This window comes from Capricornis sumatraensis, chromosome 12, assembly GCF_032405125.1.
Source record: "Capricornis sumatraensis isolate serow.1 chromosome 12, serow.2, whole genome shotgun sequence".
Lineage (NCBI taxonomy): Eukaryota > Metazoa > Chordata > Mammalia > Artiodactyla > Bovidae > Capricornis > Capricornis sumatraensis.
In genome coordinates this window covers 58712060-58784148 of record NC_091080.1, presented here as the reverse complement: position 1 = coordinate 58784148, position 72089 = coordinate 58712060, and positions in this window count along the sequence as shown.

The window sequence follows — 72089 nt, the reverse complement described above, 5'->3', positions numbered from 1 at the left end:
CAGATGAGGAAAGTGTGGTTTTCTGAAGTTAAGCAAATTGCTTAAAGTTACATAAAAAGAAATTAAAGAAACTTGGATTCCAGCCCAGGTTTGTTGAAAGAGTCTACACCAACCTCTATTTTAAGCAAGGGAACCAGCAGGGGGTCTTTAATCAAGAAAGTGACCTCATCAAAAAGAAAAAAAAAAAGTGTTTTGGAAGGAAAGTATGTGATAGAATATAAAATGTTGATTTGGAGGAGGAGATGGCTAGGGATTAGGAGATTAGGTAGAGGTTATAGCAGCTTTGCAGGGAAGAGATGAGGAAGGCTTCAGTGAGCAAGCTCCTGTGCAGATGGAGAGACAAGAAACACTTCTTAGAGAGACTCCAAAAAATTGGATGTGAATATGCTTCAGAATGAAGTTTCTGAACACAGATATCTTAAAATGTATGTGAGGGAGAATAGTAAACTACTTTATTTTAAAATGTTACATTAACTGGGAAGGGCAAACTCAAACTGATGCCATTGTGTCATCTAAACCTGTCTATCCAAAATATGGTCCACAAGCCACTGTGTCATTTTCACCTAGAAGTTTGTTGGAAATGCCAAATTTCATGCCTGAGCATTTTAACAAGATATCCATGTAAAAAAAAGCACTAATCTACAAGATCTAAAATTGAAGGTAATAGAGGAGGTAGGTGTCAGAGAAGAGAGGAAATTTTCTTTAAAAATAGGCTCTAAAGCTTGAAATCTATAATCTTTCAAATGCATTCTGCTTAGCAATGATCTTATTTCCTATTACTTTTATTATGCTAAGTTTGTAGAAGCAGCAGCCACAGGTGCTGACATAACCAAGTGTAGAAAGCAGATGCTCCTTCAATTCAGTATTTTATAAAGACTGCCAAATCCAAGCTGTAACCAAATGATTAGGTGGCATTTGATCTGCTCATTTGGAATGTCAGCAAGGATAATGCTTACATAAGCGCTATGCTGTCTTATATTGTCCTTCAGTGAGGTACCTCCCGGGAAAACAGAAACCCAAATGCAAGTCTATTTCATCATCATGACTGACTGAAAGGGGGACAAAACAGAAAGATCTTAAAATATTTTCTGAACTTTCAATCCATTCATTCAATCAATACATGTGTATATTAATGTGTGTGTGTGTGTGTGTGTGTGTGATGTTGAGAAAGTCTTAAACCTTGTCCTGAATTTACGTTTCTGTCCAGTTGTTATAGATCCAAAGTCTCTAGATTGTACGCAATTAATTAGAACCAGAACCAAGATAGATAGGTTCAGTAGAGCCCGGAAGGGGAAAGAAATGAAAGAAAGGTACACGAGCTAAAATTCTTCACCCAGTTCTTCACCCTGGAATCTCTTCTAAACCAGTGGCCCAGTGATTTGTATCAGCTTTCTCCCATTCCATCTACCCAGATGACCATTGGTACCTTTTGTAAAGAACATTGGGACCATATATTTTCCTTGTCTTATAATTTAATCCTTTAAATATGTTGGGCAAATTTAAATATTTCATCTTGGCTCAGTAAGAAAAGTTTGTATACATTTTTAACATTGGCAAGAGGCCACTGTGATGTTTCCTCCTAGGTCCATGCATTCATATCCCTGTAATGGCAATATCCAGGAGAGCATAGGAGTTTCACTGCTGTCTTCATCATCATGTTGTTTGTTATCAAGCTTTTTGGAGAACTTGCTATGATCAGGCAATTGTCTAGGCTCTGGGGCACAGAGGTGAGCAAAACCACTGCTCACACAGACCTGACATCCAGATGAGTAAAACTGATGTTGAACAAATGGAAAATAAACCATAAAATAATGTGTCTACAAGTGATAAGTGATCATGAAAAAGCATAAATGTGGTGCTATGAGAAAGAGCAATAGGGATGCTGTTTTAGACAGGGTGTTAAGTCAGATTTCTCCGAGGAGTAGATATTTAAGCTGAGGCCTGAATAAAATAAAGAGGTTAGACTTCTCAGGAGAGGCATTCCAGGCAAAAGAAGCTGCAAAGTTCTTTGGGCAGAAGTGCATTAGGCCTGTTTGGGAAATTCCTAGGTCAACATCCTGGAGCAAAGGGCTCTGGAAGAGGAGAGGAAATGATCAACCAGGTGCCATCATGTAGGTCCTTGACAAACCCTGAAGGTCATAATAGTTAAAACAAAAACAAAGAAACCTTTCATACACTACATATACTACACTGACAAAACTTACCTACATTACTCAAGCTAATCCTCACAGTAATCCTATATATGGGCATCTCATTATCCTTCGAGAAAAATGACACCTAGATTAATGAACGTGACCAAGGTCAGACAGCTGGAATTTGAACTCAGGTTTGTCTGAGACCAGAGGCCATGATACTTTCCACAATGCAGTTATGCCAGCTGGATCTCTGGAATCACAATTTATATACAATTAATTACTAGAAATTCTGTGATATTTAAGTGAAACAGACATGACTGTGGTTCCTTCTACATTTAACAACAGGGTAGAACTATATTCTCTAGTCTTTACCACAATTAAATTTTATTTTTGGTCACATTTTCATGCACTCAACACAGTAGGATTCCCACTGAATGAGCAAAGTCCACAATGATTTGGTACAAGCATTTACTTAAATTATTAGATAATCAAATCTTTATAATATCTAGTTAACCTCTCATGCAAATCAGCAGACAATAAGCCCTCATACACAGCTGTGAAGACAATCTTATTTCAGAAATTTGATACTGGGTACTGAATTTAAGCAATGGATTTTCAAAATATTTGATAGTTCCTACTTCCTAATTTACACCATCAGTTAATTTGTGCACCTGTTTTTCTAAATTTAATCTCACGATAGGTTTTCAAACGGAGAAGGCAATGGCACCCCACTCCAGTACTCTTGCCTGGAAAATCCCATGGACGGAGGAGCCTGGTAGTCCATGAGGTCACTAAGAGTCAGACACGACTGAGTGACTTCACTTTCACTTTTCACTTTCATGCATTGGAGAAGGAAATGGCAACCCACTCCAGTGTCCTTGTCTGGAGAATCCCAGGGACGGGGGACCCTGGTGGGCTGCTGTCTATGGGGTCGCACAGAGTTGGGCACAACTGAAGCGACTTAGCAGCAGCAGCAGCAGGTTTTCAAAGCTATTTGCAGGGGTTTCCTCAGAAAAGCCCTAGAATCTGAGTGACCTGGACACACATTTTAATGACACAAAAACCTACCTGATTTTAAAAAATAAAATCTACTTTAACACAAAAATAAACCAGGTAGGTTTCCCTTCCTCCAGTACATTCTCTCCTACAAACTGCTAAGTTTTAGAGCTAGTTGGAGCTTCCCTTGTGGCTCAGATGATGAAGAATCTGCCTGCAATGCAGGAGACCTGGGTTTGATCCTTAGGTTGGGAAGATCCCCTGGAGAAAGGAATGGCTACCTATTCCAGTATTCTTGCCTGAGAATTCTATGAACAGAGGAGCCTGGCGGGCTACAGTTTATGGGCTGCAAAGACTAAGACATGACTGAGAAACTATCACTTCTTTTTAGGAAGCTCTGTTCCATGGGGCAATAAGTTTTTGTAAGACAAATGGAAAAATTTGTTTTCCATTAGGTCAATGCCAATAATATTAAGCTTAGCAAGACCTTTCTATGAATACTTCAATGAAAGCTCTGTTCACGTAGTTGTTTTTCCTTTTAAGCAAAAGGTAGACTTTTCTTATCTTGCTGTTATACTGCAAATGGACATGACATCAGAGGCCATGTAAATCAGGTATAAATTATAACAGATTTTTATTTATTTTCAGGACGATAGTGTTAAAATACTCTATAGTCTCCAACAATTTGTTGAAGCACAGAAGCTGAAAAAATTCTGGGCTTGTAAAGAAACTGCAGTGTCTAAAACTCTCCAGGAGCACTCAGAATGACAGGGCTCTTAACCAATAAAATGTGAGATACAAGGAACACATTGCCACAACTCAGCAAATAATACGGAGCAGGTATAAGTATGACATCACTGCAAAACCCTCTCATTGGCGGTTCCTCTGTGTGCTGGTTACGGTTCTATTTGTGGAAGCAGCAGCCTTATTCAAATTAACCTTTTCACGCAGAGGGGAGGAGGGAGGTGGTGAGTAATATGCTGCAGTCTTTTCCCTGAAGGTGATGTGCTCTCAAATTCACTCTACATTGCCTGTGAGCAGGCAAAATAAAAATAAATTCAGCTGTGGCAGTGTTTCACAGGAATAATAGCTGCTGGAATTAGATCAGGTCAGTGCAAAGGAATGGAATAGAAGCTGTTGTCGAGTTCAAACAAATTTCTGAATTTTCCCTTCATTTTTATTCCTCTCCCTCCCCCTTATTTCTTCTCCGTTTCTCCTCCTGGACTCAACTGCTGCATGGACTAAACTTGGTATCCCTCCAATCAGCCATTTGGGGGAGGGATTTCTTTGAATACTAATACCTCCAGCCGGTGCTGTCTAGCCAACAGGTCAGGTTAATGAATGGTTCTGTGCCATGGTAGAAATACTCTGGAGTATGAAGCTGATGAGATAATTTAATCACATTTACTGTAGTCTGTGAAGAACTGTCATTTTCCATCCTGTTACTGTTATATAACATAGGGCCTCCAGCTACATCCATGATACACAGGAGGATCCATGCTGTTTTTAACCCTTAGTTCTTTGCTTTAACTTGGGAAGCTCTGATGTAGGGGGCAGTCCCTATGCCTGGTCCCCATCTAGACCAGCTTGTAGTGGTCTACACAGCTCTGCTCGAATAAAATGCTTTGGATCTTTGGCTTTATTTCCTTTACATCCTTCAACTTCTCTCTTGTCATTTGTGAAGACCACCTACAACACAAACCATGTAAAATTTTGAATTCTGCTTTAGAGTAAATTGGCTTTGGCAATTATTTTTTCTGAATTTTATATTTTCTTTCCTTCTGTTGTCACCTCTTCCTTCCTACCTCAAAATGCGTCTACCTGTCAAAGATAAATTTTAAAACTGCAAGTGAGAAAGGTCTTCAGAATGTTGACAAACTATAATATGGGCCACAATCTGGAGTGTCTTAGTCTATTGGGGCTCCTAAGGCTTCCCAGGTGGTGCTAGTCATAGTGGTAAAGAACTTGCCTGCCAGTGCAGGAGACGTAAGAGACGCGGGTTCAATCCCTGGGTTCAGACGATCCCCTGGAGTAGGAAATGGCAACCCACTCCAATATTCCTGCCTGGAGAATCCCATGGACAGAGGAGCCTGGCAGGCTATATAGTCCATAGGATCACAAAGAATTGGACATGACTGAAACGACTTAACACACAAACAAATTGCCTCTGACTGAGTGGCTTATAAACAGCAGAAACGTATTTCTCACAGTTTTGGAGGCTGGAAGCCTGAAATCAGGGTGAGGTGAGGGACCTCTCCAGGTACAGATTTCTCCTTGTCTCCTTCGGTCCTCACATGGCGGAAGGGGAAAGGGACCTCTGTGGGTTTCTTTTATAAGAGCACTAATCCCATTCAGGGCCCCACCCTCATGACTTAAACCCCCTCAATGGTCACCTGAGAATACCATCATCTCTGGGGGGTAGAATTTTAACATATGAATTTGGGGGTGGGGGAGACACAAATGTTCAGACTAAACCTTAGGCCAAAATTTCAGGTCAGAAACAAGTTGCTACATAAAAAGAGCTGGATCTTTTTACTTCAAACATGCTCCATGTCCTTAAAGAGGTGTTGACTCTGAGATCCTAGTGAAAGTGTGAAAGTGTTAGTCACTTCCAGTTACTGTCGATCCCATGGACTATAGCCCACCAGGCTCCTCTGTCCATGGAATTCTCCAGGCAAGAATACTAGAGTGGGTTGCCATGCCCTTAATATCAATAATCTTGTCATCAAACATTAATGACAATGCCACCAACATGACCCTATATGTTACCAAGCCATTTAGACTCTGCATTTGTGTTGCCTCTGTAACTTACAATGCCTTTAAATTATCTGGGTCTTGTAGCTGTTACTGGGTTCTGAATAAACCTCTACAGAAAATAGTAGCTTGTCTGTGGACGGCTAGAGCACTACAATTTTATCACCGCGGAATAAATAATGCAAGAGAAGTTGAACCAGAGCAACGCTGAGAAGCTGGTTGGCCGGTGGGGAGCAAGTGTGCACTGGGGATGGGCGGAATGGGGACAGGAAGGATGGGGAGTAGACTGTCGAACTCACTGCCACCCTCCTGAACTGGCCCTGCCCAATCCCCGACAGCTTTTTCCAGGGACCACCGAAAATTGTGGGGTATTTCACTAGGAGTTGCTGAGACCCCAAGAACCAGGTGTCTGGAGCAGTTTTCTGCACAGCTGTGTCTGTCTGTCGCTGAAATCCAGCAGTCTTGTGAGCCCAGCTTTCCCTTTTTTGACTTTTTACACCTTTCCCTGCCTAATCCCAGCCCTTCCTTTGAAAGGAGACTGTTCCGAGGCCAACCTTGGCAAGCCACTCGGGGAGAGAAGAGCTCAGGGGTCACCGGCTTGACCTGGCGCACCACGCGTCCTTCGCTCATACTGCTTGAATGCGGCATTGTTCCCATGCTGAATGAAGTTTTAGAAAATGACTTTCAGATGTTACATTCCCATTCTGGGGCTGTTTTACCCCCTTGCTGTTTAAAATCTAATAAAACCCATTATCTTTGTTTGGCTCTGGACAAAAATGAAAAGACTCAGAAAACTGCATCCTGGATGAGATACACTGATATCTGCTGGCAATGCTTCCACCTAAGACCACTTCCAAATACCTGGACATTTGTCCTTCCATTGGACTTCCCTTTTGGATTTGTCTATTTGCTTCTTTTTTGTAACTGTCAAATCCGCGGGGTTATTTTAGGCAGCGCCCGCAAATGACTGTGACCCTCTTTATCTGAACTCTGATCAGAAAGCTGCCTAGTTCTCCTCAGCTTTTTTTTCCTGCCCGCCCCCACCCGCCCCCCTCACAACCTTCAAACCAGAAAAGTAGCTGCTGAAAGCAGAACAGTTGCCATGGCAACCTCTTGGCAGCTTCCTCAGTGAGTAACAGTGTTGATTTCCCGAGGAGGCCTGGTGGGAGGGGGTGGAGCTCTGAGGAGGGAAAGGAAGGTTACTGTGCACTTAGTTAATATGCAAAACCACTTACGCAGTGCTGGATGCGCTGTGAATAAGCGCAAACAAAGCCACGCTTGATCAGCTAACACCGACTTTGCACACTAGTTGATCTGTCCAAGGAGGCAGATGTTGGCTCTGCAAGAAATTTTGCAATTGGACAGTAAAGGACACCAGAGGTAGTCCGACAAGAGGTTAAACACTATTTTTGTAATGGCTGGTGAATCCAGAAGAAAGGAACAGACCTAAGGTGTAATTGCCTGGCTCCTCTTTGCTTTGTTCAGAGAAAAACACAGCAATCTAAATCCACAGGCATGGTGTTTTCTCAGAAAATCTAACATACTGAAGTTCAAGTTTGCATCAATTAAACTCTATGTAAGATAAACCAATATGTTCAGATATAAGCAAGTATAGCATAATTGGGTTTGTGCTGGAACAAAACATACGGCTCAAGTAGCATCTTTCACCTCGGAGTTTTCAGACAAAGAAGCAACCGTATAGTAACTTGGGGCTGGAAGTGGGGGCGGATACTGTCTGCTCCTCTCTCTGCTCCTTCTCTGTCTCTTCACTTTGATGAATCCCTGCTTTTTCCTGGGGGCCGGACAGGTTGAACACCAAGCCCCCGAGAAAGTACTGGGAAGACTCCAGGGCAGTACAGTCCTGGCAAAGGTCACCTGCAGGAGAAATGAGCAGACTGGCTGTGAGCTGAGGAGGCTGCCTGCCAGCCCCTTACCTCTCGGCCTGCAGCTTTGCATGTTAAAGAAGAGGTAGGCGGATGGAGCCTGCAGCAGCGAGCTGAGGTCTGCCCAGCAGGTGTCACTAGGGATTTAAAGCTTACCAGACCTTTGGGACAAGGCCTAGGAAAGAGCCTAATCATGATTAATGAAGCTTACTTTAAAATATTTTTGAGAGGTTAGATGGGAAGTAATTTCAAGGTGTTCTCCTTCCAAGGGGCGTTAAAACAATAGCTGCAACTTGGTTTAAATGATTCCTGGACAATGGTCTCCAAGGCTCTGTCTCCATTTCTGAGCCCCCATTCCAAAAACTGCCATGGCCTTGAATGCACTGAATCCAACGCAGTGGGCAAATTACACATACAAAGCCAAAGCAAGTGCAGAAAATGATGACTATGGTAGAGTGTCCCATTTACAGTTAGCTTCCAGGTCCTAACACCACAGATGTTGATTTTGTGAGTCATCTCAGGGCTAAGATCAGAGTTCACTGTAAAAATGCAAATGCCCCCAGGAGTCACTGTGAATGTGAGGTCAGCTTGTATTTTATCAAGGTGAATATTTATTAACAAAGTCATATGAAGACTATCTCTACTTTTAAAAAACTGCATATAAGATGTCATCTCCTGAATACTGTTTTTTTACTGTTTCCCTTTTTGTCTGTCTGCCTGGAAGCTCAGTGTTACATTTTATCATGAATTTCAGTAGCTTCCCAGACTTTGAGTTTCTTGCATAATTTTTCCTCCATTCATTTCACATTCACTAATGGCTTCCTACTTTGTTTTAATCAGTTTATAGCTTTAATGTATTTGTACTTTTCAACTGTGCCTATCCCCTCACATCCATTTTGGCATGATATACCCATTTAGAAGGGAGAGAAGGAGGAGGAAAGAGGGTAGAGAAGAGAGAGGAAAAGGAAGAAATAACTCTGTTGTTAACACTCAACATCTTATGATAATCTTATTAATTGCATTTATCTTGTTACCCTTTGCAAGGTCGAGAGGGGAGCTAGAGTAGTCATCTTGGGGGAACTCAGCTTTAATGTGCACAAGAGACCTCCTTGTGCCTGAGAAAACAACTTACACACTCTGGGCATCTGAATTGGGAGCAGAGGTGTGAACGGAGAAAAGAAGTACAGCTCTTTCTGAGGTTGGCTAAGAATTATTGGAGAGTGTTTATCATTCTTTTAAATTACTTTACAAAACATCATTCTGTGCAGTTTTTTAAAGAAGCTCATCAAATTTTATTAAACATTTGAATACAGATTTAATGTATCTGATTCTCTCAAACACTTCAAATTCTCAACATCAGATCTGCATTAGTCAGTGTTCATTGGAGGAAACAGAAACACTCTAGGTGTTTTAAAATTCTCCAGGCAAGAATACTGGAATGGGTTGCCATTTCCTTCTCCAGAGGATCTTCCCGACCCAAGAATCGAACCTGCATCTCCTGCATTGGCAGGGGGATTCTTTACCACTGAGCCAAATGGTAAGTCCATACAGGAGATTAGATACTGACAAAATTGTTGGAAGAAATGGAGGCGTGGGCTCAAGGTGCACCTGTAGGTATAACTCATGTGTAATTTTACTTGCAAACCAAAGGAAATTTCTGCCAAATAGACATAATTCCTCCCATCTCACAGATGAGAGAAACTGAGGTTCAGGGGATGTTGTCCTTTGCTCACATTTCTGCTACTGATGCTAACTCCAGCCTGGAGAGAATGAAAGAAAGCCACAGGACGCACAGGGACGTCATGGAGAAAAATGCTTTGTGTTGTCTTCTTCCTCCTGGGGATGCCCCATCACACAATACCACCAAGGAAACTCTCCCACAGATAAAAATGCCAGTTTGCAATGCTGCCATTGTGGCGGAATTTCATTAGCATCTTAGTCGGTCATTGTATTTATTTCTGTTTCATGAGGGAAGGAATAAATGACTTCAGCAGTATTGATGTCTACAGGCCCATTTTCTAACCACAACTCTAACCATTCTCTAATTGCTTAACTGAAGTTTTAATGAGAGCTATTGTTATTATACATTATTAATAAAGGACCACCATTGCTATTAATATCACTTAGGGAAGATTCTATAAAGAGCTTTGAGACTGCAGATGCAATTAACAAGAGGCCAAATTCTCCATGGTGTGAAAAATATCAGATAGGGTTGGTGACACATTTGATCTTATAAAAGTGTTAAGGGGGTCATAAGTGGATTTCACATGCCCGTAAGAAAACCATGAACTACACGAAGATTGATGTATGTGATAACTTCTCCTCCATAGAGGAGAAAGTTGATGAGGTGAAAGGGATTTTCATAAACCTCTGATCTCATGACCATGACAATGGAATGAATAAATATAGTACATCATATTTCAGGGAGTTTGTGCTTACCTGAAAGGTCAAACTCATGATTGGTAAAAACAAATATTTACACTTTAAAATAGGGATGTTGGATAGCTCTATGACATAGTCTGAATAAACTGTGAAGGCCATCATTCTCATAGGCTTCATAGTATATCCAAGAGCTGAGGACTCTGGTATGGGGCAAAGACCCCTTACCCATGTCTTCCTTTCAATCATATTTCCTCTGAAAGTCCTCCGCAGACCCCCAAAGCTGCCATTGCTTACCAGGCTCAGAGATGTAAGATCACTCTGTCTCTCTGTTGGGAAGGGCTGAGTTAGAAGCAACTTGAGCACAGAAGGAACAGAGCCTTGGCCTCTGAGTCTCCTATCCCAGAAATGGAAAAGGAAGACTGGGCTGTGGTCTCATCATCGTCAAGGTAAGCATGGAGTTCTGCATGCTAACAGCGATCACCTTAGCAGAGTAGGCCAGTTGACTCATCATCCAGGGAGCCCTGTGTTTCACTAAAAGCATGTGTTCTCTGAGTTGCTGTCATTGTTCAGTCAGGTCCAACTCTTTGTGACTCGATGATCAGCTGGGTGACCTGAGAGCAAAAAGGGTGAGTCCATTCACAGCTAGATCATAGGCAGACCTGGACGTTTTAAGGGCTCTGAGAAGCTAACGAGACTTTCAGGCATGTTCAAAGATTATATTTTTTGCCAAAAACCTGAGTCTTACTGAAATAGTAAGAATCATTTTATTGTTAACTAGGAATGCATAGTCTTTAGCACATTTAATTATAGATTTTCAAATTCTATAATCTCACATTGATCAGGTGAATATCATTATCCCCATTTTAACAGATATGGCAAGAGAGGCACAAGGTTTAAGAGTGGAGAAAGTCATAGAGTAAAAAAATGAAAGAATTTAAAATAAAATCCAAATTCCCCTGACTTCTAGCCTAATGCCTGGCCTACTTATTAACATATGCTCTCTTATTAATTAATGAAAACTCAGAACACCTGTGAAGGAGTGTCTACATGGAAATGTGTGAATCTTGAGTTTATGCCTTGTCTGGAAGAATTGATTTTTCTGATTTATTCTTGCAAGGCTCTTGGGTTATTCCATTGGACTTATTTGCATTTTTATTTGTTTTGTTCTTTTTCAAATTATGGCTCAGCAGGTAATAGCTACGAAGCCTTCACAAAAGCTTTGGATTATGCCAATAATATCTTCTTAGTGGTTTTATTAATCAAGAGAAAACATCTTGTTAATGTTAGAATACCCATGAAGTAACCATTGGAAGGGCTTCCCAGGTGGCTCAGTTGTAAAGAATCCACCTGCCAACACAGGAGACACAGGAGCTGTGGGTTCCATCCCCAGGTTCAGAAGATCCCCTGGAGGAGGAAATGGCAACCCACCCCAATGTTCTTGCCTGGAGAATTCCATAACAGTGGAGACTGGCAGGCTACACACAGTACATGGGGTCTCAAAGAGCTGGACATGACTGAGTGACTAAACAAAAACAATAACTGAAACAATATTATCTTGAGTTTTTGGAAGATACTTTCTAGCTGGTTTATTTGATTTACACAGGTAGAATTTTTCTGGAATCTCCAGTAGGTTCACTTCAGTTCAGTTCAGTCGCTCAGTCATGTCCAGCTCTTTGAAACCCCATGGACTGCTGCAGGCCAGGCCTCCTTGTGCATCACCAACTCCCAGAGTCTACTCAAACTCATGTTCATTGAGTCGTTGATGCCATCCAACCATCTCGTCTTCTGTCATCCCCTTCTCCTTCCGTCTTCAATCAGGTTGGGGACGAATGTGCATATTATTATTTTTTAAGGTTAAAGTTTTTTTTTAATTTTAAGTCTTCTTTTGGCTACTTTTAAACTAATATTCTTGCTAAACCATTGTAATATGTCATCAACAATCAATACACTTTTGTTTTGCTGTAATAAGCTGTACGAACATATTGAAAGTCAAAATATGAGCGTAAAGATAATAGAAAAATACCATATGAGTCATATAGTCAAAACATACCCAAGAGAGAAACTATGACCCAGAGAAATTAAGCACCTCACCCGTGGTCACACAGCACTCAGGAACAGAGCTCAAACCGTCATGAAGGTCCTCACCCTCTGGACTCATCCTGTGTCATTACCCTTCCTAGTCATTTTTGGTTTTTTAGTTCATTTTTGTTCTTTGGTTCACCTTTTCTCTTCCCCCATGAAGTTATTACTCTCATATTTTCTTTTGCACACACACTGTTGTGCAGTCACTCAGATTTTGCACCACATGGCCTCTCAGCAGAGGCACCTCCTTCTCACTGAGGTGCAAAATCTTCACATCATCACCCTGTAGCCCTGGGGATACTCAGACCATCAGCATTCTTGGTGCCTGAAGGATGACTCCACAGGAAACAATGACAATAATGTGTACTGTTCACACAGAGGGAATACAGAGTTCTGATTGCCCAGATTCATAAGCCACCCAGGTGGCCCTAGTGGTAGAGAATTCCCCTGCCAATGCAGGAGACCTAAGAGACTCGGGTTTTATCCCTGGGTTGGGAAGATTCCCTGCAGAAGGAAATGGCAAGCCATTCCAGTATTTTTGTCTGGAGACTCCTATGGACAGAGGAGCCTGGTGGGCTACAGCCCAGGGGATCCCAAAGAATCGGACACGACTGAAGCAATTTAGCATATAAACCACACATGCGGTCAACAAAAGCACTGAGTTTCAAAGTCTTGCCACCAAGGCAGCATCTTAATCACATACTACCTGCTTAAGTGTGCCGAATCTTAAGGCTGACTTTTTTACTAAGCTGTGAGCTCTGAGCTGAATATTAAACTAGGATTTGGAAAGGAGAGTGTGCTCCTTCACAGAAAAGCATTTCGATTTTAACGTTTAATTATGAAGCTGCCCCACAGAGAAGCTTTGAGCTTGTTGCTATTAGAAACTGAGTCATACTTGCCAGGGCTGCGGTCGGATTGCAGGTCCCTCCCCCACCTTCCGCCAGCGGTCTCCAATAATTACGGCCCTTCCTAAGGTTGATTGGGCTGAACTTTGAGATGATCCCAGGTGCTCAGTGGCTGCACTGTGCTTCTCACGGAACATGGAAATGACACTGTGATGGAAGAAGAAAGCCCTTGCTGACAAGAATTTCCAAAGCTTTCAGTTGCGGAAGCTAGCAGTGTTTAGCAGAAACAATTTTACATCTTCCTGAAGAAAATATCAACAAAGTTTTCATTTATTTCAGACTTTAGTGAGAGATATTGAATTATTGTACAGGAAAAAAATATTTTCCATACCTACCAAGAAGATTGCAACAATCTTCCAAAATGGAGAATGTCTTGTAACCAAGCACATACATCAGAAAGTGATTTATGTGAGCCATTGAGTTTGTACATATTTTTATACTATTCATTTTTATAGCCTTATTCTCTTACCTTGACAGAAGAAAATTCTCTACTGCTTCTAAACTTAGATTCTAGCTTATTTTGTAGGTGCATTTATAGTTTTTAAATAGTTAACAGCAGTTTATTGTATTTTTCAACAAAATATATAACCTAGGACTTATTTTATTCAGTTATCTAGCGCAAGGACTGATTTTTGATGAATAACTGCATTCATATACAATTTTTAAATGCCTTTCATCCCTTCTTGTCATGCCAAAATACTTTCGCATTCCACATTGCTTCATTCTAATTGTCTTAAGGTTCTAAGGGAAAAAGGGACTAGAATAACGTTTTCACCTTTTCCTCTGATGACAGTCATTGCGAAACCACTCCAGCGTCTCAGTGTGGAGAGCAAAGACCGTCTCCATCAAGTGCTATTTCTACCTGAACAACTCATGTACTGTCGTGAGAAATTGTGTGTTGGTTTCTCCCGATGCGACTTGGTTTAAAAATAATAATAATAAAGAAGAAAGTTGTAAACATCATCCTTTAAAAGGAAAAGGTTAAAAGAAAGGAAAAAAATTGGCAGAAAAATAAAATATAGTAAAGTATGGACAGATAAGAACGTGAGAGGTAGAAGTCTAGGAGAAATATAATGACCAATTAGTAATAGATTGCAGATAGATTTTACTCACGGCTAATTAGTCAGGGAGAAAATACCACACAGATGAAAAGCAGTGAGTATCTTCAGAGAAAGTGTGTCCTTGAATTTATTTTCTTCCTTTCTATGGGGCAGTCTCTTATTAGAAAGTGAGTGTGATTTCTATATCCTGCTAGACATTTTTTCAAAAGTAAGTTAGGGAAAAGAGTAGATAGAAGTGTTCACAAAACAGCATTTCCTGTGATTCTCTGTTATATCAGACTGTTAGGTCTGATCCCACCCACTAGGGCACTGTCTACCATCAATGTGGAGAAACCGAAGGAATGTGGCCAGAGATGGGTTTTGACCTAAGATCCATTTTCTCACCATGTCTCCTTCATTAGTCTCTCCCACCACACTCGCAACCATGCAGTCTTCACTACTACGGGATACAGTCTCTACAGCTTGTAAACTTACAGTGTGCATTTTTGTCTTATTAGAGAGTAGAAACAGGCTTAACTTGACTTTGTTCCTTAGAATGCTAGCAAAGGTGAGGTTAGGGAAGTGGGCTTGCACGATTACCTGATTACCCTCTGTTGGTGGTGGTGGTGGTGGTGTTCAATCACCCAGTGAGTTACGACTGGGCAACTTGAACGACAACAACAGAGAGTAATCAGGTAATCGTGCAAGCCCACTTCCCTAACCTCACCTTAGTTAGCATTCTAAAGAACAAAGTCAAGTTAAGCTGTTTCCGATTGTTTCAGTGACTTTAAAATTGAGGGGAATGAGGAGGAAGCAATTCATCAGACTCTCCACCCGTGAAGAACATTAGATTATACCAGGTTGCAGTCATGGTTCTGGAAACTTGGGCTACTTTCTTAACTGCCCTGAGTACCTGTTTCCTCATCTAGAAAGGAAACATAAGAATGACTTGCAGCTCTGTGAGGACTGATATTTGTTTTTATGACCCAGGGTAGGAATTTAATAAATGATTTCCCTGGTGGTTCAGTGGTAAAGAATCCACCTGCCAATGCAGGAGATGCAAGTTTGATCCCTGGGTAGGAAAGATCCCCTGGATAAAGAAATAGCAACCCAGTCCAATAATATTCCCTGGGAAATCCCATGGACAGAGCAGACTGTCAGACATGACTTAGCAACTAAAAAACAACAACACAACAACTACTAATCTGCTCACCACCAGCAGGATGAATTTCGCAAAGATTTGCATGCCTATTTTCAACCCTAGGCGTATCCTGCAGTGGATGGTGGCAAGAAACATGACTTCTTAGACCCATTACTTGTTCCGTGGTCCGCACTGATGGCATTCTGTGTTTAAGTGTTCTGTGATTAAGATAACTTCCTTGTACACATCATTCCTGTCAGAGACTTTCATTTGTTTCCATATATTTGCCCAAGCCTTAGATTCTCTTTACCCATGAGAATTAGTTCAAGCTTCTTAATGTGGAATTTAAGGGTCCTTAAAATCCCAGCCCAAACAAGCTTAACAACACTTGACAATGCCCATTATGTACTCTGCACTCTTTCTCTATTGAGCCCACTATGAAACAGCCCCGTGATGTATTTCCCTGTGCGATGTGTTTTTGTTCCAGCTAAACTCTCAAACAGTAATGTCACCCACCCTTTTGTTCACTGGTTACGGACCTGATGTTCCCCACTGTGTGCTTGTTCAGGCATTTTGATTCTATTCCTCAAAGGGCGTTATGACTAAAGAAAATGTCAATAGAATTTCTAATTATTTCAAACTATTGTGAGGGATACTGAATTACTGCGCAGAAAAAAGACATTTCTCTTATCCACCAAAAGTGATGCCGCAGTCTACTAATGTGAAGAGCTTGCTTCAGGATGTTAGTTAACATTCCTTCCATCCTAGAGTCCTAGCCAAGAACCTAAGTGCAATGCATTCCCTTTAGATAAAGCTATCTAGTAGCAGCTAAATTAAAGAGTACAGTCCATCCATCCTAACTCACTGCAGTCCTGTCCAACTCTCTGGCACCCCATGAACTTCATGCAGCATGCCAGGCCCTTCTGTCCATGGGACTCTCCAGGCTAGAATTCTGGAGGGGTTTGCCATTTCCTTCTCCAGGGAATCTTCCCAACCCAGAGATCAAAGCCACGTCTCTTACATCTCCTGCACTGGCAGGTGGGTTTTAAAGCACAGTAGGCTTCCTATCTCAGGACTTCCTATCTCCTATTATGTTTTAATAACCCGACATGGTAATGGAAGAAACTCTCCCCCAGGGGATTTTAAGGACATATATGCCCAAGAGGCAAAGAGTTAAGTCCAGGAGTTGTTTAGGCAGAGAACCCTGACCCATTAATACCTGGGAAGTGGTACAAACGATATGAGCTACCTTCAGTTTCACCAGTATTGATACCACCATAACTCCTTGGGTAGTAGTGAGAAAAGATGCTCTGCCCCTTTCTGCAGAAAGCAGCTAAAGTCATTTCCCTACTTTGGAAGTAAAATGATCCATAGAATAAGCATTCCTACCTAACCATTATTATAATACAGAGATGTAACTGGATATTAAAATGGAATTCTCTATTTCTATTTTGGCTGAAGCATGAGTATAACAGATGTTACAATTCAAAGTGAGATTTGAAAATCTAAAATCACTAGATTAATTTTGTAGCACCTGAGATAGCAGCATGCCTTTTAAAAGTTAGGAAGAGTTGAGAAAAGTGAGGAGAATTTTTGGAGAGGAAAGGTGTGGTACTTACCCTCTGCTTCAAGTTAGAGTTTTAAATGGACAACTGGAAGGATTCAATATATGTTCTTATCTAGTTGGGAGATACAAAGGACTGATGCCTGATCTTGCTTGGAAATCTAAAGCATAACAGGTGGGCTGACAGGTTCCTCTGTGGAAGGGTGAAATAGTTGTTACTGAACTAAGATCAGAATTTATTGCAGCAGGGTATCAGAGATGAGAGGGAGCAGGAGGCAATGAGAGCATGCAAGTTTCCATTGGACCAGAGGCAGTCAGATAGGTAAAAGAGCAATCATCTGGAATCTTGGCCTAGAAAGCCACCCAAGGTTGGAACAGACTCACCAGAGAAACTGGTTGTATCACCAGAGTCCTCGGGCTAAGGGGGCAGGAAATAGGCAGCCCAAAGGAAAATAGAAATCCTCAGCTACCGGTGGAGGTAAGGGAAAGGATGCTGGGAGAGTAAGGAAGCTGGAGGAGGGAGAGGGTCCAAAGAACCCATGAGTTAGGGTTAGGGTTAGGGCTAACTGTAGGGGAAAGCACCAGCATTTAGTATCCACCAAGACCAGAGCACAGCACTACACAACCCTTGAAAGTAACGTAATAGACACTAAGGATTATCTTGCCCCAACCTCTCTCTTCTACCTTTCTCCCCCACCAACTCTGATTCTGAAGGGAGAAAAAGAAAATCCTATTATTAATAATAGGAGGAGGCAGAGAAGTTGATGTACAGGCAGGAAGGGAGAAGCCATCTGTTCTCTCTCCTTCGGTTTCAGATGGTCAGAGATGCCTCAACTTGACCACAAGGCTGAGGTTGTGTGTGACATTCTGTAAGACATGTCATTCTAATTACCAAATTGAGAAGGGGTTTTGTGCCCTAAGAGGGGACTTTAGAAGTCCTAGCTCCTGCCTGATTTTGATCCAGGAGACAGGGAGGGAAACCCTACAAAGCTCATTTTAAGGGGCTTCAGGAAAGCAAGCACAGTGGTTCCATGATTCCATCCCCCCGAGCCATGTTTGTTTTAATATATTATTTTCACATGCCTCTCTGCCCACTTTGGCATCTCTGATGGCAGCTACTCTGTCTTGTACTTGTCATTTTTGTACTCTGAGTATCTAGTCTAGTAACTGGCACCGTTACATAGCACGGAGCATTTGCAGAGTCATACAAGGGGAGAGGTAAAGAGAATTATTGGGTTGCTCAAAAAGCATGTTTGGGTTTTTCATAACATCTAACAAAATAACCCAAATGAAACTTTTGGCCAACTCAGTGCATGGGTGTGAATGAGAGAGGAACCACATTCCTAGTTGGATAGCTAGAGAAGACTTCATGGACATGGTCATCTATGACATGTAAGATTAATATTCCACCAGGTATTCATTCAGAATGACAGAAATTCAAGAAAAAAAATGGAGCAGCAGGAGAAAAAGTATAGAGGTGAAGAGATGCAGCTAGCCTCTAGAAATTAAAGTGGCCCTGTTATAGATGGCTATGTGAAGGTATGCATAATCACTTTCTAGTAAATGAGAACAGAAAGCAAGAGGAGAACCACAATGAGATTGGAGAGGCTGAGGCCATCAGGCTGCTGGCAGATCCCCAAATAGAATCAGGTGAAGCTTATTCTAGGAGAGTAGACTGGGAAACTCATCAGAGGTCCATCAAGGGCAATGCTATGTCCATCATTCAGAAGATGCTGCCAAATGAAGGGTCAAGTTCAATGAGGGGGGCAGTGTCAACCTAAAATTTGTTAAGCAGATTCATTTTCCAGACGTAAAGGGACTTGGCTTCTCCAGTCATCAGCTTTACAAACAAAGGAGGATTAGCTGAATCCAACTGCAGGTAAAACCATAAGAACAAAAGATTCAGCACAAGTATAGGGAAGATCTTCATGACCCAGATAACCACAGTGGTGTGATCACTCACCTAGAGCCAGACATCCTGGAATGCAAAGTCAAGTGGGCCTTAGGAAGCATCACTACGAACAAAGCTAGTGGAGGTGATGGAATTCCAGTTGAGCTATTTCAAATCCTGAAAGATGATGCTGTGAAAGTGCTGCACTCAATATGCCAGCAAATCTGGAAATCTCAGCAGTGGCAATAGGACTGGAAAAGGTCAGTTTTCATTCCAATCCCAAAGAAAGGCAATGCCAAACAATGTTCAAACTACCACACGATTGCACTCATCTCACACTCTAGCAAAGTAATGCTCAAAATTCTCCAAGCCAGGCTTCAACAATACATGAACCGTGAACTTCCAGATGTTCAAGCTGGTTTTAGAAAAGGCAGAGGAACCAGAAATCAAATTGCCAACATCCACTGGATCATCAAAAGAGCAAGAGAGTTCCAAGAAAAGGTCTATTTCTGCTTTATTGACTATGCCAAAGCCTTTGTCTGTGTGATCACAACAAACTCTGGAAAATTCTTCAAGAGTTGGGAATACCAGACCACCTGACCTGCCTCTTGAGAAATCTGTATGCAGGTCAGTAAGCAACAGTTAGAACTGGACATGGAACAACAGACTGGTTCCAAATAGGAAAAGGAGTACGTCAAGGCTGTATATTGTCACCCTGTTGATTTAACTTATATGCAGAGTACATCATGAGAAATGCTGGGCTGGAGGAAGCACAAGCCAGAATCAAGATTGCTGGGAGAAATATCAATAACCTCAGATGTGCAGATGACACCACCCTTATAGCAGAGAGTGAAGAAGAACTAAAGTGAAAGAGGAGAGTGAGAAAGTTGGTTTAATGCTCAACATTCAGAAAATGAAGATCGTGGCATCCAGTCCCATCACTTCATGGCAGATAGATGGGAAACAGTGGAAATGGTGACAGACTTTCTTTTGGGGGGGATCCAAAATCATGGCAGATGGTGATTGCAGCCATGAAGTTAAAAGATGCGTACTCCTTGGAAGAAAAGCTTTGACCAACCCAGACAGAATATTAAAAATCAGAGACATAGTTTTGCCAACAAAGGTCCATCTAATCAAAGCTATGGTTTTACCAGAGTCATGTATACATGTGAGAGTTGGACTATAAAGAAAGCTGAGCACCAAAGAATTGATGCTTTTGAACTGTGGTGTTGGAGAAGATTCTTGAGAGTCCCTTGGACTGAAAGAAGATCCAACCAGTCCATCCTAAAGGAGATCAGTCCTGGGTGTTCATTGGAAGGACTGATGTTGAGGCTGAAACTCCAATACTTGGCTACCTGATGCGAAAAGCTGACTCATAGGAAAAAACCCTGATGCTGGGAAAGATTGAAGGTGGGAGGAGAAGGCAAAGACAGAGGATGAGATGGTTGGATAGCATCACTGATTCAGTGGAAATGAGTTTGAGTAAACTCCAGGAACTGGTGATGGACAAGGAGGCCTGGAGTGCTGCAGTCCATGGGGTTGTAAAGAGTCAGACATGACTGAGCGACTGAACTGAACTAATAGGGAAGAAGCCAATGGTAAGAGATGAAATGAAAAGATGGGTTTGGCTGTGTCAAACTAGCTGGTTTAAATAAGATTGCTGTTTATCTCTTCTGTATATAGTTTTGTTATTACCCCCGAATTCCCTACCTCTGTTATAAACTTTTTTGTTTCTATTCATTCAGATGACTCATGTCTTACTGATACCGATAGTGCTTCAGATAAATCTAGAAGGGCAAGGCCATTTTTCACAGCGGTGAAATATTTTGAGGTGGAAGTTATTTCAATGAAATGACATGATAAAGGTCATTGGAATGCCTTTTTTAGAAGCTATCTCTGTCACAGAAGATAATTTCTCAAGATATTATTTATTAACATTTTAGAATGATTTAAAGAGAGCAAGTTTATATAAGACTGAGAAAATGGGGAAAAAATATAAAGTGTGAAGGCTTTGAGGTACCAAAAGGCCTTAGATACTAGGAAAAAGCATCATCTGCTTTTTGTCTTAAATCTTCCCTGGGAAGAGGAAACATAGACTGCAAAGCAAGGAGGAAAATATAAATACTAGAAAAGTCAAGAAATAAAAATGTACTGAGTGACTATTTTGTGATTTCTTCTACATGACTTAGCTTGTTTAATCTCCATAAAAGCCCTCTAAGGGGTGATTATTATCATCACACCATTGAGGAAACCAAGACTCAAACAAGTTACATAAATTTTAAGGCAATATAAATGGCAGAACCGAGATTCAAATCAAGAACCACTAAAAATCAAGACCTTGCTTTTTCTGAAATACCAAAATGTCTTACAGTACAAAGTGTAAGCAGCAAAGAAATTAGAACACTGGTCCTCCACACAATGATTAATTAGGGAAAAAATATTTTTTATAATACTGAAGTCAAGTTAAGACAATTATCAAGGTATCTTAAGACTAAAATCAACTTAGGAGAACTATGTAAGAATTAGATGTGGCAAATGGAAAGTTTTACTAGAGGACTTTAATGGGGCTTAAATTACTGAAAGACAGTATTGTACTGATTTAAATTCTTGCTCAAAATAATCTGGGTGTGTAATTCAAATATCCAAAGTCAATGGAATTTTTTAACTTGATCATAACCTTAAAGTTAATATAGAGAAAAAATACCTGAAAGGAAGCAAGAACAATTTGAGAAAAGATTAATAAACAGGACATTTGAGCAAAGAATGGAATCTGCCCAAGATTTCAAATCTATTTTAAGGTGCAAAATTACAGCAGTATTACATTCATGCAAGAAAAAGCCAAGAGACTAAAGCAAACAAAATGGAAGTTCCAAGTATATATTAACTCTAAGTATACATAAGAATTTAATAATTTATACAAGTTACATAAAGAAAAAAAAAACCCACAAGCTTCTATCTCTAGAGAAAAGTTATTCGGTAAATAGTCTGAAGTCAACTGATTAAGCTATAGTATAATAAAGAATAATTCCATTAAAATGAAAGGTAAGTCACATGACTTCTGTGCTTAAAGTCCCCTAATTGTTTTCCATGGCTTCCAGAGTAAAAAATTCAGTGACCTTAACAGCCCAATGCCACATGGCCCGTAATTTCTCCCTGACTGTTTTGTTATTTTTCTCCTCCTTTATTCATTCTGCCTCAACCATACTGTTTTTATTTTGCTGCTCCTCCAACACAGAAAGTTTCCAGTTACAAGGTTTTTGCATTTGTGGTTCCCTTTGCCTGGAATGCTTCTCCCCAAGATATGCATATGGCTTCTTCTTCATCTGCTTCAGTGTGTTCGTGCTTACTCAGTTGTGTCTGACCCTTTGTGACCCCATGGACTGTAGCCCACCAGGCTCCTTTGTCCATGGAATTTGTTAAGCAGGAATACTGGAATGGGTTGCCATTTCCTACTCCAGGGGATCTTCCAGACCCGAGGATCAAACCCAAGTCTCTTGCATCTCCTGCACTGGCAGGCTGCACACTTGACCACTGCGCCACCTGGAAGGAAGCTCTTTCATCTGCTTTAGATCTTTGCTCAAATGTCACCTTCTCTATGATCTCTTCCCTATTTCTCTGAAATTAGACAAATTCTAAGAAAGAAAATATATATGAATATTTACATAATCTGAAGGTGTTACTAGGCCCCTTATCAATTCACAAATTACTGATAATTTTACTATATAATAAATAAATTTTACTATATAAAAATTTTAAACTTCTGCCTGTTCCAAATATGACAAAATAAAATAGCAAGCAACAAGTTGAAGAAATATACTGGTAAGATGTGCCAAGTAAAGGTTAATTTCTTTCCCCTGAAAAAAAACCATCACATGCAAGAGAAATACCAACCAAAAACGGTCAAAGGAATGAAAAAGAAAATTGCTACACACACGTGGTAATAAATTATCAGCATACATAAAAACTATTCCTTATCATTGATGAGAAAGTAAGTGAAAATTAAAATAAAGCAACACCAAAATATCAAAGATGAAAGAAGGGTAATTGGCAAGGATAAGATAACACTTTTGCTTCTATGCAGCCAATAGATGTATAAATAAATAGTCTCTCTCAAGAGCAACTTGGCAATATGTATTTGAAAAAATAGTTTAAATGTGCTTACCTTTCTTTAATTTTTTTTTAATTGAAGGATAATTGCTTTACAGAATTTTGGGTTTTTTTTCTGTCAAAGCTTAACATGAATCAGCCATACATATATCCCCTCCTTTTTGAACTTCCTCCCATCTCCTTCCCCATCCCCCCCTTCTAGGTTGATACAGAGGATTGATACTCAAACCCTGTTTGAGATTCCTGAGCCAACAGCAAATTCCTGTCGGTTATCTATTTTACATATGGTAATATAAGTTTTCATGTTACTCTTTCCATACATCTCACCCCTGACCCAGGACTTTCACTTGTGGAAACTGGTCATACGGAAATGATTAGGGACAGGTGGAAAGATTTAACTACAAAGATGAAATAAAACAGTAATGGTACAACCTTAGAAGGAGTGAGGTAAGTAAGAGGAGACAATGTAGTTTTGTTGTTGTTGATGACGACCTAGAAAGGGGATCTCTAAGATAATTATATGTAAATAAGCTTCAGGTCTTCTTTTTTTTTTTATCTTTAAGGACCATCTGGAAGTGACAGCTGTATTTTATCTTAAAGCTAGAAGAGGAAGTAGTGGGCTTAAGCTTCCACACAGGGATTTAGGTTAAATATAAGAAAGTATTTCCTTACCAGATGATCTGTAAACATTGATCCTGGGTAAAGTAGGATGTATAATCACATTCCCTGGAGGACTTTATACCACAGAAGAGATTTTTGTCAAATTAAGATGATTTTGGTGCACACCTACAAGAAGCAGGTTTGATGTTTAAATTCACATTCAGTCTACTTTTAATTATGCTTCAATGTTTGATCAGTCTATTGTTCATTGTGTAGTATGGGTGCCTGTTATAGTGACTGTCACCTCATCTCATTAAAATAATACTTAAAATTACTCTTTATTATCCAAATAGGTTTCTCCGTAAGAATTAAGGTGGGGCCCTCTGGCTTCAAACCACCAGCTGCCATGCATTACATAATCTCAGTAATATCTGAAATCCTTTCGGTGATCTTGGCTTTTCTCAGAAAACTGTAAGTCTGAAATCAATTTATCAACCGTCTGAAAGGCCAAAGATATTCCAAGTCCAGTTTTCAGTTATAGTGGGAGTAAGTTTTCTGGTTCACATAACATTTAAATCTATTATTAGTGTTCTTATGGTGTTTTTACTGAGTGCTCATCACTAAGATGATAACAAATATTAAACACAATTCTATTAAAATATAACATATTAAAAAGCAGAAACATTACTTTGCCAGCAAAGGTCTGTATAGTCAAAGCTATGGATTTTCCAGTAGTCATGTATGGATGTGACAGTTGGACCATAAGGAAGGCTGAGCGCCAAAGAATTGATGCTTTTGAATGGTGGTGTTGGAGAAGACTCTTGAGAGTCCCTTGGACTACAATTCTAATGGAATTCTAAAGGAATAGCACCAGTCAATTCTAAAGGAAATCAATCCTGTCATTAGAAGGACTGATGCTGAAGATGAAACTCCAATACTTTGGACACCTGATGAGAAGAGCTGACTCACTGAAAAAGACCCTGATACTGGGAAAGACTGAAGGCAGGAGGAGAAGGGGGCAGCAGAGGATGAGATGATTAAATGGCATCACGAACTTGATGGACATGAGTTTGAGCAAGCTCCAGGAGATGGTGAAGGACAGGGAAGCCTGGCGTGCTTCAGTTCATGGGGTCGCAGAGTCGGACATGCCTGAGTGAACAACAATTGGGAGGATCTGATATAAAGTGAAAATTTCACAAATATGAGAAAAAGATTTGTACATACTCAACAGAAAAGCTGCATATCAAAACTGTTACAGAAGTAGATTGACATTCAGTTCAGTTCAGTTCAGTTGCTCAGTCATGTCCGACTCTTTGCGACCCCATGAATCGCGGATTAACATTAAATCAAATCAAATCATGTTTTAAGCAGTACAGATACATTCACCGAGGGGGAAAAATAAGCCTAAAAGAAGAAAGGAATATAAATTGCTTATATGGAAAATAGAGGGGATATCACTGTATTATTTATAACTTAAAGAGTCACGTGTTCATATTTAATAAACTCCAAATAATCTCATTTTTCAAACAAACAAATCCTGACATCATTTCACCAGTTGCATCATAACCATGTGCAATAAAATCAGGAATTCTGTAATGACCACCTAGTGATTATTTCTATTTTTAGATTTTTCTAGGCAGGAAAGAAAAAACTAAAATGAGCTCTATTGGAAATTATACTAGTAGAACACATCTCTTCCAAAAGGAAAAAGAATACTGAATTTGAGGCTTCCCAAGCTCATTTAACCCACATTGCTTCATTTATTTTAAAGCAATATATCTTCCTTCCCTACATCCTAACCTTTACAGCGAGGAGTGACTACCCACTCCAGTATTCTTGCCTGTAGAATTCCATGGACAGAGGAGTCTGGTGGGCTGCAGTCCATGGGATTGCAAAGGGTCTGACATGATTGAGCAACTAACACTTCACACACTATCCTTTTTAAAACTCACTTTTACCTTTACTCCTTGGTCACACCTGGTTTATCTTGCCCAGAAATCCAGGTACCTGACATATCAAATTTTTTCTGTCAACAAATCAGACCCCTCTCTTGCCTTCAGAAAAATTTTGCTCCTCAGATTGCTTGAATTCAACCTGACAAGATTCCTGAATCATTCACTCCCTTCTGGATACACACCTTCATTCTCAGTATTTATTACTGAATTTTTCAAAATATCCTTTATTCCACTTCCCAACTGGATAAAAAATTCGCTGATATTTCTTCCAACTCTCTACTTCCAACATTCTCTAAATGCTCTGCCTATGTTCCTTCCTGCTGCTGCTAAGTCGCTTCAGTCGTGTCTGACTCTGTGCTACCCCACAGATGGCAGCCCAAGAGGCTCCCCCATCCCTGGGATTCTCCAAGCAAGAACACTGGAGTGGGTTGCCATTTCCTTCTCCAATGCATGAAAGTGAAAAGTGAAAGTGAAGTTGCTCAGTTGTATCCAACTCTTAGCGACCCCATAGACTGCAGCCTATCAGGCTCCTCCACCCATGAGATTTTCCAGGCAAGAGTACTGGAGTGGGTTGCCATTGCCTTCTCCATGTTCCTTCCTAGGTCACTGTTAACCCCTGAACCTGATCTTCCTTTCCAGAGCTTCATACCTAAACTTCTGCAATCTTACCTTCAGGCCATCCTGTGAAGAGAGATTTCCTTCTCAAATACTTTAATATGACAATTACCTTACTTACAACTTATAATACTTCAGTTTGAACAGAATAGCACTGCAAGTTCTCAATCCATACAATTATTTTTAAGATTTCCTACAGTGCCCTCCCAATTTGCTCTTCAGTGTCAATTCATAAGAGTGACTAATGATTGGTTCCATCAAAGGAATATAGAGGAAGTCTTAATATTATCCAACATGAAGATTAGCCATTAAACAAATTCTGAATTGAGTATCCATCTATTAATCAGCTGTTAAATTGGTGGGCATATAAAATAAATCCCAGGTTAGATAGGAATTTATTAGATGCAAATAATTATCAACAGCCCACAGAAGGTAAAGAAAAGAATACTTCAATTTTCTTTATGACCCTGATTTTTATTTGTGATGACAATATAGGCAGCAGAAAAATAAACTACAATCCTAGACTCCCTTTCAGCTAGGCTTGTCAAGGGACACAGTTCTGGCCAATAAGATGTAAATGGAACTCATCAGAGGGCATTCCAGAAAAGCTTTTTTAAAGGAGATGCCTACAATGGCATGAGTTCTTTGCCCCTTGCCTTTTACCATTCTTCCTGTCCAAAAGGCTGGTTGCCATGCCCATGGGGGCAAGAGTTACCTTATAATAATGAGAAAAAGAGCATATATTCTGGGGGAAAGTTAGGAGACTAGATCTTTGAATGGCATTGTATATACCGTGCTTAGTCTGCCTACTACAAGACTTCTTTCACATAAGAGAAAAATTAACCTTTCTGTTTTAGGCCACTGTCTTTTAGTTTCCTATAGCCAACAATCTAACACATCCTTAACTGATATAGTTGGTAAAAAGTTTGATATAAAATTTTAAACTAACAAAGAGAGATGTTTCATGAAACAATGTTCATCATTGAGAAACTGACTCTTCCTTGGGGCAAAAATTAAATAATTATTATAAATGTGTTGCAGGAAGGGGGACCCCTTCCAGGGCCCGAAACTGGGCTCTTGTCTAACACTTGGAAATGAATTGTCCGAGGAGACACATGTGCTGACAAAGCAAGAGATTTTATTGGAAAAGAGCACCCAGGCGGAGAGCAATAGGGTAAAGGAACTCAGGAGAACTGCTCTGCCACGTGGCTCACAGTCTCAGGTTTTATGGTGATGGGATTAGTTTCCGGGGTGTCTTTGGCCATTTATTCTAATTCAGATTCTTTCCTGGTGGTGTACACATCGCTCACCCAAGATGGATGCTAGCGAGAGGGATTCTGGGAAGTGGATGGACACGTGATGTTTCCTTTTGACCTTTCCCGAACTCTTCTGGTTGGTGGTGGCTTATTAGTTCCATATTCCTTACCAGGATCTCCTGTCATGAAATAACTCATGCAAATGGTTACTCAAGGGCCTGACCAGGGTGGGTGGTTTCAGTCAGTGTGCTTCCCCTAACAAATGCAGTTCATTATTTTTTCTTAAGAGGTGTTTCTGCTTCACAAGTATCTATTTTCTGTGATGTGAAAATACAAAATATGCCTACTATTTTTAGCTTTTTTACTGTCTATTGTTTATAAGTTTGCTCAAAGAAAAGAAAATGGACTGCTTAGAGTCTTCAGATCAATGTCTAAAGCATACCTCAGTTCCTATCAAAGCTTTAGTAGTTTTCCTCTATTACTACTTCAACCTTTCAAGGTTCCTGATTGCAAACAATGGAAATGTGTTCTAACTTATGTAAGAAAAAAAGGAATTTATTGGAATTATAGCATGCGTGCAATAGTGTGATTTATATGAAATACATATTTAGTCATCAGATGACCAAAATATAGTATCTATATATATTTGGTCTTCATTCAAGGTTCCTGGCTCACAGCTCCCAAAACCTTTGGAATTTCCAAAGTGATGAGAGTCATAAAGATGTCTTATGTAATGCTAATGAGGTGATTTTTGGACCACACTTAAGGATGGGTGCTGTTTGCCATGACAATTAAAGGATTCAAAATCTCATCCCCACCCCCCAGCCTCTGGAGAATGAGTCAATCCCTAATGTCAGAGGATTCAGACACTCATGCCTGTATAATGTGTGTGTGTTCGTGGTAGTTGCTCAGCTGTGTCCTACTCTTTATGACCCGGTGGACTGTAGCCCACCAGGTTCCTTTGTCCATGGAGTTCTCCAGGAGAGAATACTGGAGTGGGTCATTCCCTTCTCCAGGCGATCTTTCCAACCCAGGGACTGAAATTCAGATCTCCTGCATTGCAGGCAGATTCTTTACCGTGTAAGTCACCAGGGAAGCCCCACCTATGTAATGAAAATTCCATAAAAAGCAAAAAGGACTAGGGTTGGGGGTTGGAGAGAGTGGTACACCCAGAGATTATGGAAGTTCCCAGCCCTTTCCTCATAACTTGCCCTGTGCTTCTTGTTCACTTCACTCATCCTAAGTTAAATCCTTTCAGAATAAACCAGTAAGACAGTTTAAGTCTCTGAGTTCTCTGACAGGCCACTCTAGCCAATGAATCTTACTAACCCAAAGAGAAAGTTGAGGGAACTTCTGATTAATAGCCAGTTGGTTACAAGCACAGGTGACAACTGGACTTGCAACTGGCATGTGAAGTGGGGGGAGGGATGGGCACGGAGAGCATGGAGGACGGATGCCTTCATCTATACTATGTGATGCCATCTCAGGGTCGCTTGATAGAATCAGAATCAAGCTGAGTTCTAGATACTCCGCTGTCATCTAAGAATTGTTTGTTTTCAGTTTGGGGAAGCCCTCTCCTAACATGCCCTGGAAACTGGTCTCAGAACCACCCCAAAGAGGGCAGCTCACAGAATTGACAAGAAAGCTGAATGCAATGCAATTCTGATCTTGAGAACCTGGACTGAGGCCAAATTTCATGTTTAAGAGCATAGTCCTCTACAAGAATCCCCTCTCTTCACAAGCTCCAAGGTTCTCAGGCCTCCTTCTCCCCAACTAGCTACAAATTCAGAGGTTTCTCCTATTCTCTCGGGTTAGATAATTCACTGGAATAATGAACAGAACTCTAAGTGTTATGCGTGCATGCTTGATAAAGTCATTTCTGGTGTGTCTGACTCTTTGCACCCCCATAGACTATTGCCTGCCAGGCTCTGTCCATGGGATTCTCCAGGCAAGAATACTGAAGTGGGTAGCCATGCCCTCCTCCAGGGGATCTTCCCAACCCAGGAATCAAATCTGTGCCTCCGGCAGCTCCTGCATTACAGGTGGATTCTTTACCACTGAGCCACTGAGGAAGCCCCAGTAAAGTGTCATATTACTTACAAGTACAATTTTATTTTAATTTAAATATAAATCAAGACCAACCGAATGCACAGATGTTTAATATATGGGATCTGGGAAGATCCAAAATACAAAGCTTTCATGTCCTCAGGATATTTCACACTCCTAGCACATAGCTATATGGTTACCAACCAGGGAAGTTTACTAGAATTTGGGTGTCCAGGGTTTTTATTGAGGCTTCCTTCCATCAATGTGATTAGTTGAATCATTGCTCATGTGATTGAACTAAATCTCCAGCTCCCCAGCCTCTGTGAAGATCGGGTGGATACTACATAGCTCAAAGCACTAAACCTCTAATCTCATGGTTGGTCTTTGTGGTCTGAGAGCTGAGAGCAGGGCTGGAGATCTTTGTATAGTCATTTCTAGAAGTGAAAAAAAAAAAATAAAGGCAAGTTCGATCTTATATAGTAGGACCATCCAAGACCCAGGGCTCTTAGGAATAAAGGTTTGAAGTATCCTAGGGCCTTCAGAGGTTTCCCCTATTCCCTCAGGTTAGATAATTCACTGGAATAATGAACAGAACTCAGGAAAGTGTTATGCATGCATGCATGTGTTATGCATGCATGCATAGGTCATGCATGATAAGTGGTCTATCTCATTAGCGAAACTATTCAAGAGCCTGCCATCACTTTCCTTGTTAGTATAAACTACTAGGTGTGATCTGAAAGACCAACCATAAATAACAAAGACACTCCATCACTCAGGAAGTCCAAAGATTTAAAAGTTCCCTCCTCGTAGCTAGGACAAAGCCCAGGCAAATTCTGTGTTATATGACATTGAAGAAAATCAGGAAATTTTCTTAAGTAAATCAGCAGGAAGCAGGATCACAGTCAAGACCTATCCACAGGAATGATTGACTTAGAGCACAACTGCCAACTCCACAGACTTGCCTGGAATTCACCAACATTGCCACAAACAGTGTCATCCACACGAGACCCCACAGCACCAATGACATTCTCAAAATGAATGGATATTGCAGCTCCTTTGCATCCCTTCTAGTTTCAAAGCTCCTCAACATGAGTCTTTCACTATCCAAGTTTAGGTTGTGTGCACACACTCTAGCTTGCAGAGAAAATGAATTATCCCGTGTGAGCTTCTAATGTGGAATTAGATAAACCTTATTTTGAATCTTCAAATAATGGAGAATTTCCCCAGCTGAGGAGCTTGGGACCTTGGGCAGCAAAAATATGAAAGTTACCCCTATATTCCACCTTTTCCACTACTTAGCATCCATATACATCCTTCTTCTCCCCAAAATCTACTTCTGTAAAATACTATCTCTTGTATAATTGAAACACATGCTTCAACTCTTACAACATGAAGAACATTCAAAGTCCTATTATATACAAATCCAAATACATGTCTCAGATCTTTGGATAGATCTTCTCTAGTTTTGCCTCCATCCCACAGAAATATCCCATATAAATATTGTTCAGCTTCTGGATTAGATATGCCCTATATATAATAGTGAGCACAAATGAGCAGGAAATGAGATACATTAATTATATACATATGTAATACACATATAATGTATATAAAATATATAGTCATATATATATATACATATATATATGGAGCAAGAGAACAAGTGAGATCATATACAGGGGATTACAGTCCCTGTTTATTCAAAATCATGAACACAAATAGATGACATGTTCTCTTTGCCATCAGCCAGTGCAAAAGCTGGTTGAGTAACTTTGCCCCAGAATACTTCAAACCTTTATTCCTAAGAGCCCTGGGTCTTGGATGATCCTACTATATAAGATTGAACTTGCCTTTATTTTTTTTCACTTCTAGAAATGACTATAACAAAGATCTCCAGCCCTGCTCTCAGCTTGGCTGGCTCTGTCCACATTGTTTTCTGCCTCCACTGTGAAGTGATAACCCCATTTTTCCTTTGGTGTCAGGATTAATCACCCAGACAGCCCCATAATCCCTCTTTTCCATACATTCAACTCACAGTGAAGACCAGTGATAGTCTCCAGTTCCGACTCAAAGGAACCCTTATTATGATGCCTTGTAGGTACACTCATCCCTTGTTTACCAAATCCTTGAAGCCAGAAGCCTTGGAAGCTAGCACAGTTTTCTGGAGTACACTATGAGGTGTAATCTTAAATAACACCAAACACCATCCACTCTTACCCAGACTCATCTATTCCATTTATGAGTTAAAAGGGTCCCAACAGTTCTTTTCAGGTCCCCAAGGTTCTCCTGAAAAGGCACTCCAGTCTCACACACAAGATCACTCACCTGAGACTCAAAGGGAGTCTTCCATAGGCCATGCAACCATTCTACAAGTAAGCTGCTTTCAGATGACAGCTATACAATAAAACCAATAATCCCATGAGCAGCAGCACACTGCCTGATTTTATTCACTGAAAACCAATTGTGTGGCCAGAGAAATGTTGAACATAATCTCCTGATGAAATAAAAAGATTATATGTTAAGTCCATAATCAATGTTGCTTTCGGGAGTATAACAGGCAGGAAAAGCAAATCCATATACTGAATGTTTGTTGGAAATTGTCCAAAGTAGCAACCTGCCAGGACTTTCACCCAGGTCCTCTGCCTTTTGTTCAGGATGAACAAATTCTACTGGAAAATTGAGCCCTCAGCAATGATGACATAAAACAAGCATTACATAGAGGAGTCCCAATTTGGGGCACATTCATTTCTGTAAATGCCATACTAAATTACCACAAACTTGGTGGTTCATCTCTCATGGTTCAGAGGCCAGAAGTTAGAAAGCAGGGTGTCAGTTGGTCCTATTCCTTCCTTCACCTCTTGTAACTTCAGGTGTCCCCTGATTTATGACTACATAACCCCCATCTCTGCCTCTATATTTGCCTGGCCTTCTCTGGGTCTGTGTGTTCTCTCCTCTCCTTCATAAGGACACTTGTCATTGGATTTAGGATCCACTCAGATAATTCAGTGGAGAAGGCAATGGCACCCCACTGCAGTACTCTTGCCTGGAAAATCCCATGGACAGAGGAGCCTGGAAGGCTGCAGTCCAAGGGGTTGCTGAGGGCCGGACACGACTGAGCGACTTCACTTTCACTTTTCATTTTCATGCATTGGAGAAGGCAATGGCAACCCACTCCAGTGTTCTTGCCTGGAGAATCCCAGGGACGGCAGAGCCTGGTGGGCTGCTGTCTATGGGGTCGCACAGAGTCGGACACAACTGAAGTGACTTAGCAGCAGCAGATAATTCAGGGTGATCTCATCTCAAGATCCTTAACTTAATAATGTCTGCAAAGACCCTTTCTCAAAACAATCACATTCACAGGTTCTGGGGTTAGGACAAGGATATATTTGAGGAGGACAACATTGAACCCACTGTAATAAATTCCACCACTATCACCATTGCTACATCACTCAAGAGACCACTAAGTCAGCACTAGTCAGAAGGAGAGGAGCTGACTGACATTTAGAGAGTAGACCATCTTATCTATTCTGACCTTTTAGAGACTCTTGATAACCATTTAAATGGCATGCTAATATTTTCCCACCTGGAGCCATCCCAAAAAGCTTATCTACATACCTCTACCAAAACAGTCTTATTACTCTCAAACTCCTAACTGCCTGCTCACACTACTAATGACTATTAGTTTGTGTTATTACTTAACTCAATCCATGACTATTTCTAGGCAAGTTAGAGGATGTCATGTCTGACTCTTTGCAACCCCACAGATTGCAGCATGCCAGGCTTCCCTGTCTTTCACTATCTCCTGGAGTTTGCTCAAACTCATATCCATTGAGTTGGTAATGCCATCCAACCTTCTCATCCTCTGTCGCCCCCTTCTCCCTCTACTCTCAATCTTTTGCAGCATCGGTGTCCTCTCCAGTGAGTCAGCTTTTTGCATCAGGTGACCAAAGTATTGGTGCTTCAGCATCAGTCCTTCCAATGAATATTCAGGGTTGATTTCTTTTATGATTGACTGGTTAGATTTCCTTGCTGTCCAAGGGATTCTCAAGAGTCTTCCTCAGCACCACAGTTCAAAAGCATTTATCCATCCTCTTTAGAAAAACAACTGTAATAAATGACTCAGTATGGTAGAATTAGATCCACCTAATATTGGTTCCAGAACACCAGGAAGAAATGTGTATATAACTTCTCAAGCTACTAATTAGTCATGGGAATACCTCCATGAGATCATTCCCATGGTATGTATAGAGAGAAGCAGTTGAACAGGAAGATATCTATGGGGAGGAGAAACACCCTCCTCGCACAATTTAGCTTATCCCTTCAACATTGGTGTGAGTCCATTCCTTATATAGATGTGAGCCTGAATGTATATTCCACTTGATGGACTACTGCTGGATATGTCTCACTTCATGATTTGGTGGATAAGCTAATGACCAGTTCATAATGGGAAGCTCAGTTCACAGAATTGGGCTTTGTGGTTCTACTGAGGTCCAGCAGCAATTCAAGAGGTATTTCTCAAAATAGGAACAGTTACTTGCTGAAGAGGCCATAGCTTATATTTCAAAAACAATATTATGAGTCTTACCCCTGAGTTGACTACTGGGGCTCCATAAAGCACCCCAATCTGCTACAGACAGCTCAGGCTTCATGGATCTGCTAGATCCCATGGGCTGCCTGATAGAGCTGGTTGCACTTCAGCCTGGAATGATTGCCAGGGGCAGGACTGATCTGAGTAAGGAAAAAACATCTGGAACAGCAGCTACAGTTGGAAGCTTCCCCTGATTCAGTTTATGATAATCCCCTCTCATTCTCCAAGACCCACCTGTCTTCCCCATCAGCCTAATTGGAGAGTTAAATGGGGCTGTGATAAAAATGACCACTATGTTTCTAGTCATGTTTCTATGTCATGGATGGTAGCACTGCTGCTAAGTCGCTTCAGTCGTGTCCGACTCTGTGCGACCCCATAGACAGCAGCCCACCAGGCTCTGCCGTCCCTGGGATTCTCCAGGCAAGAACACTGGAGTGGGTTGCCATTGCCTTCTCCAATGCATGAAAGTGAAAAGTGAAAGTGAAGTCTCTCAGTCGTGTCCAACTCTTAGCGCCCCCATAGACTGCAGCCTACCAGGCTCCTCCATCCATGGGATTTTCCAAGCAAGAGTACTGGAATGGGTTGCCATTGCCTTCTACTAGATCTCAAAGCCCTTTAAATACCTCTCATAGAAGCCTTTAAGACTTTATGAAACGTCAAACAACAATTAATATAGGGTAACATTTTCTGTCTGAGAGAGTATCAGAGCATTTCAATCTTTAAAACCACAGCTGATAATTTTCTTAGACCTCTGGTAATCAATAAAAATTCTTTTAAATATCTTTAATAGATAACATTTGGCATTTGATTCAGTAAAAATTAAACTTCTCTTGAATTTTGAAAAACATCATGTTTTTCTGTTTATAATGACATCACTACTAATAACACATACATTTACATAAAATTGACAAATCACTGTAAATAAAGCTAATTTTAAGCTACAAATGTTCACACTTTTTAGGATGTTTCTTTTACTTTAGCATGACTTTCAAGCACCCTGGTTTAATTTCAGAGAATCTAAAGTTATGGCTTGTGAGGTACTTAATGATGACTGGTTTGATGCAAGCAACTCCTCCCTGGCTGTGGTTTCCTCTCCCCGTTATCACAGAGAGATAGGACTTGCCACTTTTCTGCTTAAATTCTTCAGTTTTCTGCTGTAAAACTGTCATCAAATGTTCTATAGCCTCATCCACATGCAGCCCATGGAGGTCTAGAACATTCTGTGGCAGTAGGAAGGCATTGACCTTCTCAAATATCTCCACAGCAGCAAGGTGATTAGCTTCTTTCATCTTCTGCTCATGGAGACTACCCTGCTGGGCATAAAATGTGGCAACATTTTTCTTCCCTATCTGATAAGCTTCTTTTGCCTTGCTGTAGCATTCCATCCTCTTCTGCTGGTGCAGGAGAGCCTCTGCCCTGTAGTCAACATACTCTAGGTACTGAAAGTCCTGGAAAGATGGTTCACTTGGTATATCTTCAGTCTCTTTCAATGTCTTTGCCTTTTACTCCTTAGACTTCTGTGCAGTATGAGAAGTGATAGTCTCATTTTGGTGAACAAATTCTTGTGCTACCACTGTTTTCATAGGGTCTCCTTCAAGAACACAATTTAGAAATTGCACTGTGTGTTCTAATGAATAGTTGTGGTCCTTGAAAATGTCCACCAGGAAATTTTGGTTAATGGCTGGAAATGTCTTAAAGAGTTGCTTCTCCTTTACCTTAGTGCCACAATCTTTCTCAAACATAAGCATCTCCCTTTTCACCTATTAGGTGGTAGCACTAATCTCTGAGTTTCCACAGGGATGTGTTTTTTACTCTTGATTTACTCTTTTAGTGAGGAAGGTGAGATCTAGGACTTCCATCATCGCTGGTCCTTCCTCTCATAATAGCCCATTTTGCATCAGGATGCCAATGTCAATATCAGGCCATTGCCTGGTATTTTTCCCCAGCATACACTCAGGAAATGGAGGGAAAATAAAAGGATGTGTCTTCAGGACCCACTGTGTGGTGTACTTGGCTCAAGACTCTCTTCATCACCTGACCACCAAAAGCTTCCACTCTGGTCATTGAACCACAGTGCCAATTTTCCTTGCCAGGAATGTGCTATTTTGGATCCATTATCCAAAAAGAGGGTGAAAGGTCTACTTATATTCCTTTCCTCAGAGTGTACTTACACCATAAAATGACCACAGGTCTAGAAATAGAGATAATGACTGTCTCCCTTTTGGTGAGCTCTACGAAGAGACATGGTGTTTTTAATGCAAATTTGTTAGGAAATTTATGAGTTGCCTGTGTATTTCCATAGACCCAATGATCAATAAACCAATGTCAAATCGCTTGTGTCTCTATTAGAGAAAGCACAACCATCTAGTCTCTGGAGGTTACGTGCCTGACTTGGCTTCTGCACCTGCCCACCTCCACCATAGGATCTTCCCATCTCCATTGTAAACAGGCAGATAAGTTCAATATTAGTGTCCCCCAATAATATCCTTGATCTACACAAAAAACCACAATCACATTTTTTTAATTTAATTTTTATTTTATACTGGCATAGAGTTCATTTCTTTTTTCCATTTTTTACTTAAATATTTTTTAAAATCTTGGGCTTCTCTGGTGGCTCAGAGGGTAAAGTGTCTGCCTGCAATGTGGGGGATCCGGGTTCTATCCCTGGGTCAGAAAGAACCCCTGGAGAAGGAAATAGCAACCCACTCCAGTACTCTTGCCTGGAAAATCCCATGGACTAAGAAGCCTGGTAGGCTAGAGTCCATGGGGTCACAAAGAGTCAGACATGACTGAGCAACTTTTAAAATCTTTACCATGTTGAGTTTCTGCCCTAAAACAGTGCAAATCAGCCATAATTATACATACATCCCCTCCCTCCAGAACCTCCCTCCCTTCCCTGCATCCCATCCTTCCAGGTCATCATGGAACATCAAGCTGGGCTCCCAGCAACTTCCATCAGCTATCTATCTTATACCTGATAGTACACACAATTACACTTTTAAATGATGCCAGTGGTTCCCTCTTCAAAGCATTTCTCAAGGCTTTTTCTGTGCCTGTTTAGGAAGCACAGAAAGTACATAGGATTCATATCATAAACCTAGTTTGTTGATTCCCATTTATATATTATGGCAAATCATGTATGGCATCTTAATCTTCTTTAGCATAATCACCATTCAGTACAACTTTCTGTCAGTCAACCTACCTAGGAATTAAAATTAATTTGCCTTTGCAGTGAATTCAGATAATTGCACATATGTTTTTATAAAAATCAGGTTAACATAAAACTATAGTTTTTCACTCTTTAGCATCTTTGGCATGTTTTGGATTTAGTCCCATGTATCTCTCCTTTGTACATTATAATATAAATTGCTAAATATACTTATTTTAGTATATAAATATATGACTATGGTAAACAACATAATTGAGTATTCAGATAACAACTCTAGTTATCAATTTGAGATAAACATTATGGAAAAGAGGTTGAGGACCCGAAGAGAACAGACTGAATCAAGAAAGGGAGGGCTAGCTCATTAAGACTAAGAAAAGAATCTCCATGAACTACTTGGGTTGCATCCACTAGCAGAAGCTTAAAATATTTGGGGTTTGTGGATAATCCAAGTCCTTCAAACCCTCCCATAATTCTTATTTCAATGTTCTGGGGCTTACTCTGTTTCATTAAGTACTTTACCTTTCCCAGAAGACACCTGGAGAGAGGGCATAGTAAATAATGTGTTAACTTGACAATCCATGGCCAGCCTATTCCTTTGTTGGTTGGGTACCTTAGCTTTGCAGCTGTAAGAGTCAAAAGACTCCACCAGCATCTTCAGATAGAGTCTCCTGGGTTTAAGTTGGTGACTTGAGTTTCATATTTAATCTTGTAATTCTCTTTTTATAAAAAAAAAAAAGAGAGAGAGAGAAAGCAATCATTCCCACTCCCACTTGAGTTCCTTTATGCTGTTATGTAATAGCAACAGGTTGACACCCAAAGCCGTATTTCCAATGTGCACGTGATTCCAAGTGATTGCAGGGAAAGAAACTGTTTCACCACTGCTCACCATCATCTGTCACCTTTCTATCACAGACAAAGACTGCACTTTCACTAATTTCAGCCTGATTATGTCAGGTAAAAGCCCCAAATTTCGTTTTTTTTTCAGAGATCTAATGCATTAATCTACTCCTGGAAACAGATTCCATATCAGTCAAGGCTTTTGATTGCCCCAAAATACAAAATATGTATTTGTTAATATATAATGTTTACATGTTATTTAAAAATGGAAACATATACAGCCTCCTACATGATATTTTGCCCCTTTATGACTTCCTTTGTTATCTTTTTTTTTTTATTTGGATAATATTCCAAAAAAGCTAGCAGGTTTCTACCCAATCTAGTAAGGGCAAATGAACTCTTCTGTCATACTATACTGAATGCTTAAGCCAAAGTACTTTTTATTTTGATTTTTTTTTAAATTTGTGCTCTGCTGAGTAAATATCTACATATATATTTATTAAAGAAATTGAGTCTATAAGCAGATAAAATAATATAGATATAAAGATAATGTTCTTCTGTTCTATTCTCTAATTGTATGATCTTACCAGGAAAACATAACACATTTAAGAGTAATTTTCTTTGATAGTGATTACTGAGATTATTCTGTTAAACACTAGATCTTTTCAAAAGTGTCTCTGTTATTTTAATGTATATTGATTTAAACTGATCAACATGTTTTGCATTTTCAAAAATTTAGTTTGCTTTGCTCCCATCCTCTATTTTTTTTCCCAGAATTAATGACTGCAAATCTTGTGCTTGCTTGTGCTCCTTAGACTAGTTTATTTTTCTTAGTGTGTCTTATTAAGACCAATTGGCACACATATCCCAATATTTTTATCTTCCCAAGCATTCCCTGCACATTCAGAATCAGTGTCTATTTTCAGTAACTTCATTATCCTTCCTAATCACAGGATATATTTCTTCACTGTTTCTCCATTTGAAACCCGACTTTATTACTCAGACTCTCTCCTGCAATTAATTTACTCTAGTTGAATTGTTGCTGTACTTCACCTGGGGAGAGCAGCATGCCTTTGGTGGGCCAAGTTAGCTCTTACCAAAGCATGCAGTGTGGGGCCTTGGAGTCATCAAGTTAATTTATTTACAAACATATTAAGCTCCTACTGTATGAAGTGCATTGTGTAGAGCACTCCAGAGGGAAGACAAGAGAAATAATCTCCACTTTAGATTTATAATAGATTATAAATTCATGAGGAAAACACCCAGAAGAAGTCAAAGCAATCTTCTTTAACATGTGAATCAGCCCCAATTGGCATAGTTTCTTCATACAGTAATGTAGCAAATTTTAATCCAAGCCTACTATGTGCCAGTCACTAGGACTGATTCTAGGAATGCAGTAAAACCATGGTACCTGGTCTCATGACCTTTGAAGCCAACTCTGGAAGGTTGATGGTGAACAGAAATAATCAACTACAAAGAACAAGCATGGAATGGTCTGGGAGAAGGCAATATGGAAATCTAATCTAATCACGGGGCACCAGAAAGGCTTCCTTGAATTAATGATGGGCTTCCCTGGTGGCTCAGTCAGTAAAGAATTTTAAATTTTAAATTTTTAAATTACAATGCAGGAGACCTGGGTTCAATTCCTGGGTCAGGAAGATCCCCTGGAGAAGGAAATGGCAACCCATTACAGTTTCTTGCCTGGAGAATCCCATGAACAGAGGAGCCTGGTAGGCTACAGTCCATGGGGTTGCAAGAGCTGGACGTAATTGTAATTTAGAGACTAAACCATCACCACCACACTAAAAAGGTGAATAATGTTAGATACTTAAAGGGGAAGGAGTAGAATACAAGGGCTGAGAGGGTATAGACTAAAGGATTTATTACAGAGGCCTTTGGAAAGAGAGAACCCCTGAGATGGTATGTAAAACAATCTGAAAATAATTATAAAGCATTAGCTATGTTCTTTTTAAAACACTTTCTGTGTACTGGAAAGAACACAGATTCATGTAAACCATTGATGAACACATTCCAAGTGGAAAGAACAGCTTAACAAAGAATGAAAGGCAAAATCATGTGTGTGGACTGGCTTGATCACAGAAGGAAAGCTGAGGAGTAACATGAAATGAGGTTGCATATAGATGAGGAAAGTCCGCAGAACATTCAATATCTAAGGAGATGTTCTAGACTATAAATATAAACTAAGTGAGAGTAAGAAGAATTAGAAGCTAGAAGGGGAATCTTTGGAGCAAAAGGAGTCTTCCTGTCTGGATGAGGGGAGCACAGCAGATGCTGTTGGTGCCCTGCCCAAAGCACGTTGGCATCACCAGTTCTGTCTCCACACTCACCACCTGCCACCTACACAAGCATCTGTGACTCCACCCTCAGGCTTTCTCTGGCCAAGGGAGAAGCCCTGGCTTATCCAGGGAGCAGGCAGGACTTCTGGAAGAGTTCAGGCTTGTAAGCAGGACAGGATAGAAATATAGTGCATCAGTACCCTGGTTCTCTCGTCCCAGCAGAGAGGGGGAAACTCTGGAGCAGGTTCTCCACCTTCCAAACGTCCCAGCAGGACGGCACGTCAAATGTCTTTCTTCTCTTCTCCATGTTACTACTCTACTCTCCCATCAATCTTCCTGGGATCACCTCCAAGTAAACTATTTCCATGAAATCCTCATCTCATGGCCCACTTATGGGGGAACCCAGAGTGAGTAATTAGTTCCTGGGGAAGGTGAGGAAGAAGGAGTGTTTGGACATGGTGATAAACAGATGATCCCTTATTGGGTATCTAACCCATGAATTGGGCTTCCCTGGTGGCTCAGTGGTAAGGAATCCACCTCTGATGCAGGAGACGTGGACTCAATCCCTGGGTCAGGAAGATCCCTTGGAGAAGGAATTAGCAAGCCACTCCAGTGTTCTTGCCTGGAGAATCTCCATGAACAGAGGAGCCTGGTGGGCTACAGTCTATAGGGTCACAATGGAGTTGGACAGGACTTAGGGATCAAACAACCACCACTTATGAATTACTTGCCCATCCCTATAACCTGTAGCCAACTCTATATTCTCCTAGTAACAAAGTTAGATCTTCTAAATTGCACTGTTTATCCAGATCCAGAGTTGTAGATCACCAGTGCTAACAGGGACAAAGAGACAAGGTCTTTCGCTTACACAAATTTACCAAAGTATTGTAACATAATGCAATATAATATTTAATGCTTTACCTAATTGTATCCCAGCTCCTGATCTCAGTTTGTTTTGGTTACCATCCCACAGAGAACAAGTACCCATGGAACCAGGACATCTCTGCATTAGTAAGGAACTAACGGACACTTAGCTGGAGCCCTCCTTCTACAGGTAAGGCAGATGAGGTGCAAAGAAGAGAAATGACCTGACAAAGTCAAGTGGTCGGTGAGTGGAGCCCTGCAAAAAAGATCTAGTTTCTCTGTCTTTCTTTGTCTTTCAGTTGAGTGCATGCAACCCCACAGTGTCTGTCAGTTGGAGAAGTAAAGGGGAAACCTTCAAAAATAAGAGGAAACTGTTGTTTTAGCATATATACGGCAACACACTAGACAAACAGAAGGCAGTTGCTCTCATTGCTCATAAAAGAGCAGACTTTAGACAGAAAAATGTTAACTCATAAAATTCTAACACTTCTCTTTTTGCCACATATGTTTTTATTTCCCCATGAACGGAGAGATAATACAAGTTAATGTGTAAAAACAGCAGTTCAGTACCCTCAGGTAATGATAAGGTATGTATCTAAGTGACCTTGGTTATTTAATACAAACCAGACTGCTCAACTGAAACAGAGAGTAGCTGTTAGTTACTTATCAGAACACCACCCACCAGCACTCAGAAATGAAAATCCAAAAGGGGAAAATGGGATCGAGCTTAACACATCTAGAAAAAGGCAACCAAGGAACCCAGTGCTGCCCTGGAGTTTCAGTGGCTGTCAGTACAGACACCTTGTGGAAACTAACTTGGGTCCACAAAACAAGACCTCTAAGTGCATCATCTTTATTAATCTATAACCAGAATTGATTTCCATGACAAACTCACAGTCTCCCAGGTGACAAAACTTAATTTCCATCCAATTATGTCCTTCTGCCAGGGTTACATCTAAGTTTCTAGAGGCCATTGTGGAGGTGGCGGGGGGGGGGGGGGGGGCGGGGAGGGGGCGGGGGGCGGAATCTGACTAAGTACCAGAGCGTCACTGGAAGTGGGGTGGGGGGGGGCTGTTAAGATTTGTTTTTGTTGTTTAGTCACTCAGTGGTGTCTGACTCTTTGTGACCCCATGGGCTGCAGCACATCAGGTTTCCCTGTCCATCACCAACTCCTGGAGCTGACTCAAACTCTTGAGTTGGCGAGGCCATCCAATCATCTCATCCTCTGCCATCCACTTCTCCTCCTGCCTCCAACCTTTCCCAGCATCAGGGTCTTTTCCAATGAGTCAGTTCTTTGCATTAGGTGGCCAAAGTATTGGAGCTTCAACTTCAGTATCAGTCCTCAAGAATATTCAGGGTTGATTTCCTTTAGGATGGACTTGGATCTTAGTTCTTGGTCCACACATTTTCCTACATCTGCCCCGTACTCACATGAGACCTGCCAGCATCCTGTGCATGTTTGCATCACTCTGAGCAGCAAGGGAAGTTGGTCTGCCTTCCTCACCCCACGATTTATTTAAGTCATATGTTTGGAATTGTTTTGCTCTATTTCATTTATTTTTCTTGTTTTTAGCCACTGGGCCATACTGATACCAGTGTTAGTCATTATCAGAGACTTGAACCAAGTGTATCTTAAACTTGAAGCTCTTCATTCTTGATTTCTTGACATAAACTGGGTAACTTCTCAGTCAATGATGACATTAGATTGGAACCTAAGAAAACGTTATTTGAAATGTATGGAAATACATGAAGAGTGTGGAACCACGGGGAGCTGACGCAGGTCCACCCTTCCTGAGCACTGCTTGTGAGGTTTCTTGGGCTCCAGAGCCACACTGCTTTCCCCAGCCCTCCTCAGGGAAGGTGGCACAGGCTCTGCTCTGTCTCAGGTTTCCAGCCTTTTCCAGGTTCCGGGCCTCTGGCCAAGGAGGACAGAAGCAGGAGGATTTCCAGGGAACAAGCCAAGCTCTATGCTCTTACCTCCCCTGGGCCACACGCCTTCCCCTGTCTAGACTCTCTAATTGGGAAACTAACCCTGACTGATTAAAACTTCTTTCAAATTTTGCCTTATATCTTGACCTTACCTTTTGAAGATCCCCAAATCCAAACTTTTCACTCTTTTTTCTCTGTTGTTCAGCACCTCATGGACTAGTGGCTTGAATAGAGAAAGGACCAAGAAATAACAAATGCAATGCCCCCAAAAGTGAAAACTGATCACCAATTATTATATATAAAAATATATGTCCAGTGACACCAATAGCAGTATTAATCCTCATTCTTCCTTTTCACATGTCATATAAAATTTAAAGGGCTTCCCCAGTGGCTCAGCTGTAAAGAATCCACCTGCATGAAGGAGATGCTGGTTTGATACCAGGGTGGAGATGATCCCCTGGAGGAGGGCGAGGCAACCTACTCCAGTATTCTTGCCTGAAGAATCCCATGGACAGGGGAGCGTGGAGGGCTATGGTCCATTGGGTCACAAAGAATCAGACACGACTGCAGTGACTGAACATGCACGCATATAATTTTTAATGTGATGAAAATTGAGACTGCTGAATGACAGTGTGTCTCATTGTAATTCCTAGACCATTTCCAAAACAGTATGGCAACAGTTAGGAATATCTTAAAGAAAAGCACTATTCAGAATTTTTCACTGATGAAAGAGAAGCTTCATGCTGATAAACCTACCTCCGTCCCCCACCCCACTTCCACCAATGAGCAGACACACAGGCTCTCCTCCATTTCAGCCAGCAGCTAAAGGCCTTCTGATCCTACCCACTGTGATTTACCCATTGGGTTGAGTCGCCCTTGTTGGTTATTTCAGTAGGATTGTTTTACTGCAGTGATCGTTAATATAGTCTCACCCAAATCCACATCGGTCCTCATCTCTTCGTTGTCACGAAAAGATGAAAAGGGCAAGTTTCAGCCTCTTCTTTGTGATGTACAGGACCCCAAACCATAAAGCAAAGCATTGACAATTCTTGGACTGGAGTCCAGACATCTTTATTTAAGTCATATGTTCAGAGGGGTTATTTTTGCTTTGTTTTGTTTATTTTTCTTCTTGTTTTTAGCCACTGGGTCATGCTGATTCCAGTGTTAGTCATTATCAGAGACTTGAGCCAAGTGTACCTTAAATTGAAACTGTATTTCTTGGCATGAACTTGGTAATTTCTCAGTTCAGTTCAGTTCAGTCACTCAGTCATGTTCGACTCTTTGCAACCCCATGGACTGCAGCATGCCAGGCTTCCTTGTCCATCACCAACTCCCAGAGCTTATTCAAACTCATGTCCATCAAGTTAGTGATGCCATCCAACCATCTCATCCTCTGTCTTCCCCTTCTCCTCCCACCTCGAATCTTTCCCAGCATCAGGGCCTCTTCTAGTGAGTCAGTTCTTCCCATCTGGTGACCAAAGTATTGGAGATTCAGTTTCAGCGTCAGTCCTTCCAGTGAATATTCAGGACTGATTTCCTTTAGGATGGACTGATTGGATCTCCTTGCAGTCTAAGGGACTCTCAAGAGTCTTCTCTGATACCTCAGTTCAAAAGCATCAATTCTTTGGCGTTCAGCTTTCTTATAGTCCAACTCTCACATTCATACAAGACTACTGGAAAAACCATAGCCATGACTAGACAGACGTAGTCAAAGCTAGGTGGTCTCTGCTTTTTAATATGCTGCCTAGGTTGGTCATAGCTTTTCTTCCATGGAGCAAGCATCTTTTAATTTCATGACTACAGTTACCATCTGCAGTGATTCTGGAGTCCAAAAAAATACAGTCTGTCACTGTTTCCACTGTTTCCCCATCTATTTGCCATGAAGTGATTGGACCAGATGCCATGATCTTAGTTTTCCAAATGTTGAGTTTTAAGCCAGCTTTTCACACTCCTCTTTTACTTTCATCAAGAGACTCTTTCGTTCTTCTTAGCTTTCTGCCATAACTTCTCAGTAGATGGTGACATTAGATTGGAACCTAAGAAAACTTTATATGAAATTTATGGAAATACATGTTTCTCCTCAATATGCAGCAGCAGTCACTGGATAGAGTTACTTTTCCTGTATATACATATACATACATATATATATATATATATATATATAAGTCTTTTTTAGCAAAAAAAGCATTTCTTTTTCTTCAGTTTTTTTTTTTTTGCATTATACTTTTGTGTTTTTTTAACTTTATTGAAGTATAATTGATTTGCAATGTTGCATTTATTTCTGCTGAGCAAAGTGATTTGAATATACATATATATATGTACTCTTTTTCATGTTCTTTTCCATTATGGTTTATCACAGGGCCTTGAATGTAGTTCCCTGTGCTATACACTAGGACCTTGTTGTTTTTCGATCCTGTATACACTAGTTTCCATCTGCTAACCCCAAGCTCCCAATCCTTCCTTCCCCTACTATGCCTCCCCCTTGGCAACCATAAGTCTATTCTCTTTGTGAGTCTGCTTCTGTTTCATAGATAGGTTCATTTGTAGCATATTTTAGATTCTACATATAAGTTATATCATATGGTATTTGTCTTTCTCTTTCTGATTTACTTCACTTAGTGTGATAATCCCTGTCCATCCATGTTGCTACAAATGAAATTAATGAAAGTGTTTCTTAGAAAATACTTTCTAGACTAGGGACACAATTTCAATTAAATAGAAGCCATTAGATAAAATAGAAGCTACAGACAACTGCTCTGTGGATGTTCTTCTGAGGTCAGAAATAATTTGGTCAAACACCTTCCTGAAATTATATCTGTTTGGAATCTCACTATATCATGCAATTGAAAGTCAAAGGAAACTCTGATGAGTAGCCTGCTGCTAAATGATACAATGTAAAATTTAGATGCCAAAAAATTGATAAGCAATTAAAAACTTCTTGAAGTCTAGTCTTCATATCTTCAGCAAAGCAAATTAATATTTTTCAAAAACTATGATAATTCTCATTATTAATCTCAAACTTATACTTTAGAACACTCAATGCACCAAGTGAAGCTTTTTTTTTCCTTTATGCCCAAACACCATTCCATTTAACTCAGAAAAAGTTTCATTCTCTCTTATTAACCTGTATTTATGGAGCACACACTTGGAATGAGTTACCATAAGCATTATGGACACTTTAAAGGGGTAATAAAAAGTGTCCCTTCCTTAAAGTAGTTTACTAGATATTTGTTACAGAAGATGTGCGTTTAAAAAATACTGTATTTCTAAAAATAAGTTCCACATATTAATGAAATCATCTTGATAGATGCAAAAGCAGCCAGCTCTTGCAGGTACTGATCTCTTCCTGGTGTTCCTCTCCTCTGGCAATCCAGTTCCTGCTTTTGAATGGGGAAACTGTTCTCCATGTAGCTTGATGGTCTAGTCTTGGCCATCTTACCTTTTGTTTGATTACTCATAGAATACCTGAAGTAAAGCCTGTATATTGATTTATTTTTTAAATATATATTTATTTATTTGCCTGCGCCAGGACTTAATGGGAGCAGGCAGGCTCTTCGATCTTTGTGGCGGCACTCAGGGTCTTCTTTGGCATGTGGGATGTAGTTCCCTGACCAGGGAGCAAACCTGGGCCCCCTGCATTGGAAGCTCAGAGTCTTAGCCACTGGACCACCAGGAAAGTCCCAAGCCTATATATTTAAATGTGGTTAATCAGCAGTTGAAGGAAAACAAAAGACAAAATAAAGGGGAACACCATGGCACAAGATCGTGGGCCCTAGGATGTGTATGTATTTATCTTCAGCTGGGGGATCTCCTCTTGGCTGCTCTTATTCTCTTTTCATCTGGAAGAGGCTGCCTTCAAACTTCACCACCTTGGGATCACCCTCAAGGACTTCTAAGACTATGAGCAGAATGATCGTGATCATGGGCTTTGAAGTCTCACAGCTATGTGTTCAAATCTCGATTTGGCTACACACCTGCATAGATTGAAACTAGTAGCTGCTGCTGCTGCTGCTGCTGCTGCTGCTGCTGCTGCTGCTGCTGCTGCTAAGTCACTTCAGTAGTGTCCGACTCTGTGTGACCCCATAGACGGCAGCCCATGAGGCTCCCCCATCCCTGGGATTCTCCAGGCAAGAACACTGGAGTGGGTTGCCATTTCCTTCTCCAGAAACTAGTAGCTATGTACTACTATCTTTTGGATAATAGCATTAATAACGCCTTCGTCAGATTGTTTTTGGAATCAGAAGAAATAGCAAGTACTTAGCACACTGCCCAGCTTAAGTGCACAATACATGGCAAGTATTATCATGATCAAAATAGAAACGATCATTTAAAACCCATAAAAGATAGCAAGACCCAGAGCGAATGGAGTTCCCTCTCTATTTAACTAAAGCCTGTATCTCAGTTTCATTTTCTGTCTCAGAACCTGCCTCATCCTATCTAACAGCACCAGCAAAGTCCACTCCCATGAAGAAAAGCTTCTTTGCTTGCCGAACCAATACATGTAAACAGGACAATTCACTCAATAAAATACACCAAACACACAATCATGCATGACACATACATACACTGATCAGAGATACTTTAGTTACAAATGCAAAAAAAGATGAACAATAATTGTAAGAGATAGTTCAAGGCTCCAAATGATTAATTTGCAAACATAGAGCATATAAATGACAAAGAGAGAAATGTAGATAAATGTTATGCTTTTGAAAAAGACTCTTTGTTCAAGTAAGTTTCAGAAACCCTGATTTTTTAAAAGTTAAGAAGTTTATTAATGCAAGGCTAAGCATAATCTATAATAAGCCATGGAGCTTAAATAGTGAATATATAATTGGTACTATTTCCCTCATTTATGAATCTGAATTTTCAGAAACATGTCAATCTTTTTCTACAGTGGTGGGGATAGTTTAAGAACCATTTTTCTATGGAACATTGGGAATTACTGGTAAATTCAAAAAAGCTTTGTTATTCTAGAAGACAGATAGTTCTATAGGCTCTAAGAGGCTGGCAAGTTTTAATGGGAAAGAGATTTAATCTCTTTGAAGAATGGATAAGATAAAGCATTCAATTCCTATTAAGAGGAAAAATAGACTGATGAGTAGCTACTTAAAGATATATTTACATGTCCACTTATTTATATCTTTCCAGTTTTGCTCATTCATAACTTTAATATCCACAAAGGATTTGAGGTGGCTCCCAGACACATGTTTACACCTCCCGACCACTAATGCCACTTCAAAATAGTCCTTTCTCTGGTGCGATGCTCTGTGGTTTATGAATTCTTCATCTGCAGAGTTCAGGAAGTACAATGTGCCTAAGAATGATGGGGGTTGGCATAGCAGTCTTGTCAGGAATACTGATTCTCAGCCCAAACACAGATTCCTGCACTTTAACAAGCATGTCAGGTGACCATGGGAAGATAGTGTAAGACGATAGTTTTTGAATGTGGTTTTAGATTAATGTTATTTAGAAAAAATGTCTAATCACAAAGGTTGATCTCTAATCACTAAAGTTAATCTCTAATCACACTTTAAAAACACAGATATATCTCTGGATAGATGATGATGATACACAGTTGATAGATGGATCCCAAGAGTCTTTTAAATTGAAATATGGTTGATGTACACTATTATATGTTATAGGTATACAATATAGTGATACACAATTTATAGGTTACACTCCATTTATAGTTATTGAGTCATGTTGAGGCCTGACAAAAAACAACAACATTCTGTAAAGCAATTATCCTTCAATTAAAAAATAACTAAATGTATAAAAAATATTAGCTATATTCCCTGTGTTGTATATCTTTATAGCTTATTTTGTAATTAATAATTTGTGTCTCTTAATCCCCCAACTCTAAATGTCCTTCCCCTTTTCCCTCTCCCACTGTAACTACTAGTTTGCTCTCTATATTTGTGAATCTGCTGCTTTTTGTTATCTTTGTTAGTTTTTTGCATTTTTTAGATTTGACATTTAAGTGACATAATAAAGGCTATGGATGCAAAGAGTGTTAAAAATGAAAATTATGAATAGGAATAATTGAGACTAGAGATTTCTAATTCTATGCTGGAACAAATCTATGCCAGCAGGAATATGACTCATACTTTTAATTTATTTAGAACTCTGGGCCAGGAGGAATAATTCTACCCAGCCCTTGAGTTCAAGTTTGCAGTGTGTGGTTTTTCTTGAGAGTATCTTCCTCAAGGTGGGAAATCAGGAACCTGATTCTGAACACCAGCCAGAAAGTCAGAAGCTGGAATTTTCTCACCTGGCAGGGGAGAGTAGGAAGATGGGAGAGGATAGAAGAATTTTAATCTCCAAGGAGAAGGAGGCAAGAAGTGAGGAGCAATGCATTGGGAACTTAGCCAAGCAGACTGTGGTTTCAGGCAGGGGCTCAGTCACAATGAAGTTCCAGAAAGTAAAAACCCACACTACCAAAAGAAAAATTAGAATATCAAAGGTGAAGATTGCAAGGAAAGCTTCAGTTTAGTGAACAGTTGGATACTTAGGTAATTTATCCAGAAAGATCAGATGCCAGGCTGAAGTCTATAGTGAAGAAGCATTCCTCAAACTTGTACCTAAGGCATTATCAGTGTAGAAAGCAGGTGTGGCTGTATCAAGGAGACACAGATTCTGGGTACTGTTGAGAAGAACTGGGTAAGGCTGGGATCAACTTTCACTGCTGGTATTAAAACAGCAACACTTTTCATTAATTATTCTTCGAATGTTGACATGTTTTCTCTATCACTTTTGGCACATCTTCTCACTGCTCTTTCAGTGTAGTGACTAATGCATATAATGGTGAGAAGAAAAACATAAAACCCAGCAATGCTGGGCTCATTTTTATTGCAGTCTTGATATTTTCTGAAGTTTGATGTAATAAGATCATCAGTCCCTGGTGTGTTAGGCATAATGAGAGCCTGACAGACGTAGCACAGTAATTGAGTCACCAGAGTTCCTGCTCTCAGAAAAGGGCTTAAGCGCCTTCTCTGGGAAGCCAGCTCTGGCCTGCTTTGCCCTCATCTCTTCTTCTCTAAGCCATTCTTCAGCACTTCTTTTAGTGGTCTCTGATGGTTCTAACCTTTCTCTTTTTCCGTACTCCCACCCCCAGCTCCCCATCCTAAGTCCTGCCCAGTTCCCTTCTGGTACCTCTTGCTTTTCACTTGATGGTTCTTTATTTTTTTTCACCTGCTGGTTCTTGTCTGCATCCCATCTACTTGTGACCTTACAGACATCCCTGTGCATGATTTTCAGATCTCTCTGGAATAATTTGACATTTCTGTCATCAAAATGTCTTACTATGGCCACCTCATGCGAAGAGCTGACTCATCGGAAAAGACTCTGATGCTGGGAGGGATTGGGGGCAGGAGGAGAAGGGGACGACAGATGGCTGGATGGCATCACTGACTCAATGGACGTGAGTCTGAGTGAACTCCGGGAGTTGGTGATGGACAGGGAGGCCTGGTGTGCTGCTATTCATGGGGTCTCAAAGAGTCGGACATGACTGAGCAACTGAACTGAACTGAAAGCACAAAGAAAACAGATCTCCTCCTTTCTCCAGGCACAGAGCTCTGTGTTTTTAAAACTCCTTGTCTTCATCAGACTCATTTTTTGACAGGCTAATCCTGCTCCGAGTTAGTCAACATTCTCTCTCAAAGCATGGTTTCCTCCATGGATGCATTCATTCATTTATCTATTTTCTTGAGCGATGACTGATCTATAACAATGTATTAGTTTCAGGTCTACAACATAATGGGCTTCCCAGGTGGTTCAGTGCGTAAAGAATCCATGTGCAACGTAGGAGATGCATGCGGACGTGAGTTCTATCCCTGGGTCAGGAAGGTCCCCTGGAGGAGGGCATGGCAACACACTCAGTATTCTTGTCTAGAGAATCCCATGGACAGAGGAGCCTGGTGGGCTACAGTCCGTAGGGTCACCGAAGAGTTGACACACCTGAAGTGACTGAGCGTGCATGCAACATAATGATTCATACTTCTATATGTTACAAAATGGTCACCACAGCAACATCCATCATCACACATACTTACAATTTTTTCCTCTTCTTGTGATGAGGACTTTAAAGATCTACTCTCTTAGCAATTTTCAAGTATACAATACAGAATTCTTCTTTAGTACCATCATGCTGTACATTATGTTTCAAAGACTTATTTATTTTATAACTGGAAGTTTGGGGTATCTATTCGCCTTTTTGGTTTTATATTCACTTGAGTCTCACTATCTTTTGCATTCCCTCTCGCTCTTTTTCTCCAAACTTACCTCAGTACCTCAGACCTATGTCATTAATATGTCTCATTACTGAGCCCCAGATAAAGTAGTTCCAGGAAAGCTATTATGGTTACGAAGTTGGAGACCATTAACTGACATGATTACCAAAGAGAGAGCTTGACCTCACTGGGTGGAACAACCACCCTGCCCCTTCTCCAACCTCAGAGAGCCTCTCCCAGTGATGCTTCAAGAATGACGAACTTCCAGAAAGTATCTACTGACTCCGCCAAAACAATCAGGGAATAATTGCAGAATCTCCTCTTTATGATATTCATATCCAAAAAAATTCTCCAAGGAATCCATAAAGCATTTCCCACTCAAGTACTCCTCAAAAGGATAGCAACAAATAAATCTAAGTATTTTTCTATGTAATATTAAAGTAAAAAATGTATCAGAACTTTCAGGTTCCATATGTTTCCCAAATATAATTATGGTTGATGAAAACCAAATTTTAAAAATAAGAAAGCTTGTTATTTTTTCCAACTCTCACCTACTGTGTTCAAACTCCTCCTTCTCTACCCCAACCCCCACCTAACTCCTCCCCAGGCCTAAGTTATGGGGAGAAATCCCTGAGAAACTTCATGGTCCAGACTCATTTGCTAACAATGCATCAGGGCTCAGCTCTGTGATCACTTTTCAGCAAACATTTTTTGTTTTAGGATGTGTGTGTGTGCGTGTGTGTGTGTGTGTGTGTGTGTGTGTGTGTGTGTGTATGTAAGAGAGACACACATACATAGAAAGAGATGCCCAGCCTTTTAAAGCACTTACTACATAGTAGAAATGCAAGAGTTGACATTTTCTGAAGAATCAAATATTTGCTATTCATGGTGCAAAGTTATTTATATCCATTACATCATAATCTTTGTAGCTTTTTCATATTATTATTCCCACTTTAGAATTTAAAAAATATAAAAGCCTGAGACTGAGAAAAACTAAATAACTTGCACCATCATACAACAAATTTCAGGGAGTGGTTTTGTTTCAGACCCTTGTTTGCCTAGATTTTCTCAAACAGCCCACTTATCCACCACCATTTCCCATTTTTGAATTCATCCTCTGGGATGACTATTCCATAATCTCCAGCCTCCCAGAAACTGATAGTCCACTGATCCTACTATTTTTTTCACACACACCCCCCATACCTCTTCCATCCTTCTTTACCCAGCTTTTTGTTGTTGTGTTGTTGGCGAATTTCTCTGCTTTTTTTTTTTCATTATTTATTTATTTATTTTTATTTTACTTTACAACACTGTATTGGTTTTGCCATACACTGACATGAATCCACCACGGGTTTACATGAGTTCCCAATCCTGAACACCCCTCCCATGTCTCTCCCCATATCATCTCTCTGGGTCATACCAGTGCATCAGCCCCAAGCATCCTGTATCCTGTATTGAACCTAGACTGGCAATTCATTTCTTACATGAAGTATACATGTTTCAATGCCATTCTCCCAAATCATCCCACCCTCTCCCTCTCCCAAAGAATCCAAAAGTCTGTTCTATACATCTGTGTCTCTTTTACTGTCTCACATACAGGGTTATCATTACCATCTTTCCAATTCCATATATATGTGTTAGTATACTATATATCTTCAGCAATTAATGCAAAGAAATAGAGGAAAACAACAGAATGGGAAAGACTAGAGATCTCTTCAAGAAAATCAGAGATACCAAGGGAATATTTCATGCAAAGATGGGCTTGATAAAGGACAGAAATGGTATAGACCTAACAGAAGCAGAAGATATTAAAAAGAGGTGGCAAGAATACACGGAAGAACTGTACAAAAAGATCTTCACGACCCAGATAATCATGATGATGTGATCACTAATCTAGAGCCAGACATCTTGGAATGTGACATCAAGTGGGCCTTAGAAAGCACCACTACAAACAAAGCTAGTGGAGGTGATGGAATTTCAGTTGAGCTGTTTCAAATCCTGAAAGATGATGCTGTGAAAGTGCTGCAGTCAATATGCCAGCAAATTTGGAACACTCAGCAGTGGCCACAGGACTGGAAAAGGTCAGTTTTCATTCCAATTCCAAAGAAAGGCAATGCCAAAGAATGCTCAAACTACCACACAATTGTACTGATCTCACATGCTAGTAAAGTAATGCTCAAAATTCTCCAAGCCAGGCTTCAGCAATACATGAACCATGAACTTCCTGATGTTCAAGCTGGTTTTAGAAAGGCAGAGGAACCAGAGATCAAATTGCCAACATCTGCTGGATCATGGAAAAACCAAGAGAGTTCCAGAAAAACATCTATTTCTGCTTTCTTGACTATGCCAAGCCTTTGACTGTGTGGATCACAAGAAACTGTGGAAAATTCTGAAAGAGATGGGAATTCCAGACCACCTAACCTGCCTCTTGAGAAATCTGTATGCAGGTCAGGAAGCAACAGTTAGAACTGGACATGGAACAACAGACTGGTTCCAAATAGGAAAAGGAGTACGTCAAGGCTGTATATTGTCACCCTGCTTATTTAAATTCTATGCAGAGTACATCATGAGAAACTCTGGACTGGAAGAAGCACAAGCTGGAATCAAGATTTCCAGAAGAAATATCAATAACCTCAGATATGCAGATGACACCACCCTTATGGCAGAAAGTGAAGAGGAACTAAAAAGCCTCTTGATGAAAGTGAAAGAGGAGAGTGAAAAAGTTGGCCTAAAGCTCAACATTCAGAAAACGAAGATCATGGCATCCGGTCCATTCACTTCATGGGAAATAGATGGGGAAACAGTAGAAACAGTGTCAGACTTTATTTTTGGGGCTCCAAAATCACTGCAGATGGTGACTGCAGCCATGAAATTAAAAGACACTTACTCCTTGGAAGAAAAGTTATGACCAACCTAGATAGCATATTCAAAAGCAGAGACATTACTTTGCCAGCTAAGGTCCATCTAGTCAAGGCTATGGTTTTTCCAATGGTCATGTATGGATGTGAGAGTTGGACTGTGAAGAAGGCTGAGCGCCGAAGAATTGATGCTTTTGAACTGTGGTGTTGGAGAAGACTCTTGAGAGTCCCTTGGACTGCAAGAAGATCCAACCAGTCCATTCTGAAGGAGGTCAGCCCTGGGATTTCTTTGGAAGGAATGTTGCTAAAGCTGAAACTCCAGTACTTTGGCCACCTCATGCGAAGAGTTGACTCATTGGAAAAGACTTTGATGCTGGAAGGGATTGGGGGCAGGAGGAGAAGGGGATGACCCAGGATGAGATGGCTGGATGGCATCACGGACTGTGAGTCTGAGTGAACTCCAGGCGATGGTGATGGACAGGGAGGCCTGGTGTGCTGCAATTCATGGGGTTGCAAAGAGTCAGACTTGACTGAGCGACTGAACTGAACTGAACTGATACTGTACTGGTGTTTTTCTTTTTGGCTTGCTTCACTCTGTATATCGGCTCCAGTTTCATCCACCTCATTAGAACTGATTCAAATGTATTCTTTGTAATGGCTGAGTAATACTCCATTGTGTATATGTACCACAGCTTTCTTATCCATTTGTCTGCTGATGGACATCTAGGTTGCTTCCATGTCCTGGCTATTGTAAACAGTGCTACGATGAACAATGGGGTACACGTGTCTCTTTCAATTCTGGTTTCCTTGGTGTGTATGCCCAGCAGTGGGATTTCTGGGTCATAAGGCAGTTCTATTTCCAGTTTTTTTAAGGAATCTCCACACTGTTCTCCAGAGTGGCTGTACTACTTTGCATTCCCACCAACAGTGTAAGAGGGTTCCCTTTTCTCCACATCTTCTCCAGCATTTATTGCTTGTAGACTTTTGGATCGCAGCCATTCTAACTGGTGTGAAATGGTATCTCATTGTGGTCTTGATTTGCATTTCTCTGATAATGAGTGATGTTGAGCATCTTTTCATGTGTTTGTTAGCCATCTGTATGTCTTCTTTGGAGAAATGTCTATTTAGTTCTTTGACCCATTTTTTGATTGGGTCGTTTATTTTTCTGGAATTGAGCTGCATAAGTTGCTTGTATATTTTTGAGATTAGTTGTTTGTCAGTTGCTTCATTTGCTATTATTTTCTCCCATTCAGAAGGCTGTCTTTTCACCTTGCTTATAGTTTCCTTTGTTGTGCAGAAGCTTTTAATTTTAATTAGATCTCATTTGTTTATTTTTGCTTTTGTTTCTAGTATTCTGGGAGGTGGATCATAGAGGATCCTGCTGTGATTTATGTCGGAGAGTGTTTTGCCTATGTTCTCCTCTAGGAGTTTTATAGTTTCTGGTCTTACATTTAGATCTTTAATCCTTTTTGAGTTTATTTTTGTGTATGGTGTTAGAAAGTGTTCTAGTTTCATTCTTTTACAAGTGGTTACCAGTGTTCTTAACAAATCAGAATCCAACAACACTAAAAAGATCATACATCATGATCAAGTGGGCTTTATCCCAGGGATGCAAGGATTCTTCAATATCTGCAAATCAATCAATGTAATTCACCACATTAACAAATCGAAAAATAAAAGCCATATGATCATCTCAATAGATGCAGAGAAGGCCTTTGACAAAATTCAACATCCATTTTGATAAAAATTCTCCAGAAAGCAGGAATAGAAGGAACATACCTCAACATAATAAAAGCTATATATGACAAACCTACAGCAAACTTTATCTTCAATGGTGAAAAATTGAAAGCGTTTCCACTAAAGTCAGGAACAAAACAAGGGTGCCCACTTTCACTGCTACTATTCAACATAGTTCTGGAAGTTTTGGCAACAGCAATCAGAGCAGAAAAAGAAATAAAAGGAATCCAAATTGGAAAATAAGAAGCAAAACTCTCACTGTTTGCAGATGACATGATCCTCTACATAGAAAACCCTAAAGACTCCACCAGAAAATTACTAGAGCTAATCAATGAATATAGTAAAGTTGCAGAATATAAAATCAACACACAGAAATCCCTTGCATTCCTATACACTAATAATGAGAAAGTAGAAAAAGAAATTAAGGAAACAATTCCATTCACCATTGCAACGAAAAGAATAAAATACTTAGGAATATATCCACCTAAAGAAACTAAAGACCTATATATAGAAAACTATAAAACACTGATGAAAGAAATCAAAGAGGACAGTAATAGATGGGGAAATATACCATGTTCATGGATCAGAAGAATCAATATAGTGAAAATGAGTATACTACCCCCAAAGCAATCTACAGATTCAATGCAATCCCTATCAAGCTACCAATGGTATTTTTCACAGAGCTAGAACAAATAATTTCACAATTTATATGGACATACAAAAAACCTTGAATAGCCAAAGCAATCTTGAGAAAGAAGAGTAGAACTGGAGGAATCAAACTGCCTGACTTCAGGCTCTACTACAAAGCCACAGTCATCAAGACAGTATGGTACTGGCACAAAGACAGAAATATAGATCAATGGAACAAAATAGAAAGCCCAGAGATAAATTTACACAGCTTAAAATCCATAATCCATCATGAACACTCCTTAGCACACACTTTCAATGCCTGTGTGGCTTGTCCATTTTGCAGCTCACTTTGCAAAACCCCAACCCTAGTTAAACCCAACCCTCCATCAACTTTGTGTCTGCTGCCCGCCAGCTGCTCATGGCAAAAAGAAAAAAAGAGCCAGGAGGACCAGTCTCTTATGAGACAAAAGCTATGTCAGCCCTTATGGCAGGCACTTTTACAGTTGCTGCAACATGTGTCTAAATGACTGGCCAGAACATCAAACTGAAGAAGTCCCACAACTTCTAAGTGCTTTCCAAGACAAAGCTTGGCCTAGACATAGATTACTAATCAGTGGCTGAAACTGTATTCATTGGTGAGGGCTATTTCTCCACTTTCCTTAAGCTCTCTTTTTCTTCCTAGTAACATATGACACCTACTTTTAGAACCAAGGTCGCTACCTTCACTAAATTAACTTTTTAAAAAAGATATTCAAATAGCTACTAAAGGAGCGTGAATAGTTTTTTCTGATCAACAGTGTTGCACACAAATGTCATCAGAAGGAAATGGCTGGTTGCCTCCAAGTGGACTCACAGCAACAGCAAGTTTACCCTCAGTCTCTCAGGCTCAAAAGCCTAATGTATTCAGGTCAACAAGAGCAAATACAAGTGCTCAGTGTAAACTCACAGTAACCAAACTTGTTGACAGATGTATGAAATCAGAATCCAACTACAGATAGGCCTATTACAATGTCTGTAACACTGAAATTAGCATCACCACTGTTCCTCTGCTATATAGGAAGCCAAATCAAAACTAGAAGTTTGTCTGATGAGCTTATAACCAAAGAAGATAATTTGCCCTAATTAAGTACCTTTTGTCATTAGTTTAAGATAACCCAGGGTATCCAGTGCCACAATACTGACACCTTGCCAATGGAACTGGAAGTTCATCATCAGTTGGCTTCATTTCCCCTCCTTGACATAGCTGTTTGGATGAACGCTTGTGGCCTCTGTTGTCCTCCTTTTGTAATAGAGAAAATATCTTTCTATAATAATAGCAATTCATTCAATCTGGTTACTGTTCAGTAACAGACCTACAAACCAATCTGTCTACAATAACTTGACACAATTTTGATTTTTCATTCCTTGTTCTCATAGGTAAATTCTCAGAGTTCAGTTGTATACCACAGACTTACAAATTCTTGGAGAATCCCTTTCTGCAGCCTCTTCATGACATCAATGGGGATTCCAGAATAAGTACTGGGAAAGTACAACTTGGGGATTTCCAAGCAGTGCTACTGGTAAGGAACCCACCTTCCAATGCAGGAGACATAAGAGGCACAGGTTCGATCCCTGAGTCAGAAAGATCCTATGGAAGAGGGCATGGCAATCCACTCCAATATTCTTGCTTGGAGAATCCCATGGACAGAGGAGCCTGGTGGGCTAGTCGATGGGGTCACCAAGAGTCACACACTACTGAAATGACTTAGTCCCTTAGCCCCTCACTACTTGAGGTCAATTTGGGGGGATAAGAAAAAATCAGGTAGGATGCTTATGGCATTTCATGGCCATTTTTCACCTATGTATATGGGTAGTACATCTTGATATGTGCCAGAAAACTGACCACAGAGACAAATTCAATTAATGATTTCAAAGATTCCTCCACATTGTGTCTCCAATATTTTTTTCAAAGTGTTATCATCACAGTCAAATGCTCCTATTTAACCTGTGTCTCCTTGCGTACCAGAAAATCTGTAGCAACAAGGAAACTCTTTTCTATTATATGGTCTTTTCAATGCAGTGCAATCTAAGCCATCTTTATCACCAAGCACATTTGTGATATCCATTCTACTGCACTGTAATAAGCAAGATATCAAAGATATTGTTTTCTCTGCTTTGTCTTTTCTGCACTCTCAATTTATTTTCTTTGAAATCCGGTCAAAAGAACATAGCTTCCTGTCGCCAAACTCATTATCAGTACAATAAGATAATTTTCACAGAAAACAATAACCACGGATGGCATTCAAACTACTGATGTCTATATTAAGATCATATTTTTCAACCAAAAGAGTCTTTTCTTAAATTAATTATGGAATACCAGTTAACTCCTCTGAGCATTTAGATTTTTTTTACCTTAAGTAATTAACTCCTCTGACCCTCCCTCATCTTTTGAACACGGCAATTGGCTGTTGTTAGCAGCCTGTCAGACGTGTCTCTCAGACTCCGCACACACAGACGCAGATCTCAGCCGCATCACCCTGACTCTTAACTGGAGACTGCACACCTCAGCCTGAGACTCCTCTTTCGTTGGAGGCTTCCTGCACACAGACTCCGATTTCTGCAGAAAATGCCACCAAGGTGATCTTCACCATCTGCCCGGCGTTGCTGGGGAGCCATCATGGGCACGTGTTGGAAGAAGAGTCTATGTTTCCCTCACGTTGGTTTGTGCTATTTTTTCCACCCACCAAGTCAGGAAGCTGCAGAAATCTCTGGCAAGCGGCCACTTTCAGTTTTCTCAGAAGCCAAGAGAGTGGTTCCCCTGTATTTTAGAAAAGGCAAATGCTGCCTTGTTCAACCTAATCATTACTCGGAGAACAATCGGAAAGAATCAAGCCCACTGCTTTTTATGCCTAAAGAATCAGCCTGGGCAGCATTTTGAATGCTTCCACTTCTCTTCGCCCAAGGACAGAAAAGCCCTATACAAAATGGGCTCTGTTCCAGGGGAGCCACCCACCTGCTGACACTCTGAGTATAGGAACATGCTATTTCTATTCCATCCTGGAACTCCCAACCAGAATGGGACCAAACCCTGGTACCAAGTGACCCTCCTAGGAAAATACACAGTCGTCATCCACTTCTAGCAGGATGTAGCCACGTATAACAGAAGCCAACCTGAGATCGCTGGCTGACTCTTTCCTCTGCCATCTGTGACTGGGGTTTCGGGCTCATGTAGAAGTGTGGGCACTTGGGGAAAGCAGGGCTGGGTGTGGTATTGAAGCAGGAGGATTAGGGCACTGACGTGGAAGAGGATTTGAGAAAGAGAACTCTGAAAGCAAAGAAAGAAGTTCTCAGGGAAGCTGAACAAGAGCCAAAAATAACCCTTCTGCAGAGAAGTGTCTGGGGAAAAGTTATGAAAATTCCCTTTGCAATGGGTTTTAGGTGGTTATTTTTCCACTGCTACTTTAAGATACATGGCTGTGATTTTTTAATATATTCCACTACTAGGCTTACATTTTGATTTGATCTGCCCCAAATAAAGTTATTATTTACTCTTATTCCCACAAGGTATTTTTTAATTAATTAATTTGTTTTAAAAAACTGTATTGAGTAACTGCTCTTTGCGAAACGCTTAGCTATTTGCCATGGTGGATGGGAAACTCATAAAGCACTATAAATTGTATTGATAAATTGAGATCAATTAAAATATGGTAAGAACATGCAATCAGGAATTGAAAATAAAAATGTTCTTCAGGTAATCCTTCATTATTTGTAAACCCTGACTTCTTAATTTATAAAATAAAACTTTATTTTAGAAGGTCTCTAAATGTGTTTACAGGGTTACCATTCCATCGTAGACCTTTCTTTCTTCTCCCTTATTTAATTTTCTTTAGGGCCCTCTTTTTTTTTTTTTCTCCTTCTATGAAACACTTTCTCCTTCTGACCCTATATTAATTTGGGGGCACTTTCATCAATTCTTATGGCTTTGAAATCCACTTAAAGACAATTCCCAACTGTAAATAGATAAATAATAGATAAAGGGAAATGTTGGTAGGTAGATGGGCTTCCTTGATAGCTTGGATGGTAAAGAATATGCCTGCAATGCAGTAGACCTGGATATGATCCCTGGGTCAGAAAGATCCCTTGGAGGAGGGCATAGTAACTCACTCCAGTATTCTTGTGGGGAGAATCCCATGGACAGAGGAACCTTGCAGGCTATGATCCATGGGGTCGCAGAGTCAGACACAACTGAAGTCACTGAGCACACAGGTAGGTAGGTGGATAGATAGATAGATGAGTAATTGATTAGATACATAGGTAAACGAATGATTGATTAGAGAGATAGATGTAAATGAGCAACTTATCTCCTGATCTCCAAATCTGATATTTATTATTCTACCAAATGTCTCCATCTGTTCATTCCAAAATCATCTCAACTTTCATGTGCAAAGTTGAAAATCTTCTATTTTTGTATTTATTGTGATAAATAATTATACTATCTATTCAAATACCAAAACCAAGAGCTGAGAATTTTCTTCAGTCATTTGTATTGCCATCCAGTTGGTACCTATAACAATCAGTCCATCCTTCCTCTTACATCCCTGTGTCTTCAATCCACCTTCTGAGCCACCATCAGGATGACCAAATTTCAGTGACACTAATGCACTCCTTTTCCCTCAGTTAAAACATGAACCACAAGTCTGTGCTAGCACCACCTTTTTCAGTCCTACCATTGGTTCCCCATGCCCAGGTTGTGTTTCTGAGTCTGAAATACACATTCCTCCGGAGTCCTGGCAGTGTGCCAGGGGAATTGAACACCTCAGGATAACATCTTCTTGGGAACTCAATTTTACTTGATGGCAAGGAATGTAACATATGCCTTTAATATTGAGACAAGTAGAATACACAATAGAAAGCAAAAATATGAAAGGAGACTTCAAATAAATTTTTCACTTGCAATGCTTCTCCACCCAAAGCCTATGGTGGGAGACAGGATAGTCTTCTCACTTCTCTGGGATACTTTGGAACAGACAAAATGTTTGAGAAGTACTGTAAATAAAGAATGGGCTTCCCAGGTGGTGCCACTGGTAAAGAGTCTACCTGCTGCAGGAGATACAAGAGACTCAGATTTGAACTCTGGGTGGGGAAGATCCCCTGGAGTAGGAAATGGCAACCCATTTCAGCTTTCTTGACAGGGAAGTCCCATGGACAGGGGAGCCTGGCAGGCTACAGTCCATGGGGTCACAAAGAGGTGGACATGACTGAGCACACATATAATAAAGGAAAAATAGAACCAAAACTTCTTGCATTTGCAAGTCATCTAGTCCACCTCTATTATCTCAACAGCCTCCTATTCTTCTCCTGCTCCCCTTCCACCCAGGGCTCCAACAAGGTAGCAAGTTACCTTCATCTCAACATGTGAAATTGTTTCATGCACAAAGTCATGAGTTAGACAAAAGTGCAGACTATGGGAGAACAATGAGTCATTCATGACAGTGTAAGTTTAGGGATTGGGAATAGAAAGAAATGAGCTTGGGAAAAAGTTAAGAAGAATTCTTGGGGTCAGTTTGTGAAGAACATTGTCTCCCACAGGTAAGACTTAATCATGTAGGTAATGGGGAGTCCTTGATGTTTTAAGACCATGTAGGATCACCTGTCTTTCAGAAGTGAAAGCTCTAAGTAAAACAGTACCCTTGGTAGTAACATGTTGTATGGGTCAAAGACTGGAGTGGAAGCTTCAGGCAAGAGTCCAAGTGAAAGATAAAAGTTCTCAATCACTGAAGAGTTGACCCGTGGGAATAGAAGTGACACTTTTCACTCTAGAGTTTTGAGGTTAAAAACAAAAAATTCAACCACAACAGGAACCACGATAATGATTCACTTGGTAAACATCCTGTAGTAGATGTTTCAGGTATCTTTATTAGTGAAAGCACTTCAGTTTTTCCAACTCTTAACATGTATAAATTAAAAGCAATGAGACAGACCACAAGGCACACCAGTTTCAGGCCTCTTTCACATTGCATATACATTCTGGTCCTGTTGATAAGGATGCCCTTATTATCCCAAATTTTATTCCACCTGCAGAACCCTTAGCTCTATTTCAAAACCCAGGCCAAAAGACATCTCCTGAGAGAACGCTTTGTCACTGCCACTCACCTCAGCAGCATCAGGAACCTCCATCTTTATGTGTCTAGAAGTTTTGTGTCCACGTGGTCCAGATGGCCTCACCTCACTGTAATACCAGTATGTCTCTGTATGTTCATCTCCTCTTTAGCCTGTGAGCTTCTTGAGAGTAAGGCCACACCTGCTTCCCTTTGAATCACTAGCATCCTGCTTTAGGGCTGGCACATGTTAGACACAGTTTATTGCAAGTTTATGAAAGAATCAAAAGTCATAAAGAAATTTTATTACACCTCATATTTGCTTAGTGACTCATTCGTGTCTGACTCTGTGATCCCGTGGACTGTAGACCAAGGATTCTCTGCCCATGGAATTTCCCAGGCAAGAATACTGGAGTGAGTTGCCATTCCCTTTTCCAGGGGATCATTCCAACCCAGGAATCAAACCTGGGTCTCCTGCATTGCAGGCAGATTCTTTACCATCTTAGCCACTAGGGAAGCTCTACATCTCATATATAACATGTATGTCAAAGAAAATGCAAGGACGTATAAGCTCATTTCAAAATCAATGCCTATCTTAAAAGACTAAATGTACATTCTATGAAATCTGACTGTTCAATGGATAAGTATTTTCTATAAATAGCACAGCCATTTAACAAACCTTTTTTTATTTGAGGGAAAACTGAGTCAGTCATGCAAACATGTGATTCTAAGTTGTCTATCTTAATTCTTAAATATTCTGAGAAGCATGCAGAAGAGTTTTAATAGATTCAATAACTGAGAATCAGAGTCAATGTGTATATCTGAATCTTGCTGTTGACCCTCTATTGCATATATGCTATTAAGAAATTTGTATTTAAAATAAAATGCCAAGGTAATAATATGTAAAGGGATGAAGATAAATTTGTCTGATTTTTTTTTTTTGTCTCTGCTTTCATGGATGTGCCTTTCCTACTCCAAAGGAGAGAAATACTTCCCATGAAAGGATTTTTTAAATTATAAAAAGCGAATAGAAATAGTTGTTGTTAATAGATCAAGATCTTATCTCATCTGTACTATTTCACAAATACCTATAAAGAGGGAGCAAGATCAATTATAATGCTGCTGCTGAGTCGCTTCAGTCATGTCCAATTTTGTGTGACCCCAGAGACAGCAGTCCACCAAGCTCCCCCGTCCCTGGGATTCTCCAGGCAAGAACACTGGAGTGGGTTGCCATTTCCTTCTCCAATGCATGAAAGTGAAAAGTGAAAGTGAAGTTGCTCAGTCATGTCCAACTCCTAGTGACCCCGTGGACTGCAGCCTACCAGGCTTCTCCGTCCATGGGATTTTCCAGGCAAGAGTACTGGAGTGGGTTGCCATTGCCTTCTCTGTCAATTATAAAGTTCAGTTCAGTTCAGTCGCTCAGTTGTGTCCGACTCTTTGCGACCCCATGAATCGCAGCACGCCAGGCCTCCCTGTCCATCACCATCTCCCGGAGTTCACTCAGACTCCAGTCCATCGAGTCCGTGATGCCATCCAGCCATCTCATCCTGGGTCGTCCCCTTCTCCTCCTGCCCCCATCCCTCCCAGCATCAGAGTCTTTTCCAATGAGTCAACTCTTCGCATGAGGTGGCCAAAGTACTGGAGCTTCAGCTTTAGCATCATTCCTTCCAAAGAAATCCCAGGGTTGATCTCCTTCAGAATGGACTGGTTGGATCTCCTTGCAATTTTGGTCAAGTATTAGTTGCTCAGTCATGTCCAACTCTTTGTAGCCCCATGGACTATAGCCCACCAGGCTCCTCTGTCCTTGTAATTCTCCAAGCAAGAATACTGGAGAGGGTTGCCATTCCCTCTCCAGGGGATTGCCCCAACCCAGGGATTGAACCCAGGTCTTCTGCATTGCAGGTAGATTCTTAACCATCTGAGTCATCAGAAAAGCAGAGTAGTCAAAGATGTTTTCTAACTATTTTCCTCTTTATTTCTCCTCTGTCGTTTGTAATTGCAGCCATGAAATAGTACATCACTTCAAGTAATTAGTCTAAATTATAACTGCTAAACTTTTTAAGTGAACATAGGGAAAGGCAGTTTCTATACAAATACTTGTGCAGAATAACTGAGATAAACTCTTTACATATGTTATCTCATTTAATATAAACATATTCTGCTTTTCCTTACCAGCACGTACTGCAAATAGCTGCATGTGCTCTGTAAGATGAATGTAGTACCTTGGTGATTTATACCAAGTACCAAAACATGAGGAATGAAAGTCTGATTTTTGTTTTAATCAACAGGGTTAAAATAGCCTGTATGGTCCTCAAAGCTGGGGTGCATCTCCCTTCATGAGTTTGGAGGTAAACACCCCAGTAACTGTGTCTTTAAAAGTCAGGGAATAAATGCTCGTTTAATCAGTTTTGGTTTCTTGCATCTGAATTATATTATGTAACATTTGAAGATCTTTAAGATGTATATATGTATATTTAAATACATATGTACATACTCTATAATATTTTTGAGACTACCTTGGTCTCCAACCATGTATGCCATAAGTGTAAACATTTTCATAAATTCTAAATAAAAGAGAAAAATATTTCAGCTAAAATCCAAAAGAGACATGTGTGTATATTAATATATATGTGTAAAATCCAAATGTATGTATATATGTGTGATATATATGTGTCCATATATATATTTGCATTATATATATAGATATATAGATATATAAAATGGTCTTGATCTGTGAAAAGAAATTTTAGGAAGATATCTTTGATGCATTTTTCAGAATTCCAAATAAGAGTGACAAAACCTACAAAGCTTAAGTAAGTAAACCTACTGAATGGTTTTAAGATGTATGTATAGCCAAATAAATTAATGACTTTTCCTTCTTTGCATAGTGACTTCTCCTTTCCTCCAGTAACCTTTCTTATTTCTGGCATAATTCCGTTAGCTTTTGAAATCTGGACAGCTTTTAAATGTAGACTCATACATTAAGAATTGGATAGCATTAGTTATTGGACATTTACAGAGTGACATGCAGTGTTTTATGTGATTTGCCAACAAAATCTCATTTTAATGAGGTAATTCTTCTTATACATGCTTTACAGATGATGCAAATAAAGTTCAGGAAAAATAAATCCACTTGCTCAGATTCACACAGCTTTTATAATTTGCTTAGTTCAGATAGGAACTCAGATCTTTCTAATTCTAAAATTTCAGTTGTTTTATTCTCTGTCTTCACAGAAATAATGTAGCCCACTGAAGGATCTCAGTATATATTTTCAAGTCATTTTTAATTGACTATGATCATGCTTTTTCTAACTATAGTGTATAGTTGAAACAAAGGCATTACACTTAATTATTATACATGTCGAATCTGCATGGACAAAGCATGCTTCCAGAAGAACTGCTGACAATGATGCTTTCTTCCTTTGCTTACATAACATTCTCTCCCAGATGCTCAGACTTTCTTCTGGCTATGGACAAGTGAAATAGGCCCTGTGGGACCTGTTGCCCCCATAGGAATGCTTCTTAGGATGTTAGTGAGTGGAGCATGTCAGAGTTGCCAGACCATGGCATCAGAATGAACCAAAGGAGCCTTTAACAGGTTGCAGAATCTTGTACAAAAAATGTCTTGTCCCAGTGACAGCTGTAGCTATTCATGTATTCATGTGAATGCCCAAGTATGAGCCTGTGATTTGTTTGTTTGTTTAGTGAGTGATCCTTTGTCTTTAAGCCAGGTTCACAGTGGTCCCATCAAGAACCAGGGAATCCAAGCTCTCTAACTTTAAGCAGAGGAACTCTCTTGTCTCTGACAGTGACCTTGGTGAGACTGTGTACTCTGTCCTTTAGATCCACCTTTGGAAAGAGAAAATGTGATTCTATTGTAATTGTTGTCAACCTACAGGGAGTGCCATAAATAAAGATTCTGACTTCAGATGGTGGAGGCCTATCACTTTTAAAAGTTTTTGAGACTGTATAAAAATGCTTTTGTTTGTGTGGATTCAACTCTCAGAGGTTAAAAACCCTCAAACCTGGATAGGATACACTTGGACTGGAAAGTAAATTTCTCAAAAGGTTTTACTGGGCATCTTTTAGAGCCACAGAATTATGTAGAGATGTGAGAGCTTGAATGAGTGTGAAGACCTACCAGGACCAAGAGTTTCTTATTGCAATCTAGTTCAGGCCATGGGACAAACTGACATGAGGAAATAAACTACAACGTTCAATTTTATGTGGTATAAACTGAAACTGCCAACTAGGATCCTTAACAGAGTCCCTTGTAAAGAATCATGAAAATCTATTTGACCACAGTTATGAATTTGGAAAGAGTAAAACTGCTCAGAGGGTTTCCCTGATAGCTCAGTTGGTAAAGAATCCACTTGCAATGCAGGAGATCCTGGTTTGATTCCTGGGTTGGGAAGATCCACTGGAGAAGAGACAGGCTACCCACTCCAGCATTCTTGGGCTTCCCTTGTGACTCAGCTGGTGAAGAATCCACCTGTAATGTGGGAGACCTGGGTTCAGTCCCTGGGTTGGGAAGATGCCCTGGAGAAAAGAAAGGTTATCCACTCCAAAGCTGTTCAGAAATATATTTGCATATCATCTTACTCTTCTGCACACTTTGGAAAGGTAAAGTTATATTGTTGCTCTTGTCACTGTAGTTTTGTTGCTTAAAAAGCCATTCTCTACAAAGCCCATAATAAAATCAACCCTGCTTCCCTCGTCTTTTCCACTCTGCCCCACAATCTCTTCCAGTGGTAGCATTGGTCTGAAGGAAGATGATTACTTACAAGGTAAAGTACTTTAGTTTATGTTAGTCCCAGATCTTGTCACACTATGATTTCATCTCAAACACAGCTTCTAGAGTTTTAGCATCAATACTTTCTATTATCAATTCAGACCCCAAAATTAAATTTCTTTGGAATATTTGATAAGTTAGATGCTTTCTGCCAATTTTTCTCCAGAGTATACCAAAGTAATGTAATAATGAGTATGCAGACAATAGCCAAATCAGGTTTCCTATGCAATAAACCATTTTTATCTGCAGATTTTAAAGCTTGGTTGAGATGATTTGCAAACATATAATAATACTCTCTTTCTGAGGTTCTGTATTGAATGATGTGCACTCTGAAGATGGGATACAGAAAAGAAGCTTTTTGTTAAGAGGGTTCAAGCTGACTGTCAAGGGCCCATGTCCACATTATGGTTTCCCATAATTTCAAATTTTGATCTTTACAGGAGATGTTTCCAAAGATGATACATATTGCAGAATCACACCTTTGGACAGACATGCTTGGAGACCCCACAAAACTTTATGTAAAACTTGGCATAATAGGAAAAGTATGTTCTTTAGGGGAACAAGGTTAAGTTCAAGGCCAAGCTCCCAATGCCACTGTCCTTATTACCTTAGGCACATCGCTTAACCTATCTGGGTCTCAGTTTATAAGTTTGCCCTACCTCTGTTAATGATGTTTTGTTTAGCAAACAAAATGAAGCAAAGTTAAGAGCAAAATAAGGCATTGTTACAGATATTGAAGAGGTTAAGAGAGGATGTGACAAGTGATTCAATTATTTCTTCCTCCTCTTTCTTCTCTTAGTTTGTGAGGCTTGGCAAAATATTTTTTGAGTGTTTACTAAATTCCAATGATTAACACCAGAGATTCGCAGATAAAGTGGCTTGGTCCTTGCCCTGAAGTAGTGACAGAATGACCTGATCTGACTTTCATTTATAAGGATCACTCTGGATACAGCGTTGAGAATGCATGATAGAAAGGTAAAGGCAGAAGCAGAGATACTTGGCTTCTAGACCTATGTATCATTTTGGGCAAAAAATGATGGTGCTTGGACAAAGGTAGTAGCCATGGAAGTGGTGAGAATCCAACTAAGATGAGGTTTGATAACTGCATGGCAAAAAAAAGAACTGGTATCTTTGTGGCAGAGACAAAGTTCAATCAAAGCAAAGTGACTATGAGAGGGTTACTTAAAAGAGAATGAAAGTTCATAAGCATATTGGAAATATTTGGGATAGAAGCCAACAGGAGAGGCAAGAGTAAGAGGGAAAGGCCATCAGGTTCAGAGAGGCTAGCTTTGGAAGCAATGAATAAAGGTCTGATAAGCATGGATGCATGTAATGTCCATGAGGTTAGGTCAATAGGAGTGTGGTTCCTCTGAGCAGAACTCATCTCAGGTATAAAGGGGAGAAAATCTGTCTTACCCATTGTTCATTTCCATCCAAAACCAGCTGCTGTCCATTTGGTTAGGGGGCTAAGATAAACATCATGGAACTGAAGATGTCTGAAGTGGAACTAAAGAATCTTAACCCTTGACTAGGGTTTTTGCCACATAGTTAAGGAGGTAGAGCTTATATAATTATGCTTTTTATGTTCTGAGTACTTTTTCTGCCATATTTAACCCTCACAACAGAAACCTAAAAGACAGATGATATCAGATTATACTAAAGATGGGAAAATTGTGACTCAGAAAAATTAAATAAGGTACCCATCTACCCGTCTTCCCACAGTCAGTGAGTGACAAAACTAACATTCTATGTGCTCTAGCTATTTTTCCATTATGCTTTGAAAGACCATGGAGATGTACCTTTCAGAAGGCGAAAAGGTGGGATTAATTGGAAACACAACATGGGGAACACTGGGAAGAGAGAATTAAAAGAGCCTGTGTAAGAAATAAAAATAGAGTTCCCATACAATCCTGCAACCCCACTCCAGGGCACATATCCAGAGAAAACAATAGTTTGAAAGAATACATGCACCCCAGTGTCCACTGCAGCACTATTCACAACAGCCAAGACATGGAAACAACCTAAATGTATACCAGCAGATGAATGGATAAAGAAGAGGTGGTATCTGTATACAGTTGAATACTACTCAGCCAAAAAAATAGGATGAAATAATGCCATTTACAGCAGTATGGATGGACCAAGATATTATCATACTAATTGAAGTAAGTCAGACAGAGAAAGACAAATACAATGTAACTTATCAGTGGGATCTAAAAGACGCAAATGAACTTATTTACAATACAGAAATAAACCCGCAGACATAGAAAGCAAATTTATGGTTACCAAAGGGAGATGGGACAGGAAGGGAAAAAATTAGGAATTGGGGATTAATATATATACACTAATATATATTGAATAGATGAACAATAAGGTCCTATTGTTAGTAGTATAGGGAAATACAATCAATATTTTATAATAACCTATAAGAGAAAAGAATCTGAAAAATTGTGTGTGTGTGTGTGTATATATATATGTAACTCTGTTAGACTATAAATATCACCTGAACTGTCTCCTAAGAAACCTGTATGCAGGACAAGAGGAAACAGAACCAAATGTGAAACAACAGACTGATTCAAGATTGGGAAAGGCGTAAAACAAGGCTGTATATTATCACCCTGCTTATTTAACTTCTATGCAGAGTACACCATGTGAAATGCTGGCTGGATGACTCACAAGCTGGAATCGAGATAGCCGGGAGAAATATCAACAACCTCAGTTATGCAGATGATACCACACTAATGGCAGAAAGCAAAGAGGAACTGAAGAGCCTCTTGATGAAAGTGAAAGAGGATAATGAAAAGGCTGGCTTAAAACTCAATATTCAAAAAACCAAGATCATGGCATCTGGTCCCATCACTTCATGGTGAATAGATGGTGAAAAAGTAGAAACAGTGGCAGATTTTATTTTCCTGGGCTCCAAAATCACTGCAGACAGTGACTGCAGCCATGAAATGAAAATATGCTTGCTCCTTGAAAGAAAAGCTATGACTAACCTAGACAACATATTAAAAAGCAGAGGCATCACTTTGGCCAACAAACGTCCGTATAGTCAAAGCTATGGCTTTTCTAGTACTCATGTACAGATGCAAGAGTTGGACCATAAAGAAGAATTGAAGAACTGATGCTTTCAAATTGTGGCGTTGGAGAAGACTCTTGAGAGTTCCTTGAACAGCAAGGAGATAAAACCAGTCAATTCTAAAGGAAATCAGGCCTGAATATTCATTGGAAGCACTGATGCTAAAGCTGAAGAGTCAATAATTTAGCCACCTGATTCAAAGACCCAGCTCACTGGAAAAGACTCTGATGCTGGGGAAGATTGAGGTCAAGAGGAGAAGGGGGCAACAGAGGATGAGATGGTTAGATAGGTAGCATCAGTGACTCAATGGACATGAGTCTGAGCAAACTCCAGGAGATAGTGAAAGACAGGGAAGCCTGGCATGCTGCAGTTCATGGGGTCACCAAGAGTCGGACACAACTGAGCAACTGAACAAGTAACTAAATTGCTATGCTGTACACCCAAAACTAACACAACATTGTAAATCAACTATACTTTAATTTTAAAAAGAAATCAGAATCCAAACTGATTCTCTGAGCTTCTTTAGGTTCAGCCACTGTTTGTAAGTGGCTCCTAGGCTGCTCTCAAGGACCTATCAAAAAACTGCCAAGTACTAGTTACGTTTCAGTTTAGAATCTGAAAGAAGTTATTATTTTAGATGACTTTCCAAGAGTTAGCAGGAGTGAATATTTTTTTTAATTAAGACTCTCATCATAGGCTCTTACCTCTTCCAAATTCTCACCCTTTCAAGTCTGAAAAGGAATTAAAAATGTTGTTACCACGCATCACCTTCTCCAGCACTTCCTTAATTTTACAAGCAGCTGTGCACATCATGGGGCTCAGGAAAACAGAGAATCACTGCCAAGCATAGGTTGGATCTGTGAACCCTGAATATTCAAAACCATGAATAATGAGTCCAGACTCAGAGGACATTTTTTTGGCTAAGATTTCATTCTTCAAGAATGTATCCTTCAGACTGCTTAGGAACATGTTGCTTATTCTGTATTTTTACCTTGGTTCAAAGCCTCTGTTACTAAAGGCTATTCCCCTCTATAGTTTCACACGGGATAATGTACCTATGATGCTGAGATCCAAGAATTCAGGAAGCTAGGAATATGGCAACTTTCTTTTTGCTTAATACATACTGCCATCCCAGCTAGCAACTCTAAAGAACCTGATTTGTTTTCTTGTTTGCTTAATTTTTTAAGATGTTATGCATTATTGCATGTTTTAGCACATAAAGTTCGGATCATAAGGATTTATTATATTTAACTTTAAATGATATGTGTACTGAGCATTCTTAATATTGATAATGGAGATTTAAATGGTATCCAAATTATTCACTAAGTGTGGAATACTGGTGTTTTGTTTTCTTCATTTTTCTGCTTAGCCATTTAAAGACAATGAAAATGGATAAAGCAAACAATATACCATTTACATTGAAAAACAAACTAAAGGGTACAGGAAAAAATGACACAAATCAATGTTGTGTTAGTTATCAAGTATCAGATTTGGGGGGAACAGTTGTGATTTCAAATACTGTTTCATTGTTTCCATTTGAGTCAAATTAGACTGTCATAATATATACCCTAGTTTTAAATTCAGACAACATAGACGGCAAAAAAGAAGTAAAAAGAGACATATATCCTAGAATCATTCAAGTTAAATTCTCATTTATG